General features: G+C 43.5%; 1 protein-coding gene across 1 annotated transcript; it reads left to right on the top strand.

Annotated features, from left to right (window-relative positions):
• The first annotated feature begins 6779 nt into the window (after window positions 1–6779).
• Window positions 6780–33185, top strand: LOC126475467 (uncharacterized). The gene is made up of 2 exons (XM_050103350.1): window positions 6780–6855; window positions 32591–33185. The coding sequence occupies exons 1-2, from the start codon at window positions 6784–6786 to the stop codon at window positions 32957–32959; spliced, it is 441 nt and encodes a 146-aa protein (XP_049959307.1). The 5' UTR covers window positions 6780–6783; the 3' UTR covers window positions 32960–33185.
• The last annotated feature ends 38904 nt before the right edge of the window (window positions 33186–72089 follow it).

Below are 72089 nucleotides of genomic sequence, written 5' to 3' on the forward strand. Positions count from 1 at the left end.
CCACTACCATCATCGTCCTTTGCGGATTCACCGACGTAATTGTTTAGGAAATCTGATTAGAAATTCTTTCCACACCCACATCCAAAGAAACTTCTTCATTTGCATTGCCGTTCCACTCATAAGTATTAGCAAGAAAGAACACCATTTACCAGATCAGAAAAGTTTTTTCCCTTGTGTTTGAAAACGCAGCTCTAGTTTCACAACCGGGAATGTGAATGAAGATGTATCAGCCGTTGTTTATATACGTGTAGATAGCAACCTGCTATGTCCGAGATGCAGTTATAAGCAGATTTTAACAGTTTTCGCGAATAAATAGCCACGACTACGAACGATATCTTTTTCAACGGAGAGATAGGGTGACCATATGTCCCGATTAATTGGGATTGTCCCGTTTTTTGAGGCTCAAAAATTTGTCCCGACTTTTTTTTAAAAATAAGCAATTTGTCCCGATTTTCAAGGATTAGTTTCAGACAATTACAAAGTGGTTAAAATATTTTCTGAGTGTCGATTTTATAAACTATCAATTGAAACTGACATTCCGTATGTTGGTACCCCCTGATAATGTACAGCTTAAGCACTATAATTGTTGCGTACTCTTATTTTCTTTGCTTTTGCTTGTCATTGTTGTCAGCACTCAGTATGAGTTTCGTGAAGTGCTAGCACGTCGTGGCGATGCCGGAACGAAAATCAAAGTTTTCGGAAGAGCTTCAGAGGAAATTTCCTTGCTTCACTGCTATAAACAATGATTGTTCAGCAAAATGTAACGTATGTAACTGTACTGTATCCGTGTCTCATGGTGGTGCTGCAGATCTCAAGCATCATATGGAATCACAGAAACACAGGAAGAATCTTCTATCGGCAGGTTCCTCGCAAAAAATGACGAGATATTTTGTAACTTCAAATACACGGGAACAGAAAAACGTAGCTGCAGCAGAAGGAACCCTGTCATTTCATGTTGTTAAACACCACCAAAGCTATCGTTCTAATGACTGCAGTGTTCAACTAAACAAAAAATTTTTTCCTGATTCTAAGATTGCAGAAAATGTTTCGTGTGGAAGAACAAAGCGTGAAGCAATTGTCAACAATGTTATAGCTCCGCATTCCCAGAAACAGGTAATAGCTGCTGTAAACAGTGCAAAATACTTTTCAATATCTACTGATGCTAGCATCCATGGGCATCAGAAAATTTTTCCCGTGATAGTTCAGTATTTTTCTGTAAGTGAGGGTGGACTGCAGACGAAATTGCTTGAGCTTGATGAATTGCAGAACGTAAAGTCTGAAACAATTTCCAATTATCTTTCTCACGTTATACAGTCATTCAGTATCATCTCAAAGTGTGTTGCATTTGGTGCAGACAATACTAACTGTAATTTCGGGGGGTTAATGAAGAAAGAGGGTAATAATGTTTTCACACATCTGAAAGAAAAATTAAAAAACTCTAACATTGTTGGCATAGGTTGTCCAGCACATGTTGTTCATAACACACTTCAAAGTGCTTGTGATGTTTTACCTGTTGACATTGACTGCATTGTCATGAAGTTGTACAACCATTTTCATATTTTTTCTATTCGTGTTGCAGAACTCACTGAATTCTGTGAATCTGTTGGCGTCACTTACAAAAATTTACTTTCCTTTTCCAAAACCACGTGGCTTTCATTGTTGCCAGACATAGAAAGGAGTTGAAAATGTATGAACCTTTGAAATCTTACTTTTTGTCACAGTCTAACTCAAAGTGCCCTGCAATCTTAAAGAGTTTTTTCAGTGATCCTATAAATGAATGTTATTTACTTTTTGTACATTCACAAATGAGTGTTTTCCAACAATCCATTCTGAGCATTGAGAAGCAAAATAATTCGATATGTGAAGTATTAGCCGTCTTAAATAAAGCTTTTACAAGTCTAAATTCAAGGAAACATGAACATTTTTGTACCACTAAGTGTAAAAAAACTGCTGAATGATTGTGATGACCAGTCTGTTAAGAAATTTGACATAGCAGTATCAAAGTTTTATGATGCTTCAGTAGACTATTTATCCTCATGGTTACAGAGAATAGCTGAGTTTTCAGTATTCTCATGGATGATGCTCACAGAACCACCAGAATGGTCAGTAGTTGAAAATACTTTAATGTGGCTAAATGAAACGGGCATTCTAGTAAATGACAGCCTCTTATTTGATGAAATAGTTCATATACAGTCATCTGTTAAACAACAAGTGGAAACTGACAGTGAACAATGGATTCAGTTGATGGCACATGAAAAATGGTGTAGGTTTTTCAGATCTTGCCAGTGTGATGAACAGTTCAGAGAATCGCTTAATATAGTGCAGTACTTCTTTTCACTCCCTGCCCACAATGCAAATGTTGAAAGAGTTTTCAGCTTACTATCGTCACAGTGGACAGTTGAGAGGAATAGATTTACGGTGAGGAGCGTTAAGTGTATTTTACTGACCTGTTTAAACTTCAGTAAATACAGTTGCACTGACTTCTATTCATACCTATTAGGCAAACCTGAGTTGCTGAATGAAATTTCATCTTCGAAGAAATATGATTGCAGTGTGGAATCCACAAAGCCATAAATTCCTTGTGTTCACTACGAACTTTTTTTGTAGTGATTGTTACTGTGATGTACACTCTGTGTGATGAATGTTACATTTCTTAATAAGTAAATTTCTGAAAACTTGAAATGTACTTCTTTCCAGTCTTTCCATTCTTTGTTTGGTTTTGTACACACACACACACACACACACACACACACACAAATATCAGTGAAGGCTATATTTGCAGAGGAAGAAGAAATGTTAGCATTAAAAGTGATATTTAACGAGAAATGAAAATTGTCCCACTTTTTGGCCACGAAAATGTATGAAAGTTCCACTTTTGTCCGAAGAAAATATGGTCACCCAAGTCCTTGAGCATAAGCGACAGTGCTCAGAGAGTTTAGAATGGGTTACATAACTGCGCGACACATTAAAAGAGAGCCAAATGGCTGGACTGTATGCGTTTCCAAGTACCTGACAAGGATCTCAGAGCAGATGACGAGCTGACACTAAGTGCCTGGCAACATCTTTCTTCGCTACTATAATGAACGGAGAGTTGAATGGGGCACCACATACAAACGGGTCGTTTATCGGAATTGCTAACACAACAATGGTGCTAAGACCGGTATTACACTTTGTCAAAGAAATTTGATGGTGTAATAGGGAACTTTGTCAAATGTTGTCAAATATTGCATCAAATCTTGCTGTAGATTTGATCAAAGAAGTCGCTTGTCTCCTGTTCACTGCAATGTGACATGTTACCATGTGGAGCGCTAGCATCGCTGCAGCGTTCTGTCATCTGTAGTGTTTTTATAAACATTGCAACACTCCCACCCATCACTTAGCTGGTTTTGGCGTGTGTTCACCCCAACTTATTGACTAACAGATCAACAGAGAGTGCAAAACTGCCGCAATATCGGATAATGCAAAAAAGTAATATGGCCCTGTGACTCCTGATAGAACTGTGGTGGCAGTGTTGACATTAATTTATTCAGAATTGATCACTTTTAATTAAAAAGTGGTGCACATTGATGTTATATTCAACGATTGAACACCAGATGCGAAAGTTGAACATAAAATTAATTAAGAAACTGACTTGGGATTTCAACTACTTGATTGAAAACAGATGCAGTCAATTAGCACAAATTTATTTTTAACTCCCGATCTTCAATCATCACATTACAAGACTCCTACCAGGCAGTGGTAATAAATTGCGTTTGCATGGAGTAAAGCGCGATAACTCAAAAGTAATTCCTATCGACTGACCCAGGCGTAATGCGAAGTGTGAGAAGAATTCTACAATACACGGCCCATGAAATCCTCGTGGAAACTTTGCCGACGTGATCCAACAAATTAATCAGTGGCCGGAGTGGGCGCAATATCACCGAATACAGCGTGGCAGAGCGTCGTCGATGTGTGGACGTCAGCCGACGTCATGGTGCTGCAAGGCTGTGCTCGTCTATTCACTCCTAGCTATCTTGCTCAGTACATAGCTGAACCAAAACTTTCTATCTCCAAGCTCAATCGTTCCATTTGCTAAGTCCTAAACTGCAGAGATGCTCACTCTTTCTCAGGCAAGCTGAGTAAAGAACGCCACGTCCGCACTCTAGGCAAGCTGGGAACGGAAGACCTCTACGGAGACTTCTCACAGTCCGCTCTTCGCCTCAGTTTCCCCACCAGCAAAATCACTTACGCCAATTGCAGTGCAAGTCGCGTTAATTATGCATCACTTCCCAGCACCGACCAATGCCTGCTCTGGGAAGTGAACAAATTCCCACAAAATTTCCCTTCCTCTCAACTTCTGCTATTTCGCTCCTCCCAGGTCACCCATCAAGGTTAGGGTCTGCACAAACACCAATTTTTCCGGAATTCTGATTCCCAGGAGAGTACTTCAAATTCCTTGGTCCTACATTCCCATCAGAGGCCGGCGTATTTCATGCTATCGCTCTTCACCTGATTTACTTCAGGCTCTGCGGACCGTGAATTCACCGTGAAGTTGCTATAGTCATGAACACGCATATTTTGACCTCTGTTGACCGCTCCACCCTAGCTTTGCACGGCTTTCTCGCATGTTTCCCTGAAAACGGGACGACAGACATTTGTCAACAGGCATACAAGTTCTCCGTCTGCTTCCCGGTAAACCAGCATGGGGTCGGGGTCAACCACCCATGCTGTCACTCATCTTAAGGAGGCTGGAGGCTATGACGCGTTACCGCTTTCTCAGAGCTTGAGCCGCCCTAAGCTGCCTATTGTCGCTTCCCTTCGCCGTTCCCCAGCCGGCCACGGTCAACTCTAAATATTTCCCTGGGGTAAACTAGCGTCCAGTAAATCGACTCGTTTCCACAAAGTTTTCATGTCGTGTGACTTACTTTAAAACCATCACCCGACATTAATTATTCCAATTCGTCCATACTATACCCTCTACAAGACACATTGTGCCTTGTCAGTCATTTTGTTCAGCCCTACTGTTCGCTCAACGTGAGTTAGGTGATCTTTAATGACTTCATGTAAGGGGCATAGTTCTTGCCATCTTACAATATTGCCGGTAAATACAATTGGTGTGTACCGACAACTACAAAATTAATAGAGATGTATGAAGCTGATGAGGCGCTTTACAACATGAGGCACCCTGAATACAAAGATTAAGAAGATTGGAGACCTGACCTAACCTAACCTAACCTAACCTAACCTAACTCTCTCCTGTAGCAAGTAGTCGGAGTGTTACAGTGAGCCAGTCTTCTGCAGGTATAGTAGTTCTTAAGTGAGTACTGTGCTTTATGATATGAGGATACACTTCACTGAACACATGCAGAAATGTTATGCTCATCCCTTCCTAAGTGACTGATGTACGACTTGACGTCCTCCACTATAAGCTAACGTAACAGTTTTGTTGAATGCTTTTATCGTGTAGTCGTAACAACCACGGCTTCATCCAGGTACGTTTCCTTTTTTTCCCCTGTTTCTCTTCCAAATGTGCACACAGTGCAATTGTGGTACATGCAACTGCTGTGGTTAATAACAAGTTGTTGTTGTCAGCCATCTTGAACTTTGACGAAAAATATGACTGTGCAATACCCCTTTTTAGCGCCACGTCAAAGATCTTTGTCAAATATATTTGATGAGTATTCGATTACATCTTTGATCAAATCTTTGACAAAGAAATCTGATAGTGTAATACCAGCCTTATAGGCTGAAATGCTGAGTTTCCGGCATTCAATAGCTAGTACTCACAGTGCTGTGTCAACAAATGCCATCAGCAACCACGAGGTAATTTGTTCCCTGTAAATGTTACAGTAACCCATTTTTCACTCTGAGAGTGACTTGAAGACGATTACGTATGCAGAACGAGGGTACTCTGATGTGCAAAGTACTTGTAGTTCGATATATATGAATCTGTTGAGAAGATTACAAGGGAAAACCAGAAGGTGCTTATTTTTTATTATTTGTCAATTTATTTGCAGTTTCAGTGCTACAGCTTTTATGGTACCATGTTTGGCAAACGTTAACTAAAAGATACAAGGCGCCGACTGTGGTGTCACCGCCAGACACCACACTTGCTAGGTGGTAGCCTTTAAATCGGCCGCGGTCCATTAGTATACGCCAGACCCGCGTGTCGCCACTGTCAGTGATTGCAGACCGAGCGCCGCCACACGGTAGGTCTAGAGAGACTTCCTAGCACTCGCCCCAGTTGTACAGCCGACTTTGCTAGCGATTATACACTGACAAATACGCTCTCATTTGCCGAGACGATAGTTAGCATAGCCTTCAGCTACGTCATTTGCTACGACCTAGCAAGGCGCCATTACCAGTTTTTATTGAGATTGTTAATAATGTCTAAACAAGAGCGATGTTCTCCAATTGTGGATTAAAGTTAAGTATTCCAAGAACCACGTCCTTTTCTTTATAGGATAATTACTTTACCTTGTTACAGACCTCACGCCAATCTGCGTGAGCTTAAAAGCGTGCATTTCGGCCTCCTCTAGCAACACGGTGTTGGCTCTTCTGCCAACACATCACATGGCGCCGAGGATTTTGTGTTCGTATTGATAGACTGCATTACTTGTGTCATGGCTTCGCCATATGTACTGTCCGAATTTTATCGCTTGCAGAATCAGCAGACGCAGGCCTTTTAGGATGCCATTGGACAGCTCATCCAGGGTCAACGTGCGATGCAAAACGATGCGGCAGCAGCCGCTCCACCGCTTCCGCAGCCACAACACGCAGTTGCACCACCTTTTCGTCCTTTTGATGCGGCACTGGAAAGCTGGACGGAGTGGTCACGCCAATTTGGATTCCATCTCGCCGCCTACAGAATTCAAGGTAACGAGCGGCAGCCTTTTTTGTTGGCATGTGTCGGAGTGTCCACCTACCGTGTGATAGTGAAATTATTTCCCCAACGCGACGTGGCAACGCTGTCCTATGAAGAAATTTTGTCTGCACTAGATGCATATTTCAAAGAATCAGTCAATGTCGTTGCAAAACGGTATACGTTCTTTCGTACAAAACATACGGCCGGTCAAACTAATCGGGAGTGGGTTGCAACTTTGCAAGGCCTTACTAGGGATTGTGCTTTTGAGTGTGAATGTGGCCTCCCTTACTCAGATACTATGGTGTGTGATGCAGTTGCACAGAACGTTTCTGATGTTCGTATACGGGAACAGATTTTGAAACTAGTCAATCCCTCCCTTGAACAAGTGATGGACATATTGGATAGGCAAGACACACTTGACTTTGCTTAGGAATCATTTGAAACTTCGCCAGCCGTGTGTCACATTAACCGGCCCGCCGGGCGCGCTGCACGGAACAGTAAACAGCCGCCCTCGTGCCCGTCCGCGCAGCTGCCGCCAAGATCTCCGCTACGTGTGCCGCGCAAGCACGCAAATGCAGTGCTAAAATCATGTCCGCGGTGTGCAACTAGACATTGGCGTGAGAATTGCCCGTCCCGCCAGGCTATTTGCTTTTTCTGTAATAAAAAAGGACATGTTCAGAGTGTTTGCCAGAAAAAGCTTAGATCGGACACTCACAACCATTCCAGGCCCTTTGCTTCGCGCTGGAAGCGAACCACGAATACTGAGGCTCGTGAACCTTCGCCCATGGATATTCATGTAGTTCAATCCACTCCGCCCAGTGCCACTCTCTCTAACAGTGACTGTGTTCGTCCCACAAATAGTGTGCTTCGACATCGCCGGAAATCGCGTCAAGTCGCAAGTGCTTCTGTACCAGTGTCTGTTCACGTTGCACGAGACAGTCGCTCTTGTCGTCAGCAGGACAATAAACTTTTTGTAGACTTGGACATTCATGGCAACGTGATACCATTCGAGCTCGATACCGGAGCTGCAGTTTCATTTATCAATAAAGACACGTACAAACAACTGGGCACACCTCCATTGCGTGCCGCAAAAGTTAAGTTAAATAGCTATTCCGGTCAGAATATCCCTGTGTTAGGACAGTGCAGCCTTCTTGCAACATACAAGGGACAAGCAAAACTTGTGTCGTTTTACGTACTTCGTTCTTCTTCTGCAGTGAACTTGTTTGGTTTAGATTTATTTCAGTTGCTTAACAGGTCTGTAGTAAATCAGGTCCTATCAGTGAACCAGACTGTGCCTTCCCACAGTGTTTTTCGTCTATGTGCAGAATTTGCAGACTTTTTGCAATGGGCCTTGGTTGCGCTAAGAACTATAAAGCACGTTTGGAACTGAAAGTAAACGCGCAACCGAAATTTTTCAGAGCGCGCAATGTTCCCCACGCATTGCGTGATGAGGTCACAAGAACATTACACGATTTGGAATCACAAGGTCTGATTGAACGTGTGCACGCTTCTCTCTGGGCTTCACCCTTAGTAATATTGCCAAAACCTTCAGGAAAATTGAGACTTTGTGTGGACTTCAAAGCTACAGTGAATCCACAACTAGTGAATGCAACTTTTCCTTTACCCCGCCCAGAAGACCTTTTTGACAAACTGCGCCCGGGTAAATATTTTTCGAAGTTGGACCTAGCAGATGCGTACTTGCAAATATCGGTGGACGAAGAATCCCAGCGCGTTTTGGTGGTTAACACGCATCTTGGTTTGTATCGCTTCAAACGACTGCCATTCAGGTGTGCATCCGCCCCTGCATTGTTTCAGCAGTATCTGCAAACTGTTTGTGCGTCGGTCCCTACTGCAGCAAACCATCTGGACGATATTGTGATTTCCGGAAAGACGGAGCAAGAACATTTAGCCAATCTCAGAACATAATTTCAGGTCTTGCGACAAAATGGTCTTCGCTTGTGGAAGGACAAATGTGTGTTTTTTGCTCGTGACTTACCATATCTGGGCCATGTACTCAATGCCCAAGGCATACACCCCAGTCCAGAGCACCTCCGTGCCATACAAGACTTGCCTTCGCCACAGAATTTGAAGCAGCTACAGAGTGTGCTGGGAAAAATAAATTACTATAACAAATATGTGCGCCACGCCCCTTCCATTTCAGCTCCGCTTCATCGCTTACGCCGTAAAGGTGTTCCGTTCGTCTGGACGACGGAATGCGAACGCGCCTTTCGCCAGTTGAAATCGGCGTTGCTTTCCAATACTTGCCTTACGCCATTCGATCCCCAGAAACCCCTTTTGTTGATGGTAGATGCATCGGATTTCGGGATCGGTGCTGTGCTTGCGCACAAAGATGGATCGCATGATCGCCCTATTGCCTTTGCGTCCAAATTACTCTCGTCTGCGCAAAGAAATTATTCCCAGATAGAGAAAGAAGCTTTGGCTCTCGTATTTGGTGTCGCAAAGTTTCATGATTTCTTGTATGGTCGTCACTTTACCATCATCACAGACCACAAACCTTTGACGTCGCTTTTTCATCTGAACAAGCCTGTACCTCCACGTACAGCGCAGACATTCATTCGCTGGCCAATTTTCCTCTCGCAGTACCGCTATGATATCTTGTATCGGTCCACTGCTCAGCACGGAAACGCCGATGCGTTGTCCCGTTTGCCTGTTGCTGAGGATAGAGCATTCGATTCTTCCGAACTTGCTTGCATGTTCATTGATGCGGAAACCGCTGACGTGGTCGAATCGTTTCCGATTGATTTTCGTCGTGTAGCTACAGCCACAGCTGCTGACCCTATCCTTGCTACCGTTTTGCGTTTTGTTGCCACGCAATGGCCCTTGTCAAAGTCACGGATCGAGGATCCGTTGGTTCGCCTATTTTTTGCTCACAAGGAGAGACTTTTTGTTCGACGTGGTGTTTTGCTGTTGCGTTCTGATAATGATCAGTCCATGGTCCTCTGTCTTACGGCTTCTCCACCAAGGACATTGGGGTATAGTGAGAACGAAACAACTTGCTCGTCAGCACTGTACTTGGTTTGGGATCGATGCTGCGATTACGAATATGTGCTCTTCTTGCATGGCGTGTGCTGAACAACAATCCGCACCACCGCGGAAATTCTTTGCATGGCCAAAAGCCACTTCCCCTCGGCAACCCTTACACATAGATTTTGCTGGTCCATTCTGGATGGTTGGTTGTGTTAGATTCATTCAGTAATTTTCCTTTTGTTGTCCGGATGTCTTCCACGACGTCATCTGCCACCATCCAAGCGTTATCTGCTATCTTTTGTATTGAAGGTTTTCCACAGACTATTGTTTCCGACAATGGCCCACAATTCATGTCCGCAGAATTTCAGTCATTCTGCAAGGCCAATGGTATTCAACATCTGACGTCCGCGCCGTTTTCGCCTCAGTCAAACGGTGCCGCTGAACGATTGGTTCGGACTTTCAAGTCACAGATGTTGAAGTTGAAAGAGTCGCATTCTCGGGAGGACGCGTTATTGCTCTTCTTGTCCTCGTATCGCTCTCAGCCCCGAGATGGTCGCTCGCCGGCTGAGTTGCTCCACGGTCGTCCTCATCGAACCTTGATGTCTTTGCTACATCCGCTGCATCAAGTTCCTGTGCTGCGGCAGACACCTGCTTTTGCCCCAGGCGACGTTGTATACTATCGCAACTATCGAGGTTCACGGCGTTGGCTCGCAAGGCGCATTCTTCGCTGCCTCGGCCGCGCTATGGTTTTGGGGGCCTCTGGTGAGGTGTGTCGGCATCTCCATCAGCTGCGCCTCTGTCGTCGCCTGGGTTCTGCCGCTCCCCGTCTGCTTTCAGCGACGGTGCCGTCCGGTCAGCGCCCTGGGGACCCATCTACTGGCTCGCCTCATCCCCAGGTGTTCCCGACGCTGCCTTCCATTTTGCCCCATGGCGACGCGCCGCCGCCGCCGCCGCCTGTTCTCCCGCCGGCGACGCCCGCAGTGGACGCTTCGCGGCAGCCGCCATGCGCCTCCCTGGGTCACGCGCCGCCGATCGCTTCCCGTGACAAGCTGTCCTCCGACAAGGAACTCTTGCCCGCTCCGGACCAGATGTCGTCTTCGCCCGTCGGGTGCCCCGTTCTGATGGAGGTCGACCTACGGCCCCTCCTGTCTCTTTACGGGCGCATACACCGCATGTTGGCGTGCACCCTGGACTAGGTTTTCAGGCGTTTCCTAGCTCCCCTCGGACCGAATGGCCGGATGCGGGTGGCACAGCCTCGCCTGTTGTTAGGCTCCCCACCTCGTCGCATACGTCAACATGGGGTCCTCCCCACGGCGGGCGGAAGCCTTATAACACAACCGTACGCCGATTTGCGGGGGAGGAATGTGGTGTCACCGCCAGACACACTTGCTAGGTGGTAGCCTTTAAATCGGCTGCGGTCCATTAGTATACACCGGACCCGCGTGTCGCCACTGTCAGTGATTGCAGACCGAGCGCCGCCACACGGTAGGTCTAGAGAGACTTCCTAGCACTCGCCCCAGTTGTACAGCCGACTTTGCTAGCGATGCTACATTGACAAATACGCTCTCATTTGCCGAGACAATAGTTAGCATAGCCTTCAGCTACGTCATTTGCTACGACCTAGCACGGCGCCATTACCAGTTTTTATTGAGATTGTTAATAATGTGTAAACAAGAGCGATGTTCTCCAATTGTGGATTAAAGTTAAGTATTCCAAGAACTACGTTCTTTTCTTTATAGGATAATTACTTTACCTTGTTCCAGACCTCACACCAATCTGCGTGAGCTTAAAAGCGTGCATTTCGGCCTCCTCTAGCAACACGGTGTTGGCTCTTCTGCCAACACTTCATCGACTTTACAAATTCCACGACCATAACACCACAGTTGACATGGACTTGGCAACGCAAAAACTTTTTGGAACTTCAGCTGCAACGAAAACATAAAATATAAAGCTACCTTCAACCGAAATGTGTGGTGAACGCCACAGCGCTTTACTAGGCATAGTCCTAATGGAGTTGGTACTCCATTGCCTTAAAAAAAAAGGTTCAAATGGCTCTGAGCACTATGGGACTCAACTGCTGTGGTTATCAGTCCCCTAGAACTTAGAACTACTTAAACCTAACTAACCTAAGGACATCACACACATCCATGCCCGAGGCAGGATTCGAACCTGCGACCGTAGCAGTTGCACGGTTCCGGACTGCGCGCCTAGAACCGCGAGACCACCGCGGCCGGCCCATTGTCTTCCTTTGACCTTTGAACTGACTTACGTAACGAACATTGTCAGTAAGAAGTGATAAGTGACAGATAAAATACTAGAACTGACTGGGGATTGAACTGTTGGATTTATAGTTTGTCACTTTAGCACTTAACCAGCCACATCCACATGCATACGCATTATTTAGTTTATTCATTAGCGCGGGGAGGTATGTGTTTGAGGCAGGGTTGAACAACTCAGTAAGTATGGTAAAAAAAGGCAAACGCAATAGTACATCGCCAATTGATATCGAGCAGTATAGCTAAAGTTTAGAATGAGACATGTTCAAATGGCTCTGAGCACTATGGGACTAAACTTCTGAGGTCATCAGCCCCCTAGAACTTAGAACTACTTAAACCTAACCAACCTAAGGACATCCCACACATCCATGCCCAAGGCAGGATTCGAAACTGCGACCGTAGCAGTCGCGCGGCTCCGACTGAGCGCCTAGAACCGCTAGACCACCGCGGCCGGCTGAGACATGTTGAAGTGTAGCTTCAGTTCTGTACTTTATCGTTGTCGTTGTCATGGTCTTCAGTCCTAAAACTGCAACTTTCCATGCGAGTCCATCCTGCGAAAGCCTCCCCATCTCTGGATAACAGCTGCCAGCTATTTCTATTTCAAGCTGTTTATTGTAGTCAAGTCTTGGTCTCACTTTACAATTTTTACCTCCATTCCCACGTCTCCCTCTATCACCACACTGACGATTCCTTGACGCTTTAGGATGTGTCTTATCTACCAGATTATACGTTTATTGCTACCATTGATACCGAGTCTTTCCCAAACAATTTCGCATGCAGCTTCAATTTCTATCTCGGTTGATTTGAGTTTGCTGTCTGTAGCGTTGAATACACCACATGGATTTCCCATTAGCCTATCCCAGCCAGCTTTCTGTAGTTTATATGCACTCCCCTGCATTTTAGGACTGCTCAAACCCTGGGACGTTATGGCGTATGATTCGGTAGTTTATCGCTAGGAGTTATATCGTCTCATCTTTGGGGGGAGGGGTATATCTTTGTTCCTTACACTAATACTTCTCAGTCTCCTACAGCTATCATTATCTTGACTGGATGGAGAGTTGTCTAATCTAAAAAGACCTTGTGAACTACACACACTATCGACTACTTGGGTACCAGCCCCCCCATAAGTAATGCACACATCATCCATTTAGGGGGATCCTACAGTTTTCAAACTTGTGTCGTAAGTCTAGTAAGTCACAGTCTAGCTTGTCACACAACCTATTAATTTTCTGGTCCAAGTCTTCTCGTACGCTCAGAACCAGATGTCCATGGGAAGCTCTTTGGGTCATTACTGCAGACTGTGAAATTCGTTGAAATTCCGTGAGCAAAACTCATGTTTCTCACCTTCTCCGCTACTCTCTCGAATGGACCAATTATGACCTCAGAGACCAAGTGACAGGCATCGTTCGTTCCAATGTGTAGCATAACCTCCAACTGGTCCCCTCTATGCTTTGAATGAAGCCCCATAGACATGCGTACTTAGTGCACACGGTGATGCTGCCCATCTACTGCTGTCACTTCTCTAAGGAGTACCACTATTCACCGTAGGTTCTAACTGCCTACCGTTAGTAGACCCCTACCCTTTTGCGCGTGCCTCCCCCTGCCACTGGTCACAGCAGTCTTCCCTACAAGTGAAGTGCATCACACTGTCTCAGTTCCAGTTTTAGTGGATGACAGCACTGGTGGCGAAAGGGAAGATTGTAGCACCTGAGTTCTCTGTGCCCCCCTCCCCCCTACACCTATCACTGACTAATGGTAAAATAATGATAGCATAAGTCACCAGGGTCATCTACTCTGGAAGTATGCTAATTGGCCATGTGATCTGACGTGGCTTAATTAGACAGCCTCTAAAATAAAGAATTGGAAATTCAATGACTACTAGATGAAACAAGAATCATAATCAATTCATTTATAACGATAAAGTGACTCATAAATCATCTGACAAGCAATAATAATACAGAAGTACAATCTTGGCACATCTGCAAGGGCTATGGTAAGACGGTAGTATCACGTATAAACTGAAACAACTGCAGTCGCAAATTTGTACCGTGATTGTTGTGATGTTAGTATATGAGTAAAAGACAGATGGTACTAGATAAGGGAATGCGTAGCATCTGTGGCAGGATTAGAAAACACACTGATAATTTGAATCTGAAAACAAGGCTTCAGAGTGAAGCTCGAAGTTATTAAAATTCTATAAAAAGGTTTTACTGTTCCTATATATCATCTTGTGGTCGTGCCACGATTTCACTATGTCAATCTACAGGTGGAGGCTAAGAATCAGTCATTGGTGGCACACCAACGTCCATCGCTAGCGGCTAAGTTCAAGCCAGCCCGAAATCTTTCCAAGACCCTCAGCTTATCTGCTTGGATATAAGCGCTGGTTGTGATGACTAGGTGACGTCTGGTGGAGAAGACTCCCAGAGACCAAGAAGTGAAGTATTTTTGTACCAAATGATTACTGAAAGCAAAACCCGTATCTCTAAGTTTTGCGCTCTTCACTCCGTTCAGATTGGTTGGGTATGGACACTCCAGGCACCAACTGTTAAAAATATTCCTTAGACGATACTGGTCCCCTTCTCTGAGTTTTTCTTCAGGTGGTTAACCAGTAACGTGTGTTCTATCATTCAGTGTTGAAAAAAGGTCTCACACTCTTTTTCTATCTCTCTCTGTGGCCAACGGAGTTGCCCCTCAGCAGCACAATAGAGTTCCTCTAACTTTCAGTTTATGTAGTTTAGCCAACCCTGGCAGTTCCTATACTGTGTTTTTGTGAAGTCAACGTTCGGCGGCATCCCACAGTTTCAGAGGCACCCAAAACTGTGGGCCCTTATTATACACTCCTGGAAATTGAAATAAGAACACCGTGAATTCATTGTCCCAGGAAGGGGAAACTTTATTGACACATTCCTGGGGTCAGATACATCACATGATCACACTGACAGAACCACAGGCACATAGACACAGGCAACAGAGCATGCACAATGTCGGCACTAGTACAGTGTATATCCACCTTTCGCAGCAATGCAGGCTGCTATTCCCCCATGGAGACGATCGTAGAGATGCTGGATGTAGTCCTGTGGAACGACTTGCCATGCCATTTCCACCTGGCGCCTCAGTTGGACCAGCGTTCGTGCTGGACATGCAGACCGCGTGAGACGACGCTTCATCCAGTCCCAAACATGCTCAATGGGGGATAGATTCGGAGATCTTGCTGGCCAGGGTAGTTGACTTACACCTTCTAGAGCGCGTTGGGTGGCACGGGATACATGCGGACGTGCATTGTCCTGTTGGAACAGCAAGTTCCCTTGCCGGTCTAGGAATGGTAGAACGATGGGTTCGGTGACGGTTTGGATGTACCGTGCACTATTCAGTGTCCCCTCGACGATCACCAGTGGTGTACGGCCAGTGTAGGAGATCGCTCCCCACACCATGATGCCGGGTGTTGGCCCTGTGTGCCTCGGTCGTATGCAGTCCTGATTGGGCGCTCACCTGCACGGCGCCAAACACGCATACGACCATCATTGGCACCAAGGCAGAAGCGACTCTCATCGCTGAAGACGACACGTCTCCATTCGTCCCTCCATTCACGCCTGTCGCGACACCACTGGAGGCGGGCTGCACGATGTTGGGGCGTGAGCGGAAGACGGCCTAACGGTGTGCGGGACCGTAGCCCAGCTTCATGGAGACGGTTGCGAATGGTCCTCGCCGATACCCCAGGAGCAACAGTGTCCCTAATTTGCTGGGAAGTGGCGGTACGGTCCCCTACGGCACTGCGTAGGATCCTACGGTCTTGGCGTGCATCCGTGCGTCGCTGCGGTCCGGTCCCAGGTCGACGGGCACATGCACCTTCCGCCGACCACTGGCGACAACATCGATGTACTGTGGAGACCTCACGCCCCACGTGTTGAGCAATTCGGCGGTATGTCCACCCGGCCTCCCGCATGCCCACTATACGCCCTCGCTCAAAGTCCGTCAACTGCACATACGGTTCACGTCCACGCTGTCGCGGCATGCTACCAGTGTTAAAGACTGCGATGGAGCTCCGTATGCCACGGCAAACTGGCTGACACTGACGGCGGCGGTGCACAAATGCTGCGCAGCTAGCGCCATTCGACGGCCAACACCGCGGTTTCTGGTGTGTCCGCTGTGCCGTGCGTGTGATCATTGCTTGTACAGACCTCTCGCAGTGTCCGGAGCAAGTATGGTGGGTCTGACACACCGGTGTCAATGTGTTCTTTTTTCCATTTCCAGGAGTGTATGTTATAGATGTTATGTATAGCGTCCGGTGTGTTAGAAAGAAACCCAGCTTTCTACGTTTTGCGCACAATAGTGCTTTCCTGAACCTTGCTAAAAACAGCATTCCTTCTCTTTCCACTTCTGAGACGTTAAATGGTCGCTGCTGGAGGCGTAATGCCTCAGGAAATCGTATTTGTGTTGCCTGTGGTGCTTCCGGTGCTCAGTGAAGACACTGCAAAAGAAAGTCCAGTGGACCGCATGGCATTGACTGCACCCCTTTCGGTAGGTCCTTCTGAGAACTTCCTCGAGGGTGGCCGCTCTGGCCATATGTGACTCTGCTACACTGCCACTCGCCTAAGCACCGTCATCTCATCTCAGTGTGCTTCCAAAGTCCTCTTACTCATATAAAGATCACTGGTATTGATATGCATTCCATTTCTCAGTGTTGATTAAATATTCTGATTTAACAGCTCTTTGTATTCTGATTTTACAGGGTGTTTCAAAAATGTATATTTGAAACGGCAATAAAAACTAAACGAGCAGCGATAGAAATACACCGTTTGTTGCAATATGCTTGGGACAACAGTACATTTTCAGGCGGACAAATGTTCGAAATTACAGTAGTTACAATTTTCAACAACAGATGGCGCTGCAAGTGATGTGAAAGATATAGAAGACAACGCAGTCTGTGGGTGCGCCATTCTGTACGTCGTCTTTCTGCTGTAAGCGTGTGCTGTTCACAACGTGCAAGTGTGCTGTAGACAACATGGTTTATTCCTTAGAACACAGCCTAGAACACAGTGTTGTTGCAACAAGACGAAGTTTTCAATGGAGGTTTAATGTAACCAAAGGACCGAAAAGCGATACAATAAAGGATCTGTTTGAAAAATTTCAACGGACTGGGAACGTGACGGATGAACGTGCTGGAAAGGTAGGGCGACCGCGTACGGCAACCACAGAGGGCAACGCGCAGCTAGTGCAGCAGGTGATCCAACAGCGGCCTCGGGTTTCCGTTCGCCGTGTTGCAGCTGCGGTCCAAATGACGCCAACGTCCACGTATCGTCTCATGCGCCAGAGTTTACACCTCTATCCATACAAAATCCAAATGCGGCAACCCCTCAGCGCCGCTACCATTGCTACACGAGAGACATTCGCTAACGATATAGTGCACAGGATTGGTGACGGCGATATGCATGTGGGCAGCATTTGGTTTACTGACGAAGCTTATTTTTACCTGGACGGCTTCGTCAATAAACAGAACTGGCGCATATGGGGAACCGAAAAGCCCCATGTTGCAGTCCCATCGTCCCTGCATCCTCAAACAGTACTGGTCTGGGCCGCCATTTCTTCCAAAGGAATCATTGGCCCATTTTTCAGATCCGAAACGATTACTGCATCACGCTATCTGGACATACTTCGTGAATTTGTGGCGGTACAAACTGCCTTAGACGACACTGCGAACACATCGTGGTTTATGCAAGATGGTGCCCCGCCACATCGCACGGCCGACGTCTTTAATTTCCTGAATGAATATTTCGATGATCGTGTGATTGCTTTGGGCTATCCGAAACATACAGGAGGCGGCGTGGATTGGCCTCCCTATTCGCCAGACATGAACCCCTGTGACTTCTTTCTGTAGGGACACTTGAAAGACCAGGTGTACCGCCAGAATCCAGAAACAATTGAACAGCTGAAGCAGTACATCTCATCTGCATGTGAAGCCATTCCGCCAGACACGTTGTCAAAGGTTTCGGGTAATTTCATTCAGAGACTACGCCATATTATTGCTACGCATGGTGGATATGTGGAAAATATCGTACTATAGAGTTTCCCAGACCGCAGCGCCATCTGTTGTTGAAAATTGTAACTACTGTAATTTCGAAAGTTTGTCTGCCTGAAAATGTACTGTTGTCCCAAGAATATTGCAACAAACGGTGTATTTCTATCGCTGCTCGTTTAGTTTTTATTGCCGTTTCAAATATACCGGTCATTTTTGAAACACCTTGTATATCCGTCACAGGACAGTTTTGGAGAAAAACTGCCATCTAATAATAGATCCTGTGTTTCCTGGAGAGGAGACAGAATCCGTGGCAGAGGTTATTACGTAATGTACTTTCGGTATCTTTGTTATATGATTCTTGGTAGTTCGCCCAACACAAATATTCTCAGAAACTTCCAATGGCTTAACAGCTATCAGGGCGATATCGAACAGCTTGCAAACTAATTCCTCCCATGCCTGACAAAAGCATTCACAGTGGGGCTCAATTGCGGCTGGAGTAACTTTATCGGAACAATAAATAAATATCTCTAAATTAATCTCGCTGATTATCTTTCGATTTAAGGATCCGTTACGCTATAAAGATTTCAAATTTTGTTTAAGAACTAAAGATACAGGAGTTAAAAAGTGGTTGGTGTTATAAAGAGAGGAAAAGTTGGGATACAACATGCAGATTCATTAATTTTGCATCGCGAACTTTCGTTGGTTATGCTCACTAAAAACGCTCGTAATAATGCAGGAAATAGCAGAAATGTTTGTCAAATTTGGACAAAATACAACTCTGCGAAAGGGGGAAACCAAGCGAGACACAATATAGCAGTTATAATATCCTCAAAAGACAATATTATACAAGTTACATATACAAGTAATATTGTGCTGTAACAGTCGACTTTGTAACAACAAAGTTTATGAAGAAATTGTAAAACTTCAAACACTGATTTCCAATGAACAGATTAACGAATGGAAAAGTTGAAAAATGGATCTAATTACATAATTACCTACAATACAATAAGGAGAAACGATTTTTCGGAAAGCTGTTGCTGCAAAAGTTTTCAGAATACACAACTGAAGCCCAAAACCATTGATTTACAGCAAAATATGAAGATATCCTGAATACTAAAATAGTATTAGTATCCAAAATTAACAGTTAATTACGAGGATTATGGGAAGTTGGAGCGGAAATTTGGAACGTCGTTTACAGATGATTCATTACGTGATCTGGTCGTAGTAAATATTTTCCTAAACAGTCACCGTGTGCAAAGGGTTATCCTTAAGGCTGCATAGAGCTTTCTCGCACGCCTCCCACTGTGCTCGTAATACTTTTGTTTCCTGTAACTGAAATGTGAGACAATATTAAAGCTAGTTTCTAGAGAATCAGTCTGTCGACTGATAAATCGCAACAGATGAGATCAGTGTCGAAGCTGACAGATTACTTGCAATATTTAGGATATCAGCTGTTATGTAAAATGAGATAACACATTGTATAAGTATTTTAGGATGGTGAATACTAGCGCTGTTGTGAGAATCAAACGAAATACAGTAACAAGAAAAAGTCAACAGATAATTAAATAGGTTGTGGAAACAGGATTGTAAAGGACAAGAGTTACCAGAATACATCTGAAACTGGATCCAACACCCATCCCAATACTATCTGTACATTACTAGCAGTAAAACTCGCAGCCATGACCAGGTAAATTTCGTCTTCTGTTGATGTGTAGATGTAAAATCAGATATCTGTCTGAAAGTTAGTATGATCGCCACAGAGGCTTACTGAGTGATAGGTAGAATGCTCTTGATACTGGTGACCAGCGAACAAGAGCACACATTCAGAAGTATGTAATGACTGAACATAACGGATTCAGAAAGCATCCCTCGTGGGAAATTCAGCTCGTCCTTTGTCCTTTTCTCCCACTATATCCAGCGAACCATGAGCGAAGGGCAACAGGCCGATTCTATATTCCTGTGTTTCCGGAAAGCGTTTGTCATGGTGGCTCACTGCAAAAAATGTTAACAATTGTTCATACCGGGTGATCAAAAAGTCAGTATAAATTTGAAAACTGAATAAATCACGGAATAATGTAGATAGAGAGGTAAAAATTGACACACATACTTGGAATGATATGAGGTTTTATTAGAAAAAAAAGTCCACAAAATGTCCGACAGATGGCGCTGGACAGCAAAACTGCTACCCTGACGGGTGAGAGGTATGCCGATATGTTACAGAATCGTATCATCCCCAGCCTGGCTGATAAACACCTGCTGGAACGTACGATGTTTATGCAGGATGGCGCTCCACCCCATATTGCTAGACGCGTGAAAGATCTCTTGCGCGCGTCGTTTGGTGATGATCGTGTGCTCAGTCGCCACTTTCGTCATGCTTGGCCTCCCAGGTCCCCAGACCTCAGACCGTACGATTATTGGCTTTGGGGTTAGCTGAAGTCGCTAGTGTATCGTGATCGACCGACATCTCTAGGGATGCTGAAAGACAACATCCGACGCCAATGCCTCACCATAACTCCAGACATGCTTTACAGTGCTGTTCACAACCTCATTCCTCGACTACAGCTATTGTTGAGGAATGATGGTGGACATATTGTGCATTTCCTGTAATGAACATCATCTTTGCTTTGTCTTACTTTGTTATGCTAATTATGCTATTCTGATCAGATGAAGCGCCATCTGTCGGACAATTTTTTGAACTTTAGTATTTTTTTGGGTTCTCATAAAACCCCATGTAATTCCAAGCATGTGTGTCAATTTGTACCTCTCTATCTACATTATTCCGTGATTTATTCAGTTTTCAAATTTATACTGACTTTTTGATCACCCGGTATATGTGAGTGAGTCCCGGACTATTTTTAAATAAACGAGCACGGTACGTTGTACGGGATGGCGAGTGTTCATCAGAGACGAGGATATAGTCAGAAGTATGTCAGTAAACTATGGTTGGACCGCTCTTGTTCTCTGTAGACATATCTGACGGATAGGATGAGCAGCAATCTGCGACTGTGCTAATGATGCAGCAGTGTGCGGGAAGGTGTCTTCGTCGAATGAGTGTAGGATCTTTCAGGATGACAGAGATTATGTTTGGTGAGCGAATGGCGGCTTGCTCTAAACGCAGGGAAACACGTGTAAACGCAATGATTAGGACAAAACAGCCTGCATTGTTGGAGTACGGTGTTACTGGTGTGTTGTTTGACACGGTCACCTCCATTACATACTCGTATTTGTCACACTGCAGAGCGATATGAAATGGAACGAGCATGTAAGGTCGATTGTTGGGAAGGCGAATGGTCGACTTCGGTCTATTGGGATATTTATAGGAAAGTGAAGCTCCTCTATAAACGATACTTTACTGGCAAAGCATTTCGTGTACACAATGCTAATCTATATCTATACACGTACTCCGCAAACCATCATAAGGTGCGTGGCAGAGGGTATCTTGCACCACTTCTAGTCGTTACCTTGCCTGTTCCACTTGAAAAAGGAGCGAAGGAAAATTGATTGTAAATGAACCTCCGTGCGAGCCCTAATTTCCTTTATCTTGTTTTCGCAGTCCTCATGCGAGATGTATGTTGGTGGCAGTGGAATCGTCCTGCTGTCAGCTTCAAATTCCAGCTCTCTAAACTTCCTCAATAGCGTTCCTCGAAAAGAACATCATCATCCCTATAAGGATTTCCGTTTGAATTACAGCAAGGGAGTATTTTCGTAATACTCTCGCGTTGATCGAACCTACCGGGAAGTAGGTCTTCAGTGCAAGATAATACGATAATCGGTCTTCAGGTCAGCGGAGTTAACGCTGCTGAAACGCCGCTCTGATTTATCTGTATCAAAATTGAAGTAGGGACAGCATTGGGAATACTAAGGTTTGAACGCCGCAAAGACTTGCACGTAAGAGATATCGATATTCCAAACCTCAGTGTTATTAACACTGCTAAAAGTCAACAAGGCATCAGTTCCTGACGAAATTCCATTTAGATTTTACACCGCACATGCTGTAGGATGAGAACTGTCCCTTGTGACTGGAACAAAGGTATAAGATTGTATGCACAGAATTACAAACCATTATTACTCACATGCGTCTATTGCACGATTATAAGCCCAAACATTATGACGCTCGTGGAGAAGACAAGCTTCTCTCAAGGAATCGTCACAGATTCAGGAAACACAACTCGTTTGAAACTGAAGTTTCTTTCTTCACAAATAACATCTCGCAAACAAAAGGCGTATTTGAGCTGGTAGATTCCGTTTTTCCAGATTTCCGAAGGTGTCCGACACTCTATTACTTCGTCTTCTGCTAACCACGATACGATCACATGCAGTTCAAAATGGTTCTAACGGATCTGAGCACTATGGGACTTAACATCTGCCGGCCGGGGTGCCCGAGCGGTTCTAGGCGCTACAGTTTGGAACCGCGCGACCGCTACGGTCGCAGGTTTGAATCCTGCCTCAGGCATGGATGTGTATGATGTCCTTAGGTTTGTTAGGTTTAAGTAGTTCTAAGTTCTAGGTGACTGATGACCTCAGAATTTAAGTCCCATAGTGCTCAGAGCCATTTGAACTTACCATCTGAGGTCATCAGTCCCCTAGACTTAAATCTAACTAACCTAAGGACATCATATACATCCATGCCCGAGGCAGGATTCGAACATGCGACCGTAGCAGCAGCGCGGTTCCGGACTGAAGCCCCTAGAAGCGCTCGGTCACATCGGCCGGCGTCACATGCAGTATCTTTGCAGATATGTGATTGGTTCTTGGATTACACTGAGGTGACGGAACTATGGGATACCTCCTAATATTGTGTTGGACCTCCTTCTGCCCAGCCAACTCGACATGGCATGGACTCAGCTAGTCGTTGATAGTCCTCTGCAGAAACATTGAGCCATGCTGCCTCTATAGCCATCCATAATTCCAAACGTGTTACCGGTGCAGAATTTTGTGCACGAACTGACCTCTCCATTACGTCCCATAAATATTCGATGGGATTCATGTTAGGCTATCCGGCTGGCCAATTCCTTGGCTCGAATTGTCCAAAATGTTCTTCAAACCAATCGCGAACAACTGTGGCACGATGACATGGCGCAATGTCATTCATAAAAATTCCGTCATTGTTTGGGAACATGAAATCCATGAATGGCTACAAATGGTCTGCACGTAGCCGAACATAACCATTTCCAGTCAATAATCGGTTCACTTGGACCAGAGGACCCAGTCCATTCTATGTAAACACAGCCCACACCATTATGGAGCCACCACCAACTTGCACAGTGCCTTATTGACAACTTGGGTCCACGTCTTCGTAGGGTCTGCGCCACACTCGAAATCTGCCATCAGCTCTTAACAACTGAAATCGGGACTCCTCTGACCAGAACACGATTTTCCAGTCGTCTAGGGTCCAGTCGACATGTTCACAAGCTCAGGAGAGGCGCTGTAAGCGATATTTTGCTGTTAGCAATGGCAGTCGCATCGATCGTCTGTTCTAACGGATACGTTCGTCGTACGTCCCACATCGATTGTGGATATTTCACCCACTGTTGTTTGTTTGTTAGCACTGACAAGTCTAAGCAAACGCCACTACTCTCGGTCGTTAAATGAAGACTATTGGTCACTGCGTTGACCGTAATGAAAGGTAAAGCCCGCAATGTAGTATTCTTGGCACACTCTTGACATTGTGGGTCTAGAAATATTGAGTTTCCTACCAATTTCTGAAATGGAATGTCCAGTGCTTCTAGGTCCAACTACCATTCCGCATCCAGAGTGTGTAACTCCCGTCGTGCGGCCCTAATCACGTCGGAAACCTTTTAATATGAATCACCTGAATACAAAGGATATCTCCGCCAAAGCACTGCCCTTTTATACCTTGTATACGCGATACGTGGTACTACCGCCATTTGTTTATGTGCATATCACTATCACATGACTTTTGCCACCTTAGTGTATTTGGGTAATAGGATCCAGTACGTTTCACGGGACGGTGAATGATTCACAGAGAGGAAAGTAATATTGGGTATCGCCCAAGGTAGAGTAACAGGACCACTCATGTTTTCATAAATAATCAATTTATCGGAGTGGATTAGCAGCATTTTAAGGTTGTTCTCTGACACTGCTGTGTGTATATCATCGTTGGACGACCATAAGTAATTGTAGAAAGGTGTTGAAAAATTTCCACTTTGAGTAACGAGTGGCAAGCTCTCTTTAAATGCGGAATAATTAAGAAAATGCCTTTAATAAAGAAAAGCACCCGATATATCATAATAAAAGATTAGTTGTAGACCTATGGCGTATGTCACATTGTATAAGTACACTACTGGCCATTAAAACTGCTACACCAAGAAGGAATGCAGATGATAAACGGGTATTCATTGGACAAATATATTATACTAGAACTGACATGTGATTACATTTTCACGCAATTTGGGTGCATAGATCCTGAGAAATCAGTACCCAGAACAACCACCTCTGGCCGTAATAACAGGTTTGATACGCCTGGGCCTTGAGTCAAACAGAGCTTGGATGGCGTGTACAGGTACAGCTGCCCATGCAGCTTCAACACGATACCACAGTTCATCAAGAGTAGTGACTGGTGTAGTGTGAGGAGCCAGTTGCTCGGTCACCTTTGACCAGACGTTATCAATTGGTGAGACATCTGGAGAATGTGCTGGCCAGGGCAGCAGTTGAACATATTCTGTATCCAGAAACGCCCGTTCAGGACCTGCAACATGCGGTCTTACATTATCCTGATGAAATGTAGGGTTTCGCAGGGATCGAATGAAGGGTAGAGCCACGGGTCGCAACACATCTGAAAAGTAACGTCCAATGTCCAAAGTGCCGTCAATGCGAACAAGAGGTGACCGAGACGTGTAACCAATGGCACCCCATACCATCACACCGGGTGATACGCCAGTATGGCGATGACGAATACACGCTTCCAATGTGCGTTCACCGCGATGTTTCCAAGCACGGATGCGACCATCATGATGCTATAAACAGAACCTGTCTTCATCCGAAAAAATTACGCTTTGCCATTCGTGCACCCAGGTTCGTCGTTGAGTACACCATCGCAGGCGCTTCTGTCTGTGATGCAGCGTCAAGGCTAACCACAGACATGGTCTCCGAGCTGATAGTCCATGCTGCTGCAAACATCTTCGATCTGTTCGTGCAGATGGTTGTTGTCTTGCACACTTCTCCATCTGTTCACTCAGGGATCGAGACGTGGCTGCACGATATGCTACAGCCATGCGGATAAGATGCCTGTCATCACTGCTAGTGATACGAGGCCGTTGGGATCCAGCACGGCGTTCCGTATTACCCTCCTGAACCCACCGATTCCATATTCTGCTAACAGTCATTGGATCTCGACCACCGCGAGCAGCAATGTCGCGATACGATAAACGGCAATCGCGATAGGCTACGATCCGACCTTTATCAAAATCTGAAACGTGATGGTACGCATTTGTTCTCCTTACACGAGGCATCACAACAACGTTTCACCAGGCAACGCCGGCCAACTGCTGTTTATGTATGAGAAATCGGTTGGAAACTTTCCTCATGTCAGCACGTTGTAGGTGTCGCCACCTGCGCCAACCTTGTGTGAATGCTCTGAAAAGCTAATTATTTGCATATCACAGCATCTTCTTCCTGTCGTTAAAATTTCGCGTCTGTAGCACGTCTTCTTCGTGGTGTAGCAATTTTAATGGGCAGTAGTGTATTAGCTTTGTGCATAAGTTCGAATCGTTTTTCCGTAAGTACAATAAACACAGCAGATACACATAACAGAGACTTTAATTGTCAATAATACATTCTCCTTCACTTTTTACAGCAGTCTGCTAATGCTCGGGTAACTTATAGATTCAGTGGCTGCAGAATTCACGTGGTTCTGAGCCGAAGAACCATGTTCGGAGCCATGTTCGGAGCGCATTTTCAACCGGAAAAGAAGTTTCTTGAAGGTTAGTCGATAGAGAGAGGAAAAGGTGAAAACCTGAGAGCGCAGGTTCAGGCGAATAAGATGAGTGAGGAATGACATTCCATCCCAAGTCCTGGATAGTGTTTTTTGTTAGTCCAGCAGAATGGGGAGGGCGTTATTGTGTAGTAGCAGCATTGTACACAGTCTTCCTGATTGCTCTTGAAGTTTGTTTGCATGACGTCTCAATTGTTGACAATAAATGTCAGCAGTGATGGTTAGACCCTGGGGAAGCTATTCGTAGTACATCAAACCGCCGCTGTTCCCCCAGATGCATAACATTACCTTTCGTGGATGCGCTCAAGTCTTTGTGCAGCAAGTTGGTGCTTTGTTTGGGCTCAATCATCCCTTTCTTTTTGTAATGTGAGCTTAAATACACTATTTCTCTTCGTCAAACAATACTGGATAGGAATTGTCCATGCTGTTCACGAGCCAATTGATGGCGAGCAAGCAGAGGTGCACATATGGTCACCTGCTGATTTTTGTGATTTTGGCTTAAAGCATGCGGTACCCATACATACCATCTTTGAACCTTCCCCACTACATGCAAATGTCGCACGATGGTGAATGATCACAGTTCGTCACAATGGGCAGTTCTCGAGTACACTGACGTGGACCATGGTGAATTAACGCATTTAAGTGATCTTCACCTAACTCCAAAGGTCTCGTTGATCGTGGAGAGCCACTAATGTCAAAATGATCCTCCTTGAAACGAGAAAACCATTTTCTTCCCGTGTTGTGTCCAATGGCGTTATCCCCGTACACGGTGCAAATGTTTCTGGCTGCTTCCGCTGCTGTCACCCCTCTACTGAACTCTAACAGAAGAATAGGTCGCAGATGTTCCGATTTCTCCACAGCTCCACTCACTATCTCCAAATGACAAAATGGCAATATGTAAACTTGAATAGCAACAGTGAACTACAAATTAAAACTGACAATCGATAAATAAACCCATAGGTAGGGTAATGTTACTAAACGAAATGAAATGGGATGATGAATAAAATCAGTACTGGAGAAGGCTAATGGAACACTTAGATTTCTTGGAAGGGTTCTGCGAAAATGCAATGCATCTGTAAAGGAAACCTCGTACAAGACTCTAGTGAGACCAGTTATAGAGGATTATATCAGCGATAAGGAGTCCTTATCAAGAAATCTTGACAAAAGACATGGAACGACTTTGGAGACAATGGTGCTAGGATTGTAAGATGGGAAAGTTTAACAAAAATGCTCTGGGAACTTAAACTGAAATCCTTGAAAGAAAGACGACGTAGTTCTCGCGAAGGACTGTTGTGTAACGTATTGCCTGTTGACTTTCGTCTCGGGATCTTTAATGATGTTTTCTGACGTCACCAGCAGTGAGTAGGGCATGGTGGTACGATATTTCCTCAGCCATTCACTTTACAGTGACGTATAGGTTATTTCTATAGATGCAGAACCGTAATAGAAACCACGGAAATCCCTTGCCACTAACGTCCAAAATCACCTCTACAATGACAGTGTGTGCAAGTAGAACTACATACTTCCGTGGAACGTCGCATTGTTCAAATAAATCAGTGGCTGCCAGCCTCCCGTGTACACAAACGTTCATCGAACACTGCTGCGTATGGGGTCCTGAAGCAGACGGAAGGTACCTGTACCTTGCCTGCAATTGGTATGTCGAAAATACCCAACGAAGCGTGGGTCAATTTCAAGTTAATGCGTTCCGTTTCTAAATTAGCGCTAGTGATTTGACCTGCCAGTTGGGGGACGAAGTCATGCCGTTTCCAATAATCACGTCGTCCAATAATTGTGCCGTTGTAGACGTGCGTACCAAATAACACACCAACATTCTGGTCGAGGACTGTTGTGCTTGTGAGAGGAGTGATGTCATCTCGTCCGTCATGTCACGGCACCAGTAACTCGCCCATTGGCACTGTTCCGTCCCCAACTACTCTCGATCGCACACAGTGTGGTCAGTGTACGCTGGGGACACGGGCAGCTGGGTGATGGGCCGGACAGGGGAGGAGAAAGGATCTGGCACTCTGACAGGCTGGTTTTCCTCCTTTTGCTGCGGGGGCCCGCAGGCAGGCTGGCCATTTATAGAGCTGGCGAGGCCGCGTACGCAATGCGAGGGAGAGCGGACGGCCGCCGACAGTGAAAGTTCGCCCGGCTCTCTGCTTAATTGGGCAAACTGTGCCAGCATCACACAGCCGTGTGTCCCGCTAAGGAACCCAGCAGCCAACAGTAGTCTGCTAGCGCCAATATGACTTGTTGTTCGTGACTTCCTGGAGACTGAAAGACAGCAGTCATCTGCCCTACACGCAATAAAGATGAAAAATGGTCTGCAACAACGTCTGCTATAAGATCTTGTGTAACTGTATATCGGAGAGCATCCAACCATTTGTGGAACAACTGATTGGCCAATAACAGAGAATTTAAAAAAAGGGCCTTATGACTGTCGGCAACAACTGCAGCTCACTGAGAAGATGTGAGAATGTGATGAAGATGTGCATGTGTTCTTCATAGTGTTTAAGAAAACATGAACACGTGAGGCAATACTGACCCTACGACTTATCTTAGAAGCTAGATTAAGGAAAGCCAAACCTACCTTTCTAGCATTTGTAGACTTAGAGAAAGCGTTTGACAATGTTGACTGGAATACTCTCTTTCAAATTCTGAAGGTGGCAGGGGTAAAATACAGGGAGCGAAAGACTATTTACAATTTGTACAGAAACCAGATGGCAGTTATAAGAGTCGAGGGACATGAAAGGGAAGCAGTGGTTGGGAAGGGAGTGAGACAGGGTTGTAGCCTCTCCCCGATATTATTCAGTCTGTATATTGAGCAAGCAGTGAAGGAAACAAAAGAAAAATTCGGAGTAGGTATTAAAATCCATGGAGAAGAAATATAAACCTTTGAGGTTCGCCGATGACATTGTAATTCTGTGAGAGACAGCAAAGGACCTGTAAGAGCAGTTAAACAGAATGGACAGTGTCTTGAAAGGAGGATACAAGATGAACATAAACAAAAGCAAAACGAGGATGATGGAATGTAGTCGAATTAAATCGGGTGATGCTGAGGGAATTAGATTAGGAAATGGGACACTTAAAGTAGTAAAGAAGTATTGCTATTTGGGGAGCAAAATAACTGATGATGGTCGAAGTAGAGAGGATATAAAATGTAGACTGGCAATGGCAAGGAAAGCGTTTCTGAAGAAGAAAAATCTGTTAACATCGAGTATAGATGTAAGTGTCAGGAAGTCGTTTCTCAAAGTATTTGTATGGAGCGTAGTCATGTATGGAAGTGAAACATGGACGATAAATAGTTTGGACAAGAAGAGAATAGAAGCTTTCGAAATGTCGTGCTACAGAAGAATGCTGAAGATTAGATGGGTAGATCATGTAACTAATGAGGAAATATTGAATAGGATTGGGGAGAAGAGAAGTTTGTGGCATAACTTGACTAGAACAAGGGATCGGTTGGTAGCACATGTTCTGAGGCATCAAGGGATCACCAATTTAGTATTGGAAGGAAGCGTAGAGGGTAAAAATCGTAGAGGGAGACCAAGAGATGAATACACTAAACAGATTCAGAAGGATGTAGGCTGCAGTACGTATTGGGAGATAAAGAAGCTTGCACAGGATAGAGTAGCATAGAGAGCTGCATCAAACCAGTCTCAGGACTGAAGACCACAGCAGCAGCATCGCTGTATCCACCGGGAGAGCCTAATAAATTGCCTAGCTGAGTTTTCAATACCCAAGAAACTCGTGGGCCTCGTTCCAGTTTGTCTCACTGATTCAAAAGACAAAGTGAAGCTCGGAAACAAAGCGACGGAGAACTTTTACATAAGCACAGGCTGGGACAGGGAGATGGTGTGTCAACCATATTGTCCAACCTGACACTCGAAAAGATAATGAGGGAACATTTTCATGAGAACTTCGAGAGGATCGAGGTAGAGGGCGAGAAAATCACACATCTCACATTTGCCGACGATGTGGCGTTGTTGTCTAGGTCTAATGAAGAACTGATGCGGCTGAACGACACCGTGGAGGTGGCAGCGAGTAAAATCGCCCTCCTTGTGAAAGAATCGAAAACTGCGTATCTGGTGATGAGCTGGACCCACTCCAGACTCCGCCAGTCGGGACCCGTTCATAGAAAAGGGTACATAATTTAAAATATCTGGAGGCAATCTTTATAGAGGACAAATAGTGTGAGGCAGAAATTAAAGCGAGGATTCAGGCCGAAAGTCTCGTAGATCATAATTCCGTCTGAGTCAGCCATTTAAATCGTGCAGTCTCTCAAGGAATTTCGAACTATAGCTGTACAAAACGCTGATCGAAACTTGGAGTATCCGGAAAAAAGATTTAAATGCTCCTCTCGTTTTCGAGCGGAAAGTCTTAATATGTGTGGTCCGGCACAAGATGAGATCACTGGAGAATGGAGGATCCGGTATAATTGGAACCTGGTTAAAATCTACAATAGATCAAACATTGTAGGCCTGATGAGAAGCGAGCGGCTTGTATGGGTCGGACTTGTCGCTCGGATGGATGGACACAGGTGGCCTTTGAAATCAAATGTGAAATCTTATGGGACTTAACTGCTAAGGTCATCAGTCCCTAAGCTTACACACTACTTAAATTATCCTAAGGACAAACAGACACATCCATGCCCGAGGGAGGACTCGAACCTCCGCCGCGACCAGCCGCACAGTCCTTGACTTTAGCGCCTATGACCGCTCGGCTACCTTTGAAACCTATGGAGTTTACTCCCTGAGGAAGAAGACCACTAAGAAGATCAAAACAGAGAAGAGGAAAGATAGAACCGATGACTTTATGCAGGTCGTCGAAGAGGGTGATTAGCGACAGAAGACACAAAACACAATCCATTGGAAGTTGAGCCTTGTTGCTACACGCGGTCCTCTGTGTCTGATCACTTAAAGAAAAGAAAAGTAAGTTCGTGCCTTTATGGACACCTAGCTATGCGACTTGATTCCATTCTGTCTCACTATCATACCGCTATTTCCCGTATGTCTCAGTCAGTTTGAGTCCTGTTGTGGTCATCACTCCGAAAACTGGTTTGTTGCAGCTCCCTGCGCTAATCAGTACTGTGGAAGCCTCTTCATCTTTGCAAAAGTACTACAACGTATGTCCACTTGAATTCGCTTGTTGTAGTCGAGTTTTGGTCTCCTTCTACAATTTTTACCCAGATTTTCCTCCATTACGAAACCAATTACGCCTTCATGCTTCATGATGTGTCCTGTTTCGTCCTGCCTTCCAAGAAGACCTCAATCAAGTCTCAAATTTTGTTTTACACCCCGTATAATGATACTTTAGGCAACAGACGCAGGTTTAGCACCGGATCAAATGCTGTTCAGAAGTAAATGAATACAGCGTCTACCTAATTTCCCTGATACGTGGCTTTCAGGCGTCGTATGAGAAATGTGAAAATTGGGCTTCGTGTGACTGATGAGATATTTCACTATGTTTGAGCACAAAATAAAATATGTTCTAAGACATCAGTGAGATTGGACAGGAAATTTGTGGCTCACTTCTGTTACCCTTCTTGTAGGCAGGTGTGACCTATGCTTTTTCCTAATCACTAGGCATAATTTTTTGTACAATATATCTACAGTAATTATGGTTAAAACGATAGATAGTACAATTGCAGATTCTGTATGGAGTCTGACATGGATACTGTTGGGTCCTGAAACCGTTTTTAACTATTCCAGCTGTTTCTCGATTCCGCTAACAGTAATATCTGCACCACTCATCTTAGCAATGCTATGCAAAGTAAACTGAGCCAGTACCTTCCGTGTCTCCTTGAGTAAAACAACATCTGGAAAGTAAGTTCAGTATTTCTGCTTTTGCTTTGCTACGCACTATTTCAGTTCCTGTGCTATACAGGAGTGCTCCCCCTCGTGTCTGCCACATCAAATAGCTGACTATTCAAACCTTATCTAGCATTTTTTTCACTGAATTACTTTCTGACACCAGTTTCACACACAGTGGTCCCCAATTTGCATCTGCGGAAGTCTCCACAAAAATGGCGTCTCCCTAGTTCACATAGCACCGTTCCACGATGCTTCAAATTGACCAGTGGAACGTTTCGTCCACACATCTAAACGGGGATATCTAAACTTGACTGTCATCATCCGCTGGATGAAGTTGCCACCCTTTATTTGGCATCCTATAGGTCAGTCTTAGAGGACGGCTCATCTCATACCAAGAAACTTCACAGCCGATCTCACAGGTCCCAGCTTTCTATCTTCGACCCCACAGTTCACCAGCATTTGCCGGCCGGAGTGGGCGTGCGGTTCTAGGCGCTACAGTCTGGAGCCGAGCGACCGCTACGGTCGCAGGTTCGAATCCTTCCTCGGGCATGGATGTGTGTGATATCCTTAGGTTAGTTAGGTTTAAGTAGTTCTAAGTTCTAGGGGACTGATGACCTCAGAAGTTAAGTCCCATAGTGCTCAGAGTCATTTGAACCATTTGGAGCCTCCTGATGAAGAAAAAGCCATTTTCTTTTGTTCCAGAAATGGAGCCAACCACAGTATACAACTCGGACACTACCAGACCACCCCAGCCACTGCCGGCCGCCAACTCACTGGAGGGGCCTTCACCAACTCCACACGCCACACCAGGGTCGACATCAATGGATGTGGGTATCATTCTCCCAGCTGCCCCAGCTGCCAGCGCACAACTTACCTACTACAGGGACACAGACGAGCTTCATCATCTCCTCGCTTCTGCAATGGGGTGCTGTACCGAAGCTTAACGCCTGTAGTGTCAGCAACCAACATCACACCAGTGCTTTGAAGATGTTTAATACACAGGACACAGTTTTCCTGAAGACCGGCAGCCCTGCTCGTCCGTCCACTAGGAGGCGACCCGAGCGCCACTAGAGCCTGCAAGCCGCACAGACCTATTCTCTTCCACAGAAGACACGTGATCGAAACGAGGCCCAGCGGTATCCTAGCTCTGAGTGGTATTTAGGGCAGCACTTAGGTCAGAGGAGACCAGCTCGCTACATGTCAGCTTTCCTGGGCCAGACGCCGATTCTGCAAACGATTCCATCAATCAGGATTCTCACTCGTGAGCTGCCTCCACGGTGTCGCCGCCATTCCTGTCTGACTTCGTGATCCCAGGAGCTTTCAGCTGTGGACTTAGGCCATCTTCTCGAAGAAGATGGGACTGTCATTGTGCTGACTTGTAGACTTGTAAATTTATTCGTGTTTAACTTTGAAACAGGTATAAGCTGGGATAGTAAATTATGCTCCCTATAGTACTTCGACTTTTATATATGTGTATGTGATGAACCTAGAGTCAGTGAGCTTCAAAACGGCCTTCAGCGATGGGAAGTATTATTGTTTTGTTTCAAGAAGTGCTTATTTTATGTTTTGCTTCAATCGACGTCGGAGCAGACATGCTATTAATCTTTGATAAATAAACTTGTTCCCTCATTGCCACCCGGATATTTTTAGTACCGCCTTTGGCAGGCGTATGAGACATGTCTTAACTTTAATCATTAGGTAGAAGCAGGTTTCTATTAGGTCTGTGACTGGTACAATCAGTTACACAAAATAACCACAGTTTTCTGTTCGTCACTATTAACTAACTTGATTTGCTCAATGTGTTTCGGCATAACATGCTCCATCAGGTGTCTTACACTTGCCTTACAGTAATTCCTCACATATTCCTCCATTACATGCGTCATTTTGCGTAAGTTGAGGATGTTCGGCACACTTTGGATGTCTCTGAGCCACACACACACACACACACACACACACACACACACACACACACACACACACACACACACAGACAAAACACTAAGACAACAGCATTATTCGAATGTGTATACGCAATGCATATGCGACTGGTGTGATTTTGTACGGAATGTTTTCTGTTATTGCGAAACATGTATCAGTATAACGAAAACAATATTTCATTGGCCTCAAAGCCATCTCTATATCAGAATGAGTAATTTTATATTTGCTCTAATACTGTCACAGATTTTTCACAAATTTGTGGGGAGAAAACTAATATATATATAGAATGCTCATACTTCTGCGTATAACATCCCTCGTCTGTTATCAACCATAACATGAACATCTAGTCTGCCGTCTAACGATGAAATAATAACAGATCGGTGAAATAAAATGTTAATGTACAATTAGTTAACTGCAGGAACGTCAATGAACCCCAGAACTAATCTTGATTAAAACCTATAATAGGGCACACACAGTACTTTGATCAAAATGTTGGCTCAACTAGTAACGAATAGCAACGAAATTTTTAATTCCAAGTGGGTTGCATATCGCAAAGACAGCCTAAACATTGCTGGTGAAGGCATGTATGTAGCCGTAAATAACAGATAAAGGCTAGTGAGATTAGTAAAGATTTCATGTATGAAAAAATTGAGTGAAAATAAACGTTAAAGATGGATCAAATATGATAATCGGATGCTTTTTAAGATTCCCTGCCTCGGGAGTCAAAGTGGAAGGTTATTTCTGGGAAAACGTGGTGATAGTCGTGGGTTGTTTTCCTGATCATGTAATAGTATTAAGGGGAAATTTCAGCTTACGAGCTAGAGAATGGGGAACTCCAGTGATTAGGCTGGGTAGTAGGGAGAGGCAGTTGTGTGATATTGTTCTAAATGCCTTACCCGAAAATTATGTGAGCGGTTAGAGAACTTACTCATTAGGGTGAAAGTTTCTATTTCCTCATTACATACAGGCCCGAACGTTTCGATACAGTTTACGTAGATTTTGGAATCATTGCTATGAGGCCGTTATAGCACAACAGACAGGTTATAAAGGGAAATGTTAAGAAAGGAAGCTAGCTATTTCTTGTTACTAAGCACGACAAGAAATAATTGAGCTTACCTCACCATCCAACATCAAACATTAACACCTGAGGCTGAAAATGTTCAGTATAAAGGCACAAAATTCAAGAGAACTGTACAATAGTCAGGCAGCTATGTGCCGAGAAAAGTTGTGAGGAATGGGAAAGGCCTGCCGTGGATCGATAGCCATGTTAGAAAGTGGCTCAGGAAGCAGACTGATTTAAACTGAGCCGAATCCTCGTTGGAAAAACAAAAACTGAACGAAGAAAAATTTGCGTGAGGGCCACGCGTGGGACGTTCAACGGATTCGGAAAAGTCTTCAATTGTTGAAATAGCTTCCACTAAGGAAATGTTACAGGACCGTTACTGCCCACACCATATACGAACGAACTAACTGATAACGTGAGAGCTCCGTGTGGCTGTTGTGGATTTTACATAACGTATAGGGACGTCGCAACGTTAGAAGGTTGTAGAGAAACGCAGAAGACCCGCAGGGAATCGACCCTTAGCATCAATTATTCAAAATGACAGTCACAATCGCATCATTTATTTTGCCGCCAACCGGTTTCAATCCGCGATGGGGTCATCTTCAGGGCAATTTACACCATTTGGTCGCTCGCTGGAGTCGTCACCCTGCCTGTGCACGGTTGGTAACTACCATCGCGGGTAGAAACCGGTTGGCCGCAAAATAAATAATACGATTGTGACTGTCATTTTGAATAATTGATTATAAGTAAACCAATCGCTGTTATCTCCACACAACTATGTTGTATAAAAAAAAATTCGACCCTTAGCAGCCGACTCTAAAAAAAAAAAAAAAAAAGCGAATGTACCGTACCGTGCATAAACAGGCGGCGAGATTCGTTAGTATACAACAACTCGATAGCCGAACAATCACTGGAAACAGTCACATATTTGGAAGAGCGATTTAAAGGGGAAGGACCACATAAAAATAATCGTAGTAAAAGCAGATACGGGACAAATCCATTGCAAGAGCACTCACTAAGAAGGTAGCTTACAGGGAAGATCCAAAAGAGAGCAGCTCAATTCGTCACTGTTTCGTTTAGTAATAGAGAAAACATCACAGAGATGCTCATACAACTCCAGTGCCAGACGTTAAAAAAGAGTCGTTATGCACCACTGAGTGTTTTTTTTTTTTTTTTTTTTTGTTATATTCCGAGTGCATAGTTCCTAGATGCGTCCGACAACATATTGCTGCCTGCTACGTATATCTCAAAAAATGAGCTTGAAAATAAAATTAGAGGAATCCGAGACCAGGTAAGGGGGAGGGGGTGCGGGGAGTATCCCCCATCACACACCGCAAGGTGGCTAGTGGATTATAGATTTGGATTATCTTGCGACAGTTTTCCGGGCGCACATTTCAATAGGACGTGCCAGCAATGTTACGTGACACAGAAGACATTTTACGAAGATAGAAGCGCAAGAACGCTAGGTAAAAGTGGCAAAGCTGGAAAAAGAAAAAAGGCTAGAGAGGCTACAAGATGGTGAAAGAGTATTCCTAAAAGGAACAGGTAAACATGCAAAACTTCATTTTTCTTTTATGTAATCTATCAACGGGCTCATTCATTCTTCGTAAAAGCTGTATCAATGGATTAGAATAATGGGAATTAAATTAGAAATTTGAATACAAGTGTCAAAATTTTATTGTAATGAGAAATGTGAGAAGATTTACGATATTTTTTGTTTTGTGCTTTGGAGAACTAATTAACTGCTGCATCAAAGTCAATAATCTGAAATAAAAGTAATCTAAAAAATGGTAATCTGGGCTTGCGTCCCCTCCCCTCCTTTCTCTCCCCAAAAGATAGGCCCCAGGGTCGTACCCGTCGCGCCCGCCTTTAAATTTGCTACTGCCCGTTCCCATTCACTGGTAGACGACCTTACCGACTGCTTGGTGCTACCGCATCCGCCGTCCAGGGGTCGCCTATTCAACCTGCAGTCCCCCGAACTACTCGCAACAGCTCACACGACCTCCACAACCTGTTCAGGACAGGAACTCCCCAACTTGCCCAAAACTGTCCTTACCGCCAGTACCCGAACAAGTCCCAGCCCTCTGGCCAATACCTGCAACACACTGATAAACCATTGCGTGTATTATGTATTAAACTGAGGACTTAGAAACGACTGAGGGGCTTCGTCCCACCGTAGCCCTAAGTGGTTCACAACCACACAACAGGCCACAGCAGTCCACTCACCCCACCGCCACCCCACACCGAACCCAGGATTATTGTGCGGTGCGGTTCGTCTCCTAGTGGAACTCCCCCCGCCCCCCCGCCTCACAGGAACGTCTCATACCAGACGTGTGTAACCCCCAATGTTTGAGTTATAGATTAATTATGGTATACGCTTACGTGGAGACAGTGCGCAGCAATCGCCGACATAGTTGAACTGAGGCGGCATAACGGGAACCAGCCCGCATTCGCCGAGGCAGGTGGAAAAGAGGCAGGTGGAAAACCGCGCTTTAGACTGCGCGGCTAGCCGGACGGGCTCTGATAAACCTTACTGCAGGAGTGGAGTAAAGTTAAGCTCAAGAGTAACATTACTACAAAACTTACGAAAATTTATCGTCTCATTTATCATCTCATATACACCAACATTTACGAAAATGTAACTTATCATCTCATATGCATTAACTGATAGAAGGAAAGCGACAAAGTGTTTAAAGGAAAAAAAATATTTAATAATGGGCTTTAACTGAAAATACTCTGAAGTGACGAAAGTCAAGGGATATCTCCTAATACCGTGGCGGACCTCCTTTTGCCCGGCGTAGTGCAGTAGCTTGACGTGGCATGAACTCACCAGGTCGTTGGAAGTCCTCTACGAAAATATTGGGCCATGATGCCTCTATAGCCGTCTGTAATTGCGAAAGGATTGCTACTGCAGGATTTTGTGTACAAACTGACCTACCAATTATGTCCCATAAATGTTTGATGACATTCATGTCGGGCAGTCTGTGTGGCCAAATTATTCGCTCGAATTGTCCATAATGTTACACAAATCGATCACGAACAACTGTGGCCCAGTGACAGGTCGCATTATCAATCATAAAAATTCCATTGTTGTTTGGGAACTGAAGTTCATAAATGACTACATATGGTCTCAAGTAGCCGAACATGACTGTTTCCAGTCAATGATCGGTTCAGTTGGACCAGTGGACCCAATTTATTCTACGTATACACAGCCCACACTATTATGGAGCCATTACCAGATTGCACAGTGCCTTGTTCACAACTTAGGTCCATGTCTTAGCGGGGTCTGAGCCACACTCGAACGCTACCACCAGCTCTTACCAACTGAAATTAGGTTTCATCTGACCAGGCCATGGTTTTATAGTCATCTAAAGTCCAACCTATATGGTCGCGAGCCGAGGAAAGGCACTGCAAGCGATGTCGAGCTGTTAACAAAGGCACTCGCGTCGTCTGTTGCCATTGCCCATTAACGCCCAATTTAGACGCACTGTCCTAACGGATACGTTTGTCGAACATCCCGCATTGATTTCTGTAGTTCTCTTACGCAGTGTTGCTTGTCCGTTAGCACTGACAATTCAATGCAAAAGCCGTTGTTCTCGGTCGTTAAGTGAAAGTCGTTACGATGTCTGTGGTGAGAGGTAAAGTCTGAAATGTGGTATTCTCGGCTCATTCTTGACACTGTGGACCTCGGCATATTGAATTCCTTAACGATTTCCGAAATGGGATGTCCCATACGTCTAGCTCCAACTACCACTCCGCGTTCAAAATCTGTTTATTCCCGCCGTGCGGCCATAATCACGTCGGAAACCTTTTCATATGAATCACCTGATTACAAATGACAGCTCCACCAATGTACTGTCATTTTATACCTTGTGTTCGCAATACTACCGTCATCTGTACATGTGCATATCGCTATTCCATGATTTTTGGCACTTCAGCGTACATTTATTCAGAAGATATTTTTCAGCTATCGATAACATCTAAATTATGTTTGAACGTAAACACACTTAAAACTTGCAATCTGTCAATTTCACCATTTTCTTATTATGTAATTTTTTTAGATGATTACTTATCTTTCTTTTCTTCCTTTCTTTTTACCAATCCAGAGCTGACATTATTTAGCCACTTCTAAGAGCCCGTTTGCGCTCTTCTCAAGTTATGCAAAAAAAAAGTAAAATTTGTTATGAGCCGATGCACACAAGGAATTACAAAGAGAAAGCAAACTCTCGCATATATTTGTCGTTCACAAAAGTGCTGAAGACTCGTCTATACAAATACATACATTTTCCTCGTCAATATAATTTTCTATGGAGTAGGCTTGGAACTGTGCAGGTAGTGGATCTTGTGGCATAATGCTCATTAGATTACAAAATGCTTCTCCTTCTTCTTCATGTATTAACTAAGTTCAAAAATGGTTCGAATGGCTCTGAGCACTAAGGGACTTAACATCTGAGGTCATCAGTTCCCTAGAACTTAGAACTACTTAAACCTAACTAATCTAAGGACATCACACACATTCATGCCCGAGGCAGGATTCGAACCCGCGACTGTAGCGCCAGACTGAAACGCCTAGAAACGCTCGGCCACTGCGGCCGGCATTAACTAAGTCAGAGAGAAGCAGTAATGAATTCCGTTCACCTTCTCACACTCAGTTTCTTTTCTCTTTTACTGTTGTACAGAAGATGGATAATGAGTATGATTTTTCTCGCACCTAGACAAAACATGGTCACTTCCTATCATACGGCTCTAGGCGCTTCAGTACGGAACCGAGCGACTGCTATGGTCGCAGGTTCGAATCCTGCCTCGGACATGGATGTGTGTGATGTCCTTAGGTTAGTTAGACTTAAGTCGTTCTAAGTTCTAGGGGACTGATGACCTCAGATGTTAAATCCCTTAGCGCTCAGAGCCATTTGAACTTCCTATCATAAAATTTTGGCATTCCAGTTCTTCTTGTATGAGCGGATCCAACCCTGTTAACCAGCAAATTTCTCTTTTCTACAGTGTTTGATGGTAAATTTTGTGGCATGACAGCTATATATCGCTGACAGATATTTTATTATCTTTCAGCTTATTTCTTGGCTATTTTTGGGGTAAATACATGCTAACTCAACAAGAAGGATTCACATTTTGTTAGAAATAGGTGAACCCAAGTGCTCCTACCGTAATCTGGCTTGACCACAGGAGGTCAATCCTAGAGGCTCTAGACAAGGGACGAGGGTCCTCAGAGCACTGCAGTCTGCGGGAGCCGGTTGCAGCAAGCCACTGCTCGGGCACTTTGTCGGCAAATGCGTTTTTTTTGTTTTTTTTTTTCATTTGAAGGTAGTTTGCCGCTAAACCATTTCTCGACGTTATTGTATGACTGAGCGTGACGAATTCACCTCACTGTACGCACATCTAAGAATGGATCGCTGTGGCTCTGCTCAGCCACCGTGAAAAATTTCTTAGCTTACACTCTCGATTTTTTTTATCCAATCAAATGCGTCTTAGCCGCCACCGTGCCTCACTAGAAAGGGATCGACATGGCTAGCAGCCGATACTAATCTCTTGCCCATTAAAATCCGTATTGTAGGCTTCCCGTGTGCTCACGTAAACAAAACTAACATTTCAGCGGTCACATTGTGTTATTCCTTCCACATGGAGTTTTCAAGAAGCTGGGAGTTAGGTTTAGGGGAGGATAATTTCAGACATTTGCGGTCGTGCTGTGGAGGAAGAGAGAATTCCGATCCTAGAGGTGTGGGGGGGCACACGTTTGCTGTCGCCCATAAGGTTGATCTCTATTGATAGCGATCAGTACAATCTGGCACAGGTTTGCCGAATTTCGATTAAGTATCACATTTCGCATCAGTACTATACAATTTATGAACAACTCACAATTAGTGAGATTTGCTACAAAACTTGGTTGACAGATTAATTGTATTGTTTTTTGAGTCTTGGATTCGTTTCATTTATTTTTGCAAGTTGCACATATTAGGAAAAGCTGTAGCTTTTCCAAAGCAGTCTTCCACATAAATAAGGTACTTTTCACAGGGTCAGTGGGACATTCTAGATTAATTTGACCTTCTAGAGGGCTTTGCGTTTAATTTAGGTGACATTGTACTCGTTGTGTTGGAGCAATTTTTCAACCAGTTTTCATTTTGTTGAAAATTTCTTCTTTGTCGTTTTAACGTGGTATGTGTCGAGATCTTAGAGTGAATAAATGATTTAGTAAATTCAGACTTAATCTGAATCTCAGAACCAAACTGTTGCCCTGCAACTGGTCCAATTCGGCGACTGTCTAAAAAAATAAGCAAAGCCAGCTCTGTTGCTTTCTAATTTGTTAGTCTCACTGTAATGGTGTTCCGTTGAAATATGTTGGTCAGATCTTACGATCATTCATTTTATAAGCATATATTGGGATCAGTTATTTAACTGACGCATAAAGAGCGTTGTGCTCGCTCCTCTGACGGCTGGTGGGCCCGAGCGGTTCCAGGCGCTTCAGTCTGGAACCGCGTGACCGCTACGGTTGCAGGTTCGAATCCTGCCTCGGGCATGGATGTGTGTGACGTCCTTAGGTTGGTTAAGTTTAAGTAGTTCTAAGTTCTAGGGGACTGATGACCACAGCAGTTAAGTCCATAGTGCTCAGAGCCATTTTTTTCTGTAATGCAAAACCTTAAGAGAGATCAGGGCTACTTGTTGCCAAGGTCATCAGAATTTTCGATGGGGAGCCCTCGCATATATTCTACACCAGGGGTGGCCAAGCCGCGACCAGGGGGGGGGGGGGAGGTACTAATTTTTGGCTCGCGGACATGTTTTATTTCAAGTAAAAATTTAACTTTTATGTCACGTAAAACCTCCAAGAGAGCATCCATCAGGCGTCTTTCATATCATATCCTATTACAATAGGAAAATCTCAGAGCATTGATTCAACTATCGTTAGATTTTCGTCTATATTCCCGTCTGAAAGAAATCACTGTGCTGGATCTATTTTGAAATGCCCGCGCGCCATCTCGAAGAAAATATAGTTCGCCTGGACGATATGCAGCCAGCAACCAGCATTAGTATGGACTGCGCAACCGGATACGTCTGTTGCGCTGCGCGAGTGAGATAAGTGGCAGACATTGCCAGTACATCCCATATTTAATTTTACTACAAGCTCACATCACTATCGACCGTAAAGTTACGCCCCTTCACGTGTATAAGTGGCGCACATTCTATAGCGACAGACCTGTCTTCACTTCAGGAAGTAAAGGCAGCTTTTTTATTTTTACAATTAATCTGTGGTGCTTTTGTTTAATTTTAGTAGGCTTGCATTTATTTTATGTATTTAGCTATGGTAAAGAAGAGTAGCAATCGACATTAGCAATGGTTCCTGTTTCAGTACCTTCTTTTAATTTTAGTAGTAGAAAATAAATAAATTCTTAATTGTAATAATGTGTTTTTACTCATGACGTTTAAGGATTCCGGAATTACAAAGGTAGAAAAGGAACCCTCCTAGTGCAACTTCATCCACCAGTCTTTCTCTCTTATTTACAGCAACTAATAATGTTATCGACTTGAAATGTAGAATAGTATTAAGAAACAGTCATAACAAAAGAAGTCGAAATGGGGTCGAAATTTTAAAGCAAGGCTGCTAGGTTAAGTAAAGCATATGTAATTAAATTCATGATACACTACTGGCCATTAAAATTGCTACACCAAGAAGAAATGCAGATCATAAACGGGTATTCATTGGACAAATATATTATACTAGAACTGACATGTGATTACATTTTCACGCAATTTGGGTGCATAGATCCTGAGAAATCAGTACCCAGAATAACCACCCCTGGCCATAATAACGGCCTTGATACACCTGAGCATTGAGTCAAACAGAACTTGGATGGCGTGTACAGGTATAGCTACTCATGCACCTTCAACAGGATTTTCTGTATCCAAAAAGGCTCGTACAGGACCTGCAACATTCGGTCGTGTATTATCATGCTGAAATGTAGGGTTTCGCAGGGATCGAATGAAGGGCAGTGCCACGGGTCGTAACACATCTGTAATGTAACGTCCACTGTTCAAAGTGCCGTCAGTGCGAACAAGAGGTGACCGAAACGTGTAGCCAATGGCACCCCATACCATCACGCAGGGTGATACGCCAGTATGGCGATGACGAATACACGCTTCCAATGTGCGTTCACCGCGATGTCGCCAAACACGGATGCGACCATCATGATGCTGTAAACAGAACCTGGATTCATCCGAAAAAATGACGCTTTGCTATTCGTGCACCCAGGTTCGTCGTTGAGTACACCATCGCAGACGCTCCTGTCTGTGATGCAGCGTCAAGAGTAACCGCAGCCATGGTCTCCGAGCTGATAGTCCATGCTACTGCAAACGTCGTCGAGCTGTTCGTGCAGATGGTTGTTGTCTTGCAACGTCCCCATCTGTCGACTCAGGGATCGAGACGTGGCTGCACGACCCGTTACAGCTATGCGGATAAGATGCATGTCATCTCGACTGCTACTGATTGAGGCCGTTGGGATCCAGCACGGCGTTCCGTATTACCTTGCTGAACCCACCGATTCCATATTCTGTTAACAGTCATTGGATCTCGACCAACGCGAGCAGCAATGTCGCGAAACAATAAACCGCAATCTCGATAGGCTGCAATTCGACCTTTATCAAAGTCGGAAACGTGATGGTACGCATTTCTCCTCCTTACACGAGGCATCAAAACAACGTTTCACCAGGCAACGCCTGTCAACTGCTGTTTGTGTATGAGAAATCGGTTGGAAACTTTCCTCATGTCAGCACGTTGTAGGTGTCGCCATCGGCGCCAACCTTGCGTGGATGCTGTGAAAAGCTAATCCTTTGCATATCACAGCATCTTCTTCCTGTCGGTTAAATTTCGCGTCTGTAGCACGTCATCTTCGTGGTGTAGCAATTTTAATGGCCAGTAGTGTAGATGACGTTCAAAACTAAAATATCAATTTCCTAAAACATTTGAAAAGCAGATGTATATTACTCTCAAAAATACTCGAGAGAACAGATTATGGAATTCTCAAGTAAAAATAACAGTCAAATGAAAACTCGATAATTCGATGAGCAGTGTAGCCCTGTGATGTACCAGGGTTCGATTCCCAGGTGGATTGTATTTTTAAAGATAGCTGAATAATTGATATATATTTTTAAACATAGTCGCGTGCTCTATAAGTATTTCCGTGAAGAGTGAAATACATAAAGATTGGGGAAAAAAAATCAGCGCTCGAGACTGGTAAATGCTGGAGTGCAGCTTCGGTCATTACGTTTTTAGTTCAGCTCGAATACCTAAATCATGCTAATTAGGACATGTTTAATTGTCATTTTACAGAAAAACATACAATTCTTATTTCTAATTACACATCACACACAAAAAAACCGTTTCCGTTGCAGCTATAAATACGTAATCACCAGTCAGTTATGTACAATGTTGTTTAAAAAAACATTTGAAATTAAATTTTTTTTCCACCTACATGTACGTTACGCTTCACGGAAACGCCCGTGCAACTTGAAACTTTGTTTAAAAATTTACCACAACTGGGAATCGAAGGTCACCCATGTGGCAGTTTGGCATCCTCCCACAGAGACACACAGCCCATCAAAGCAGTCATCTTGCTTTACGTTGTTAAACATCTTCGCGGGACTTTCGAGTAGATTTTGTACGGAACTTTTGAGAGTTGCACCGAACTACTTTAGGTAACATATTTGATTCTGAACTTCACGTACCATACGCGTATCTATAAAAAATTAAAAAACTCCAATTGCCGTGTATGCTCCCTTTGTCAGTTTCCGACTTATTGTAAAAAAAATCTGTTTTAGTTCAAGACGTAGACTTCGTATGACGTTAGCTAGTAAACAAATAGGACCTAAGAAGAGGAAAGTTACAGAGAAGTTGAGAAATTATCAAGACAAGTGGACTGTAAACCATTTCTTTTTTTTTTTTTTGTGGAATATAGAACAAAACCCAATTGTCTCATATGCAATGAATCTGTCTCGGTTCCAAAAGAATATAATATCAAACGGCATTACGAGACTAAACATGCAGTTACGTTTGATAAGTACAAATGACAAAATCGATGAGACCAGGTAAACGACTTAAAAAGGAAACTTTCTGCTCAACAGAAGATATTTACAAGGGAGAATCCAGAGCCAATATGCTATGTGAAAACGATTTATGCAGTAGCTCTGATACTGGCAAAAAAAATCAACGCCATATTCAGATGGCGAAATGGTTGTGGAATGCTTACAGACCGTCGTTGAAATTGTGTGTCCAGAAAAGAGAAAGAATTTCTCAAAAAAAAAAAAAAAAGCCTGTTTCGTCAGTTACTAGACGTCTGAATGACAATAGAAGACAAACTGAAGATTATTCAAAAAGTTGTGCATCTGAGTTTATATTTTGTTCTCCAGGTTTGGATGAATACACAGTTAATGACGGACACCGTCCAAGTGGCGATTTATGTCAGAGATGTTGATGTCCATTTTAATAAAACAGTTACGAGATTTGTTGGAAGCAGTTGTATCGACATTAAGTCACTTTTCGTTGAAATTTAACAATCCATCGGGGCTAACAACGGATGGTGCTCCAGCAATGGTTGGGAAACACGAAGTTTTAGTTCAGTTGATTGAAAACGAGGCCACCAAAGTTGGAAGTACGTCGAAGTTAAACTTTCATTGCGTTATCCATCAAGAGAATTTATTTGCTAAGTAGCTCTCATGAAGGTAGTTGCCAAACAGTGAACTTTATTAAGTCGAGTGCACCGAATCACCGTCAGCTCCAAGAATCTCTGAAGTCCTTGGGTTCAGTGCACAATTATATATTTTCGTATTATACAGAAGTAGATGGCTAACCCGTGCAAAAATATTGAAAAGTGTGTTTGATTTGAAACAAGACATACAATTATTCTTTGAAAGCAACTCAAAGGGATTTTAGGATTCGAAGATAAAGAATGGCTTTCCGAATTGTTCTAGGTCGATGTAACTAGCCATCTAAATGATATGAATACTAGACTCAAAGAAAAAGATCAGCTGATTAATGTATTGCATGGTCTTATTTCCACATTCTAAATGAAACTTGGTCTTTGAGGGCAACAGTTACAAACAAAAAACTTCACCCACTTTCCTACATTGTCAAAGCAATCGGACATCACACAGGCGGCAGGGATTAAATACGTTTACTTCCTATCTGATATCTGACTTACTTGAAATGCGGATTCGAAAACCGATTTCAAAACTTTAAGAAACGTAGTCTACTTTTTTTCTGTATTTGCTACTCCATTCCCCGTAGACATGAGTTCACTATAGGAACATTTACAAATGACTGCTGTGAAATGCAGTGTGATGTACAGTTAAAAGAGAAATGTAATCATGTTAGTTAGGAAGAGCTCTATAAAACATATTTGGACAAGAAGAAATATCCACAGTTTTACAAACATGCTTTTAAAATTATTTCATTTATTGACTCTTACATGCGTGAACAGATTTTTAGTCGCCTGAATTACATCATTACACAAATGAGAACACGAATTACTGGTGTTCATCTGGAAAAGTCTTTGCGTGTAGCAACAACTACAGTTGACATCAACGTTGACTCACTTAGTTCAGTCAAACAAAGCCAGACATATCACTTACATTATATTTCATTAAACTGTATAATAAATGTTTTTTCCTCAGATTTGTTTTATTTTCTTTAAAAAATAAATTAATATTTCTTGCTTCTTTTGGTTCACAAAACAAAAATTAGTAATGCGGCCCGAGGGGAATTTCCTCTCAAAAATTTGGCCCGCCTGCCGAAAAGGCTGGCCACCCCTGTTTTCCATATTTTATGAGTCCTGAAGAAAGAAACTCGTTGCCGCCGATTTGCTTCGGACAAAGAGGTGCGCGTGTGAGTACAATCAGGGTTCCGTAGGCAAATGCAAACATTTTCCTCGAACACACTGGCCGTGTTCTCTCACTGTGGGGTAAATGTGTTAAGAGTTCTGGCGATTACTTTTGAAATAATAAAAACTTTACTTTTTTCATCTTTCTCGTTTGCATTTGACTGCACTTTACAAATGAGAACTGCCAGTTTTTCTTCAATATTACTCTCCAGCCAAGAAAACTAGTGCCTAAGCCTTTACATATAATTAGTCCCCGGGACTAAACATTCCAACTGCACCAAAATTTGAAACACTTAATAAAATCCGAACTTTAAGCATTTCAATATAGACAAGAAAATGTTGTTATCGACTGGCGCAAATAGATCGTTTGATTCCGGCTGCCAGGAATGCTGTAAAGTGATAGTCGCCTTAAGATTCTGTTCTCAGCCCACTTACTTTGCTGATAGATATGAAGAACTTCTTAGTATGTGTAAAAAACAATTAAAAGTCTCTTAATTTTGTTAAATAATTCGAATTGTTTTGGGGTTTTAACTAAAATGTGAATAATTATACCAGGTGAAGGTAACAGAATAAATTGCAGAACTACAGAGAAATTACGATATGCAGCACATAGAAGTAGACAGACATGATACGATGAAAAGAAAAAAAATATTGGAAACAAATGTACTCCATTTCTGACTTCAATTTCAGTTAAGAAAGACTTTTTTGCTCTTGTAACCATTAGTAAGCTTCGAAATTCAACATTTTAAACTTGGAGGGAAATGATGGACTTGAAACTTCCTTTCCAGATTCTTGCTCAGAAATCTATTAGTTTCATTTATCACCGAAGAATTCACTTGTAAGGAAATTCATAGACATAATGTTGTTTACATATTCCCATTTATTCTACTGTAATCCATTCTTATATACAATGTATGAGTCGTGTAGGATAAAAAGAGAATAAGAGCAGAAGTCCACTTGGAAGAAAAAATGGTTCAAATGGCTCTGAGCACTATGGGACTTAACATCTGAGGTCATCAGTCCCCTAGAACTTAGAACTACTTAAACCTAACTAGCCTAAGGACATCACACACATCCATGCCCGAGGCAGGATTCGAACCTGCGACCGTAGCGGTCGCGCGGTTCCAGACTGAAGCGCCTAGAACCGCTCGGCCACTTCGGCCGGCGACTTGGAAGAATAACAGCTTCAACGATGCTAATGTTCCAGGTTGCATACGAGTATTGACCAGTAATAGGAGCCCGTTCAGAACAATATTCATTCGCCAAATTCCAGATAAAGATATCAGTTCTCATTCACTAAATATCAGGTCAAAAATCAGTAGTCGTTACCAAACACGAGATAGAAAATCTGTCTCCATTAAAGGAAAGCGTTGTGCAAGAGGCAGTACATTATGAGCAACTTCTGTTCTCGCTACACGTAAGAGGAGAAATTAATAACTTAAGAAACAAGTTTCTCATTCTGAAACATAGACATTCTAGTAACATCAGTACTGTGTTACTTTCAAGCAGTTAACTAATTATTGTTGCACGTATATACAATTCACCCTACGATTTATACAAGCAACAAATTCAAGACCCGCTACAAATATATGTTTGCCGAATATTTTCTGTGTGCTGCCAATACAAGAATATGCTGTCGTATTGGGCCATGTCATGATGACTGATCTCTAATTGAATGCGTGTTAGAGACCTAGAAACTGCCACCGCCCTTTTCGTTTGCGTTCCTCACGGAAAGTTGAAACAGCAGCATACATAATTTAGCAGTTGAGTAGTATTTCCGTGGTTAATTCCAGAGTTGGGGCTTTGAGATCTTGCCACAATTCACCGAGGAGACAGTTCATATGCAAGAACAATAACGCTATTTTCGCTGTGCAGTTTTGTATAGATGTAATGGAAAGCCTGTAGCTTTTCGTTTTTCTTTAAGGCCCCTGTCTGTACTGCGATTATGCACTCAAATGTCCGCTCTGCTGAACAGAATTCAATGTACCATCGAACTGCAGCCACCCGTCCATTTATCTCGTCACAGCTGCCGCCCGTTGCCCTGGGAGATACGCGTTATCCCACTCGTATCTTGTAGGCATTCCACCAACTGTCAACTGTGCGTGCGACCTACATGCAGAGGCGATCTCTGAAACTGAGTCAGCTCATCGGGAAATGGGATCTCTGCCACGAAGTTTGGAGTGAAATCGAAATAGGACTGTTCTCAGCAGGTCTACAAAATTCTCAAAACCGACAACTTAATTAGCATCATTTACAACCAGCAATTTCGTCAAAGTGCCTTCTTCTACATCTACATCTACATCTACATCCATACTCCGCAAGCCACCTGACGGTGTGTGGCGGAGGGTACCTTGAGTACCTCTATCGGTTCTCCCTTCTATTCCAGTCTCGTATTGTTCGTGGAAAGAAGGATTGTCGGTATGCCTCTGTGTGGGCTCTAATCTCTCTGATTTTATCCTCATGGTCTCTTCGCGAGATATACGTAGGAGGGAGCAATATACTGCTTGACTCTTCGGTGAAGGTATGTTCTCGAAACTTTGACAAAAGCCCGTACCGAGCTACTGAGCGTCTCTCCTGCAAATTCTTCCACTGGAGTTTATCTATCATCTCCGTAACGCTTTCGCGATTACTAAATGATCCTGTAACGAAGCGCACTGCTCCCCGTTGGATCTTGTCTATATCTTCTATCAACCCTATCTGGTACAGATCCCACACTGCTGAGCAGTATTCAAGCAGTGGGCGAACAAGCGTACTGTAACCTACTTCCTTTGTTTTCGGATTGCATTTCCTTAGGATTCTTCCAATGAATCTCAGTCTGGCATCTGCTTTACCGACGATCAACATTATATGATCATTCCATTTTCAATCACTCCTAATGCGTACTCCCAGATAATTTATGGTATTAACTGCTTCCAGTTGCTGACCTGCTATTTTGTAGCTAAATGATAAAGGATCTATCTTTCTGTGTATTCGCAGCACATTACACTTGTCTACATTGAGATTTAATTGCCATTCCCTGCACCATGCGTCAATTCGCTGCAGATCCTCCTGCATTTCAGTACAATTTTCCATTGTTACAACCTCTCGATACACCACAGCATCATCCGCAAAAAGCCTCAGTGAACTTCCGATATGATCCACAAGGTCATTTATGTATATTGTGAATAGCAACGGTCATATGACACTTCCCTGCGGCACACCTGAAATCGCTCTTAGTTCGGAAGACTTCTCTCCACTGAGAATGACATGCTGCGTTCTGTTATCTAGGAACTCTTCAATCCAATCACACAATTGGTCTGATAGTCCATATGCTCTTACTTTGTTCATTAAACGACTGTGAGGAACTGTGTCGAACGCCTTGCGGAAGTCAAGAAATATGGCATCTACCTGTGAACCCGTATCTATTGCCCTCTGTGTCTCGTGGACGAATAGCGCGAGCTGGGTTTCACATGACCGTCTTTTTCGAAACCCATGCTGATTCCTACAGAGTAGATTTCTAGTCTCCAGAAAAGTCATTATACTCGAACTCAATACGTGTTCCAAAATTCTACAACTGATCGACGTTAGAGATATAGGTCTATAGTTCTGCACATCTGCTCGACGTCCCTTCTTGAAAACGGGGATGACCTGTGCCCTTTTCCAATCCTTTGGAACGCTACGCTCTTCTAGAGACCTACGGTACACCGCTGCAAGAAGGGGGGGCAAGTTCCTTCGCGTACTCTGTGTAAAATTGAACTGGTATCCCATCAGGTCCAGAGGCCTTTACTCTTTTGAGCGATTTTAATTGTTTCTCTATCCCTCTGTCGTCTATTTCGATATCTACCATTTTGTCATCTGTGCGACAATCTAGAGAAGGAACTACAGTGCAATCTTCCTCTGTGAAACAACTTTGGAAAAAGACATTTAGTATTTCGGCCTTTAGTCTGTCATCCTCTGTTTCAGTACCATTTTGGTCACAGAGTGTCTGGACATTTTGTTTTGATCCACCTACCGCTTTGACATAAGACCAAAATTTCTTAGGATTTTCTGCGAAGTCAGTACATAGAACTTTACTTTCGAATTCATTGAACGCCTCTCGCATAGCCCTCCTCACACTGCATTTCGCTTCGCGTAATTTTTGTTTGTCTGCAAGGCTTTGGCTATGTTTATGTTTGCTGTGAAGTTCCCTTTGCTTCCGCAGCAGTTTCCTAACTCCGTTGTTGTACCACGGTGGCTCTTTTCCATCTCTTACGATCTTGCTTGGCACATACTCATCTAACGCATTATGTACGACGGTTTTGAACTTTGTCCACTGATCCTCAACACTATCTGTACTTGAGACAAAACTTTTGTGTTGAGCCAACAGGTACTCTGAAATCTGCTTTTTGTCACTTTTTCTAAACAGAAAAATCTTCCTACCCTTTTTAATATTCCTATTTACGGCTGAAATCATCGATGCCGTAACCGCTTTATGATCGCTGATTCCCTGTTCTGCGTTAACTTTTTCAAATAGTTCGGGTCTGTTTGTCACCAGAAGGTCTAATATGTTATCGCCACGAGTCGGTTCTCTGTTTAACTGCTCAAGGTAGTTTTCAGATAAAAATTTCACTGGATTCTTTGTCCCTGCCACCCGTTATGAACGTCTGAGTCTCCCAGTCTATATCCGGCAAATTAAAATCTCCACCCAGAACTATAACATGGTGCGGAAATCTACTCGAAATATTTTCCAAATTATCCTTCAGGTGCTCAGTCACAACAGCTGCTGAGCCAGGGGGCCTATAGAGACATCCAATTACCATGTCTGAGCCTGCTTTAACCGTGACCTTCACCCAAATCATTTCACATTTCGGATCTCCGTCAATTTCCTTCTTAGTATCATCTATTCAGGTGACGATCACTAAATTTACAAAAATAGAAACTGTGGACTTTGAGACGTTAGTTCACTGCTGAACTGACATTTCTGACAACTAAAGTCACCTACTTCATGTAAGATTATTAATCTAAAAGCCCGGAAATAAAATAAGAAGATGGGTAGTAATTCAAGTTGGGAGGGTACACTTTTTTCGATTTTACGGTGCCCAATGAATCTCCCAGTGTTATGGGACAGTAGAATACAAGAAATATTTAGAAAATCATTTGGCCCACACCTATTATAACATTTATGAAATCGCAGTGAAACTCAATGTTGTCTTACGCAAAGTGAAGATTAGCTTCGCAACGTTGTCAAATTCATAGCTTGAATAACAGTAACATTCGGCACAGTTTTATTTCTTAATTTCGTTGTTACCTACCCTCTTTCATTTCTACTTAACCCTTAACTCGCGAGGTAACTTTTCTGTAACGTATACCACGAGGTGGGGTCTCTGGGACCCCTATGTTTAAACAGGGATTTAAGGCAAAAATCCTTTGAAATTTTTAATTTATGCTGTATATAATTTATTTTTACAATTGTTTAAGTGTTGTTTAAATGCTTCTAATTTTATTGCACTAAACAAACCCTGCAGCATTTTACTATTTATCACACAGAAACAAATAATTTTGTGTGGTTATTTTAAATAGTACACATAGACTATTAGAGTAATGAATCTTACATTCTGAAAAATTATACAATCTCTGTATCAAATAAATTTCCAAATAAAACTAAATTCTAGGGTTTAAATTTGCGCATAAAAATTACACCCGATAGGTACAAAATGAAAGTCTGTCAAATTGACATTCATTGTTTTTTATCACCACTCAGAACACATTCGATTTTAACAGAGACTTTAAGTATTTCATTGAAGAAACAGACAGATCCCCATCATAACTTTCTTGAAGTTCTTCCTCTGAATGATACTCTTGTTCGACAGCAGAACTGTGATCACTGGCTAATGTAAAATCGTCGTTTTTTTGTCTTGATCTATATCACTGACACCTTCCTCCATAGACCGACTAACAATTTCATCAAACTCGGGAAAGTTAAAAATGACACACTAGTGCCAACACATTTTGAGCTATACTGTACCGCACTGAAGAAAACAGATACGTACTTCACGAGGTTCGGTCTAGGAGACTCCAACACCTATCAATAACACGTGTCAACAATAAACATAGAAAGCGATAACACAAGCGACAACAAAACATCGTAGGCTTGGCAATATAAGGAGGCTAGGGGGAGTATAGAAGCATTCCATGACAACTGGCCTTGGAGAGCGAGTTCGAAAATTATCGCCCTGTCTGAGAGACCACGCCTCGTGAGTTAAGGGTTAATTTTCAAGACTTCGGCTTTTGCTGCAATATCTCCGTGGGGCCGTTCTTGGCGAGTGCCTTGTCTTCGTGCCGCAGTGAATCTGACGCGATCTCGTGCTAGATCCTTCGATTAATAATATACGAAAGTGAGAAATCTAATATTCTCCTTTTCTTGACTCACTTCATAGACTTTAAGTAATGGCGGTGTAACTTTAAACCTGGGTCGCAGAACTTTTGTTTCGAAGTATTGCACTTACTCTTCGTTGTAATATACCGCCATATAGACAACAATGCGGAATTCCACAACAACCCTGCAACGTGAAAGCTGTATTAGATTTGCTGCTTAATAAATAGTATCGACATTTCAATACTGTAGATGTGCTTTATCAGTTTATTCAGGTAAGGAGACAGAATTGATGGCGCCGTAGGTAAGACACTACACTCGTCTTCCAGAGCGCTGATGCTCAAAGCGCCGCCTTGCCAAATATTCTGCGATTTCCTTACATCAATTCACATGAAGCCACCGGTAATTCTTTCTCTAGAAACTGTTAGAACTGTCCGATCTAACCACAGCGTTGTATCTGATTGTCTCAATTTTATAATTAGGTCACAGAACCGCGTATAGTCTGAAGTCTTTCACACGCCTAACAGGGTGGAAACTGACCTTTTGTACGGTAATGGATTTTGTAGCATATGGTACACATTCATCATTTAGTTCCAGATGGTCAGGGGCGACTAGAGCATTCGCGCTATTTTTCTCTCCCAGTTTATGTAAGCTCCAACCATATCATTCGCACTGTTTGTTCCACACGTTATACGTGGCGTAGTATACTTTCCTTCCTTTTATTCATTACTTCCACTGATCAGCTAGAGCATTATGACCACCTAACTAATAGCCGGTACGTCCACCTTTGGCACGGATAACAGCGGCGACGAGTCGTGGCTTAGAAACAGTGAGGCCTTGCTAGCACCATATCTGCACACAAAAGTCACCTAATTCCTGTAAATTCGGGGAAGGAAGGCGACGACTTCTGAGGCCACGTTCAATCACATCCCAGACCTGCTCAATCGGGTTCAGATCTGGCGAACTGGGGGGCCAGCACATCAACTGGAACTAGCCACTGTGTTCTACGAACCACTCCACCACATTCCTGGCTTATGTCATGGCGTATTGTCTTGTAGAAAAATGCCACAGCCGCCGGGAAACGTGGTAGTCATGAAGGGATGTGCGTGGTCTCCTCCTTTGCCGTTATTGTGCCTTGGGACAAGCTGTACTGCACCTATGGATGCCCACTTGAATGTCTGCCAGAACATAATGGAGCCACCGCCAACTCCGCAGTACAGGTGTCAAGGAGCACTTCTCCTGGAAGACGACGGATTCGCGCACTCTCATCGGCGTTATGAAGAAAATATCGGGATTGATCAGACCAAGCAACGCTCTGCCACTGCGCTGCCCATTTCAGTTGTAATGCCGATGTCGTGGTATTAACATTGACACATGCATAGGTCGTCGGCTGCGAAGGCCCATCGTTAGGAGTGTTCGGTGCACTGTGAGTTCAGACACACTTGAACTCTGCCCAGCATTCAGATATGATGTTAGTTCCACTACAGTTCCCCGCCTGTCCTGTTTTGCCACTCTGCCGAGCCTACGACGTCCGGCATCTGTAACGAGGGGTGACCGTCCAACTCCACGACGCCTGGACATGGTTTCACCTTGGTTTCGCCATGTGTTGAGGATACTTACCACAGCACTCTCGAACACCCGACGTCGTGCAGTTTCCGAAATGCTCGTGCCGAGCCTCTGGGCCATCACAATTTGCTCTCGGTCAAACTCAGAAGATCGCGCGCCTTTCTCATTCTACACTCGGACAGTACGCTCACGCCAAGCGATTCTAGGCGCAACAGTCTGGAACCGCGCGACCGCCACGGTCGCAGGTTCGAATCCTGCCTCGGGCATGGATGTGTGTGATGTCCTTAGGTTAGTTAGGTTTAAGTAGTTCTAAGTTTTAGGGGACTGATGACCTCAAATGTAAGTCCCAAAGTGCTCAGAGCCATTTGAACCATTTGAAGTACGCTCACTCATTCTACATGCACCGTCCGTGTGTCTAACTAGCAGTCATTCCTCGCCAGGTGACGCTGCTATCGCCTTGATGGGTTTATATCGATAGTAGGTTGGTAGTCACAATGTTCTTGCTGATCAGTGTAAGTGTTGCTTCGCATATCACTTATTTCCTCCGTAATGCAGTAGTAACAAAATACTTCGCGTGTCATTTCGCCATTTTAAAATCAGGCGATATGCGGCAGTTATTGTCGCTGGTTTTGGCAGTGTATAGCTTTTGTTTTTACCATTTAATTCACTTCATTTCAGTTAAGGACTTTTCGCTATAATGCCTGGAGTTACGGGACGATCCTTCCGGCTAGGCTGCCTCGTACCAGCGTCTGCAACTGTTCCCCACGCTACGTGACACGTGGTGGGTAAGGTGAAGCGGAGGTCAAGCAGAATCTGCCTATACTACACGGGGAACGAGTGACGGGTGCTCACTGTGGCTACAAGAAACACGACATAAACGGAGAAAAAACTGCCTTTGATCACAAAATGTTTTTCGTAATTTTGTAATCGGTTTCGATCCAAGCGATAATCATCAGATGTGTGTGTGTTCCTAAACTGATGAACGACACATAATAAAACTTGTTGCCAAGATGTAAAACATTATAAAACTATGAACCACTCGAATGACTCGTAAAGTAGGGTCTTTTGATCTTGAGTTGAGTCCTCATAACCTAAACTAAGGAAACCAATGATTCAAGTTCCAAATTGTATCAAAAAAAGCCTTATTCGAGACCAGTGACGTCTGAAACAGATTATGTTCTACGAAAAGAGCTGTGATGTCACTGGAAGTATAATCATTGATCGGGACTGTGGGGGAACATGGAGTAGATACAATATATGAATGAGATCTTATATTGTGGAAATAAATAAGAAATTAATAATGATAATACACATTACTGAGTGTTCAATTAATTTATCTCACGTTGTCGTATTTTATACTGTTCTTACACTTGCTTTCTCGGTATTTTCCTTGAACTATTTTACGCAATTACGGCTCTTGGTCTTGTGTCGTTGACCTTTCAATTAGCATACAAGGGGTGATGTCATGTCACTTGACGAGAATTCCCCTCAAGTTACGCCGTGAGAGCCATCATTTTCGGCTGGAGCCACTTAGTTGTCAAACCTAACATCATCTCATTGTTGCAGATTCAGAATTTTTCGGCGTGACTGTAGTTGGTCTCTTTAACATTGTCAATCTTCGTGGCGCAGCTTTATCACATTGACATATATCGCATGTACATCTTCCGTTGTCGTAAGGCCTTTGCTGTCCACAAGCGCTTGTAATTGATATGCAGAAAGAACCACTGTAAATTGTAGTAAAAATTGTTTTTTTTTCGTTTATTGTGTTTTAAGATCGAAATTATATACTTCATAATTAAAATTTTGCTTCAGTTGTCAGTCTGACCAGCGAATTTTATCCTGATCTGGATGAGCGACCTAAAACGTAACGCCATATAAAGTATACGGGTACGCAAAACTTAAAGACGAACGTAACCTCCGCGTGATGTGTCATTGCCAAGTAACATGGCTTGATGGAACTTGGACCTAGACAGAAAGAACTGCTACGGTATAGGTAACTGAAAAAATAGGCAGTGATTCAATTATTCAGCGACAATAATTACATTGAAGTCATTGCGATTTATGATGATTTCCCTGGTCATTACAAAAAACGGGACATGGTTATTAACAGGGTGCGTGATCGTCTTGGGTGGCATGCGTGCTCTTCAATGTCCTCCCTGCTGGCCGGAAAGTTGGTAAGGGGTTCTTGTGGTAGGGTTTCCCATTACCAAACCTTTCTGACAACAGCTGGATGGACGTTGGTACATGTGGAAGGCCTACCACACGTGGCCCTAACGCATCCACACGTGTTCGATCGTAGCCTATTATCGATGGGATTGAAGTCGAGGGAGACCAGACAAGTCCATTCGCCGCATATCCTCTCGCTCCGAGAGCTCCTCCATCTGCGCATTTCGATGCTGTCGAGAATTACCATCCATGAAAATGAAGTCAGCGCCGAATACACTTATGAAAAGACGCACATGGGGAAAGAGACAGCGTCACAGTAACGTTGACCACTACGCGTGCCGTGTTTAAAGATCTGGAGGTCACTATGCGCATGCAGCATTATGTCTCCCCAGACGATAACATTTGGACCACCAAAAGTCCAAGTTCCAGCTGCATTTCCTTTTTCTTCTTCATGGTCCAAGTTTCACTCGCATTCCCATTTTCTTCTTCATTATTAGTCCTGCTCCAGTATTACTCCAGTTTAGTTTTTGTGTTTACAACCGCGTACTCGCCTGACCGTAAATCCTGTTTTTCCTGCCACTGCACTTCAATAACTGCCACTATTTTTAATTGCACATTATCCAGTTTAGCCAAAATTACATTCGCTAACTAGTGGAGTCGATGCTTATGTCTTTCTAGTATTATATTCATCAGAGTCACAATAAATCTCGAACTAATTTAATTCATGAGAAAATTTTTCATAGGAAGTAAATAAATCGTGTGGATATGCTTGATATTCCTAGTTGCTTAATAGATGCTTACAATGTAAATAACTATAAAAATCACTGTCAGGCATGGCGCTAATAACGTTCTATCCGACTTTGCCTTAGTGAAAACTTCCCAAAATACTATTTCACGGAGCATCAGGAAATGAAAATACACTATCTGATCAAAAGTATGCGGACACCTATTAGTGGACATTAACATGGCATGCGTCCACCATTCAACTTTATGAAAGCTTGAAATCTGCTGGAGACACTTTCAGTGAGGCGTCTGAATATCTGTGGAGGAATGGCAGCCCATTCTTCCTCAAGAGCCTGAACCAGACAATGTTGTGATGTTGGACACTGTGGCCTGGAGCGGAGTCAACCTCCTAATTCATCCCGAAAGTGTTCAGGTCGGAACTCCGAGCATGTCAGTCCATTTCAGGAGCGTTAGTGTCCAAACACCACTGTCTCACTGCCTGTGATAGGGTGCATTGTCATGCTGGTGCAAACAATCACTGTCGCCGAACTGTTCCTCTACTGTAGACAGTACATACTACTGTAAAATTTTCTCCGCAGCTTTCTCAAGAACAATAAGAGGACTGTGCCCTATCCACAAAAAACACCCCTGCTGTCCTCCGACTTCACTGTTTGCATTCCACATGATGGCAGGAAACATTCCATTGGCATTCGCCAAATTCAAACCCAAATCCTTCCACCGGTTTGGCACAAGGTATAGCTTGATTCATCACTACAAATCACGCGTTTATACGAAACATCCTGGCAGATTAAAACTGTGTACCGGACCGAGAGTCGAACTCGGGACCTTTGCCTTTCGCGGGCAAGTGTTCTACCATCTGAGCTACCCAAGCACGACTTACGCACCGTCACACAGCTTTACTTCTGCCAGTACCTCGTCTCCTACCTTCCAAACTTTACAAAAGCTCTCCTGCAAGGTTCGCAGGATATCTCAGATGGTAGAGCACTTGCCCGCGAAAGGCAAAGGTCCCGAGTTCGAGTCTCGGTCCGGCACACAGTTTTAATCTGCCAGGAAGTTTCACATCAGCGCACACTCCGCTGCAGAGTGAAAATCTCATTCTGCACGCGTTTATAGTCACACACCATCCAGTGGCGTCGCTCTCAGCTCCACCTCAAGCGCCACTTAGCGCTGATTACAGATACGTGTGGCTTATGACTCCCTAGCCAGAACCATTATGCTGGCTGGACTGCTGCTGCAACTTTGGAACCCTCGAGTGAATTATTCTCAAGACGTGGTGCCCCAAAGCTCTTATATATTTGAAAAATATCATATTACCCCCTTGAGCTGCTGGTAAAACATTTTATTTATACTACCAGCTTTAGCTGTTTGACCATCGTCATATTCATGAAGGTATTCACAGCATCATGTTAGGCGATTTATAAAATCGTTATCGCCAAAGAAATCAGGTGTTGACAGGTGTGAAAATCACCGAATTATCAGTTTAATAAGTCACAGCTGCAAAATACTAACGCGAATTCTTTACAGACGAATGGAAAAACTGGTAGAAGCCGACCTCGGGGAAGATCAATTTGGGTTCCGTAGAAATGTTGGAACACGTGAGGCAATACTGACCATACGACTTATCTTAGAAGAAAGATTAAGGAAAGGAAAACATACGTTTGCAGCATCTGTAGACTTAGAGAGAGCTTTTGACAATGTTGACTGGAATACTCTCTTTCAAATTCTGAAGGTGGCAGGGGTAAAATACAGGGAGCGAAAGGCTATTTACAATTGTACAGAAACCAGATGGCAGTTATAAGAGTCGAGGGACATTAAAGGGAAACAGTGGTGGGGTAGGGAGTGAGACAGGGTTGTAGTCACTCCCCGATGTTATCCGAACTGTATATTGAGCAACCAGTAAAGGAAACAAAAGAAAAATTCAGAGTTGGTATTAAAATCCATGGAGAAGAAATAAAAACTTTGAGGTTCGCCGATGACATTGTAATTCGGTCAGAGACAGCAAACGACTTGGAAGAGCAGTTGAACGGAATGGACAGTGTCTTGAAAGGAGGGTATAAGACGAACATCAACAAAAGCAAAACGAGGGTGATCGAATGTAGTCGAATTAAATCGGGTGATGCTGAGGGAATTAGATTAGGAAATGGGACACTTAAAGTAGTAAAAGAGTTTTGCTATTTGGGGAGCAAAATAACTGATGATGGTCGAAGTAGAGAGGATATCAAATGTAGACTGGCAATGGCAAGGAAAAAGTTTCTGAAAAGGAGAAATTTGTTAACATTGAGTATAGATTTAAGTGTCAGGAAGTTGTTTCTGAAAGTATTTGTATGGAGTGTGGAGTATGGAAGTGAAACATGGACGATAAATAGTTTGGACAAGAAGAGAATAGAAGCTTTCGAAATGTGTTGCTACAGAAGAATGCTGAAGATTAGATGGGTAGATCACATAACTAATGAGGAGATACTGAATAGAATTGGGGAGAAGAGGAGTTCGTGGCACAACTTGACTAGAAGAAGGGATCGGTTGGTAGGACAAGTTCTAAGTCATCAAGGGATCATCAATTTAGTATTGGAGGGCAGTGTGGAGGGAGACCAAGAGATGAATACACTAAGCGGATTCAGATGGATATAGGTTGCAGTAGGTACTGGGAGATGAAGAAGCTTGCACAGGATAGAGTAGAATGGAGAGCTGCATCAAACCAAACTCAGGATGAAGATCACAACAACAACATCGTCTGGTATCGTATCATAACATAAATTACGAAGTCAATCTATAAAAACTGTGCTAGGGAGTGTACTCAACATGTTAAAACTGTAATCGTAATTAATGCTGTAATTGCTTACACTGATTTCATACGTTTTTTTACAATCACTCTCCTTAATGATGACGGTTCCTGTCCATCAGTACATGAGGGATGCCTGGTCGCGATCTAGTTATGGCTGTTTCTTCACAGTTCCACTTCACAATGACATCACCAACAGTTGATTTGATCAACTTCACAAGAGTTGACATTTCCTTGAAAGGTTAGTTTAGTTTAGGTTAGGTTAGGTAAGGTTGATTTGTTCCTCAGGTAGCATCCAACTTTTAGTCAAATGGTTCAAATGCCTCTAAGCACTATGGGACTTAAAATCTGAGGCCATTAGTCCGCTAGACTTAGAACTACTTACATCTAATCAACCTAAGAACATCACACACATCCATGCCAGAGGCAGGATTCGAACCTGAGGCCGTAGTAGCAGCGCGGTTCCGGACTGAAGCGCCTAGAACCGCTCGGCCACAGCGGCCGGCAACTTTTAGTCCACGATCGTAGTCACTCTCCTAACCGCCCTCTTCTGCTGTTATTGCTTCTCTGCCGATCTTCGAGGCATCCCGTGGTCATTTCTGCATTATACAAGGGTGTTCGGATACTTTTGATCAGATTGTGCACACACACACACACACACACACACACACACACACACACACACGTTGACAATTTGCTGAACCTAATCTTCATATGGCTCTTCTGGTTTAAGTTTTTATCTGTATGTACCTCCTAAAATCGGAGCTTCGTACTATACATTCCACTTTTTATTTACTGTTATGTTTTTATAGTAAACTGTGATGAATTTTGAGTTTTAAAAGGTTCATGTTATTTACCCCCTTTAGCTTTTTTGTGTGTTTGCACTATATGTAAGAATTACTAACGTTATCTTCCGTTCCAAATAAAACAAGACGTGGTTCACAGCTAGTAGGACGAACAGATCATTCATTGTCATACTTTGTGAGATGCCCTTTTTGAGTGTAGTTGATTTTATGCTCCCCTGTGAATTATTTGTACTACTGACCGTACAGGTCTGCACCCCCTTCCCTTAATAAGTCTGATTTTTCAATGCGATAAATCTTGACTCCTCAATGATAGGAACAGGATGTTTCAATAAAAATGGGTTCGGCTTTCACAAGACACTGAGTAGCTGACGCGTGGTCCAGTAGATTGGGCTGGCGCATGGCGTGGCTTGGGATTTAAAAGCAGATTCACTGCGATTTGTGGATGTGTCTTGTGCAGAAGCTGCCACGTCGCCTGTCTATGTGTGTTTGGGCGTTCATAACATTCTAGTGCGCGTATTCTGTCGGCTAACGGCCTGTTAGTACAGCTTAAAACTGCCGGCCAGTCACGGACTCCAGGGACGGAAGTGGTGCGACCGCAGCTTTATCTGCAATGTAACGGCGCGGCGTCAGTTTCCTGGCCATTCAGCACGCGGCGTAACGTAACGCTATTCTCTCATGCATGAAACGCTCACAGTTATTTTCGCGACAGAATTTCTGTTAACAGTACGGTAGGAAAATACTCCGTGGTCACAAAATTCCTGCGCCGTGCTCCACTTTGTCGTTTCTCGGAAACGAATGTGTTACTTTCAATGAGCTGTACTGTGTACCAGACCACATATGAGCTAGTAGCAGGACCTTCTGCGCATCAGAACATAACATTTGCATTTTTCGATTACTTATTTGCTTATTTGTTATCAATATTCCACGTGGACGCTTTATCCACAAAGAATACATGACACAGGCTGTCCCAGGAGGAACACTCAGTATTTGGGAGTATGACAGGAACGATCATTTGAAGCAAAAGACTTCATATTCCGAATGGTTTCCGAGACAGAATACATTTAATGTACATCGATATTTATTTTCTGAATTATTCAATACATTGTCAGGGTTAGACTTTGTAACACAACCACGTCAGGCCGGCCGCGGTGGTCTAGCGGTTCTAGGCGCGAAGTCCGGAACCGCGCGACTGCTACGGTCGCAGGTTCGAATCCTGCCTCGGGCATGGATGTGTGTGCTGTCCTTAGGTTAGTTAGGTTTAAGTAGTTCTAAGTTCTAGGGGACTGATGACCACAGGTGTTAAGTCCCATAGTGCTCAGAGCCATTTGAACAACCACCTCAAAGCATTACCGTACACTTCACATCGCAGCTGTTGTACAGTTCACAATATATGTTCGAATATCACACTGGTCAGCTTCAATGGATTTGTGTACTCTTGGGAAAAGTTCCTATTGATGATCTAAATGAGAATTTCGACACATCTACATCTCTGTTAGCCAACGCACAAGAACGCAAACCACCGATTCTCTTGAAGTTTCTGTGGACAGTACAAAGGAATTTTTTTTTTTTGCAGTCGGTAAATCATAGCACAGTCAGGAACTCAACTGCGCGAATTCGTTCGGCAGCTGCAGGACACGAAAATATTACAATACAAATGATCAGGTTCCTCGTCGATCCCTTACTGTCCATAGTAACGCATGTTTTTAACCATTCTCTGATCTCCAGCATCTTCCCAATAGGCTGGAAAAAGGGGTCTCTCAAAACATCTACCCAAAAAAGGAAACTGCCAAAAAAAGTCAAAACTTTTCTTTACGTGGTGTACAATGGTTCCACTCATAACGTACATCCCGCCAAAAGTGATTAATGATCGGAACAAAGAGGTCTCAATGGAAGAATGAAGTGTAAGGGATCCTTCAAAAACCAGTATTTAGCTCATTGCCTTACACGTTGTAGTTCGTCCGCTTCCTTAGCTGAGTCGTAACATGCTTGCCTCCCGTGCAGCGGGCCCGGGTTCGATTCCCGGCCGCATTTGAGATTTTCTTCTCATTACCGGCATGCAAGTCACCCAATGTGGCGTCGACTGACATGAGATTTGCACTCGGCGGCCGAACTTCCGCGGATAGCGCCTCCCGGCCAACAATGCCATACGATTATTTCATTTCATTGTATGTTGATGTGTCGACTGTTATCTCCTACAGCAAATATCGTTTATACGCCGACAACCTTCAGTTATACCTAAGCGCAAGCCCGACAAATCTGCGCAAGCCATCCAGAACGTAAATGCTGATTTGCTTGCTTCATCAGAGTGGGCGCAGAATATAGGTTTGAAACTTAACCAATGCTCTCTGTACCACTACACAAGTCACGTTCTCTATATTATTTTCTGCATCAGGAACCCGACTTTGCAACAATCTTCTTTAAAATATTAGAGAAATTGATATCCTTTCAAACTTTAAAAGACAGCTAATGGCCCATCGTCTGTCACAAAAGCTATCTCTCTTGCAGTTCAGTAATAACTAATTAATTTAGTTCTTAATTCTTCCATTATTTTATCATTGTTGCTAGTGTTACTATTATTACTATTATTGCCAATTATTATTTTTGTTAATAATGCAAATTATTCAAAATGGTTCAAATGGCTCTGAGCACTATGGGACTTAACATCTGAGGTCATCAGTCCCCTAGAACTTAGAACTACTTAAACCTAACTAACCTAAAGACATTACACACATCCATGCCCGAGGCAGGATTCGAACCTGCGACCGTAGCGGTCTCGCGGTTCCAGACTGAAGCGCCTAGAACCGCTCGGCCACTGCGGCCGGCAATGCAAATTATTATTATTATTATTATTGCGACTACTATGTAATATTTTTTGTATGTGTTGTTCCTGGTTAGATGAAGGACGGGCATTAAGGCTTAATCTGATAAAGCTAAATAAGCAATAAATAAATAAATAAAATGTTGTGTTGCATGTCTGAGTGCCTTTGCACGTTCCCTAATGAGAGCAGCAGCGTCCATGATCCGACCAAACAGTTTATTTTCCTCTGTACATTTCAGACTTCATTCGACCCCACAAACAAAAATCTAATGGCTTAAGTTCTGACGATCTTAGTGGAAAGTTAACTGTACTATCACGACCAATCTATCGGTTGGGTCAAGTACTCAACTAACCCATAACAAATGTACATTAAAAGAGTTCTATGTTGGAAACCAATAGGAATAGGGCATACGTCCATATGAAATCTTTTTGCCTCAAATGAGCGTTCCTGTCATATGCCTGAATATTGACCATTCCTTCTGAGTCACCCTGAATATGGCGCGCGATGTCACAAGCAGAAGAGGTTGAGGAGGCACACAAACGTGAAGGAAATTAATGCGAGATGGTTCACAAGATTGCGATGGAGGTGGACGCGACAGAAAATGTGCCATGGCTCTTCCTGTGAAACGTACCCACATTCGTCTTGAGTGAATTACGAAAAAGCGCGGAGCACATAAATAGCAAGAAAATCGCACAGCTTTCAGGCAACCATATTTTTATAAGTATTTAATTAAGGCTAAATCATAACTAAACAAATTTTAATGTCCGCCTAGACTGCATACAAACCCACCAGACAAATTATTAGTCACCCTCTTACAGGAGCCCACAGATCGTTCTGAAGAGATGCAAAAGGTTTCCACGCTATCATCAGGTTATCATGCGATCCTCTAGCGCCGACATAGATCATGCCAATTAAGCGGGGTGTATGAGCTAGTCGGTTGTATGCAATCAGCGCAGTAAGATGGATCGCGTGACAGAATACCAGATAGGAGCTGTCGTGGTTGGACATTCCCGTGAGCAGACTGTGAACGAAGTTGCCCAATTTGTTGGTGAATCAACGCAGATTGTGCTGCATGTCTTCAAGGTGTGGTACCACTTGCAGCCACGTAACACAGGCTAACAACAGTGGCCGTAGAGGTATCATTACCTACAGGGATCGTAGACGAGTGTCACGACTTGTCAACGGCAACTGGTTTTAAACCATACAGGAATTGCTGCCGTCAGTGAATGGAGATAAATCCTAAACATTTTCCGAGCGAACATTGTGTAGGGAACTGCATAAAATGGACATTTAAGCCGTTCTCTCACGGGACGTGAAAACGCACATGGATGAGGAGCTGGTGACGTCACAGCGTTGAATTCCACGTTTCACTACACTTTGAAGCATCAAATAAAGAATCTGGCATGTTAGCTAATTAATTTATTTGCTGTAATTCTTGTTGCAGAGGCCAACGACTGGAATGTTTTCCTAGTGGCCAGGAATCGTAACATAACCGTCCGTCTACGTCAGAAAGTAAACACAAGCTACACGCTAGAAGTTTGTGGTATTATAAAACTTTCCGTAAAATATATATACCTACCTCTGGGTTTATGGAATGGCTCACGTTTGTATATTGTCAGTAAATATCTTTTTAAATGATGGTGAGCAGCTTCGAAAAAAAAATCCTCTTCCGTTCTTATGACATTACGAAATGAATCTCGATTTTCAACTTTACATGATGAAGTACGTTATTTCAAAGTGCTAGTAGTCACAGCAAGATCGAGAATATGGATATTAAACACTCGCGAACTAACATGAGACACTATACCTTATTTATACTAAATTTAAAACCGAAAATGGGATGAAAATTAAGTGATCTAGCGAATAACTTCTATTAGTATGTGTCTCAGATCGTTGTACAACATATGCAGTGTTCCTCTACCAGAAATTCGCTGTTCAAGTGCGATCGACAAGTCCAGAATCTTCTTCGTGATTTTCTCCGATCTTCTTCTATAATCACTAAGACAATTAACGCAGCTATTTTACGCGCATCGGTTTTCGTAAAGAAACTGTGTCCTTTGCGAACAAAGAAAAGCCGACAACTGCCGCTGGAGAGCGCTGAGAGCGCAAATCACAGCTCGTCTCGTGCGCCGACAGCGCAGTCTCTCGAGCGGTCGGATGTCATCCTCGTCCACGTCAACGTTAGCTGCCTCGTCCCGTGTGAGGACGGCCTAGAGTCGGATACCCTACAAACGAACGTTTCTCACCGCACCAAATAAAACTGCGCATCTTCAGTAGGCTGTACAACATAGAAACTAGACACTAGCTAACTGAAGACGTGGAGTATTGCGATTCTGCAGCTTTTCAAATGATGTCCATGAACCATGGACCTTGCCGTTGGTGGGGAGGCTTGCGTGCCTCAGCGATACAGATGGCCGTACCGTAGGTGCAACCACAACGGAGGGGTATCTGTTGAGAGGCCAGACAAACGTGTGGTTCTTGAAGAGGGGCAGCAGCCTTTTCAGTAGTTGCAGGGGCAACAGTCTGGATGATTGACTGATCTGGCCTTGTAACATTAACCAAAACGGCCTTGCTGTGCTGGTACTGCGAACGGCTGAAAGCAAGGGGAAACTAGAGCCGTAATTTTTCCCAAGAACATGCAGCTTTACTGTACTGTTAAATGATGATGGCGTCCTCTTGGGTGAAATATTCCAGAGGTAAAATAGCCCCCATTCGGATCTACGGGCGGGGACTACTCAGGACGACGTCGTTATCAGGAGAAAGAAAACTGGTGTTCTACGGATCGGAGCGTGGAATGTCAGATCCCTTAATAGGGCAGGTAGATTAAAAAATTTAAAAAGGGAAATGGATAGGTTAAAGTTAGATATAGTGGGAATTAGTGAAGTTCGGTGGCAGGAGGAACAAGACTTTTGGTCAGGTGATTACAGGGTTATAAATACAAAATCAAATAGGGGTAATGCAGGAGTAGGTTTAATAATGAATAAAAAATAGGAGTGCGGGTTAGCTACTACAAACAGCATAGTGAACGCATTATTGTGGCCAAGATAGACACAAAGCCCATGCCTACTACAGTAGTACAAGTTTATATGCCAACTAGCTCTGCAGATGATGGAGAAATTGATGAAATGTATGACGAGATAAAAGAAATTATTCAGGTAGTGAAGGGAGACGAAAATTGAAGTCATGGGTGACTGGAATTCGTCAGTAGGAAAATGGAGAGAAGGAAACATAGTAGGTGAATATGGATTGGGGGGAAGAAATGAAAGTGGAAGCCGCCTTGTAGAATTTTGCACAGAGCATAACTTAATCATAGCTAACACTTGGTTCAAGAATCATAAAAGAAGGTTGTGTACCTGGAAGAATCCTGGAGATACTAAAAGGTATCAGATAGATTATATAATGGAAAGACAGAGATTTAGGAACCAGGTTTTAAATTGTAAGACATTTCCAGGGGCAGATGTGGATTCTGACCACAATCTATTGGGTATGAGTTGCAGATTGAAACTGAAGAAACTGCAAAAAGGTGGGAATTTAAGGAGATGGGACCTGGATAAACTGAAAGAACGAGAAATTGTAGAGAGTTTCAGGGAGAGCATAAGGGAACAATTGACAGGAATGGGGGAAAGAAATACAGTAGAAGAAGAATGGGTAGCTCTGAGGGATGAAGTAGTGAAGGCAGCAGACGATCAAGTAGGTAAAAAGACGAGGGCTAATAGAAATCCTTGGGCAACAGAAGAAATATTGAATTTAATTGATGAAAGAAGAAAATATAAAAATGCAGTAAATGAAGCAGGCAAAAAGGAATACAAACGTCTCAAAAATGAGATCGACAGGAAGTGCAAAATGGCTAAGCAGGGATGGCTAGAGGACAAATGTAAGGATGTAGAGGCTTGTCTCACTAGGGGTAAGATAGATACTGCCTACAGGAAAATTAAAGAGACCTTTGGAGAGAAGAGAACCACTTGTATGAATATCAAGAGCTCAGATGGCAACCCAGTTCTAAGCAAAGAAGGGAAGGCAGAAAGGTGGAAGGAGTATATAGAGGGTCTATACGAGGGCGATGTACTTGAGAACAATATTATGGAAATGGAAGAGGATGTAGATGAAGATGAAATGGGAGATAAGATACTGCGTGAAGAGTTTGACAGAGCACTGAAAGACCTGAGTCGAAACAAGGCCCCGGGAGTAGACAACATTCCATTAGAACTACTGATGGCCTTGGGAGAGCCAGTCATGACAAAACTCTACCATCTGGTGAGCAAGATGTATGAGACAGGCGAAATACCCTCAGACTTCAAGAAGAATATAATAATTCCAATCCCAAAGAAAGCAGGTGTTGACAGATGTGAAAATTACTGAACTATCAGTTTAATAAGTCACAGCTGCAAAATACTAACGCGAATTCTTTACAGACGAATGGAAAACTGGTAGAAGCTGGCCTCGGGGAAGATCAAATTGGATTCCGTAGAAATGTTGGAACACGTGAGGCAATACTGACCTTACGACTTATCTTAGAAGCTAGATTAAGGAAAGGCAAACCTACGTTTCTAGCATTTGTAGACTTAGAGAAGGCTTTTGACAATGTTGACTGGAATACTCTCTTTCAAATGCTGAAGGTGGCAGGGGTAAAATACAAGTAGTGAAAGGCTATTTACAATTTGTACAAAAACCAGATGGCAATTATGAGAGTCGAGGGACATGAAAGGGAAGCAGTGGTTGGGAAGGGAGTGAGACAGGGTTGTAGCCTCTCTCCGATGTTATTCAATCTGTATATTGAGCAAGCAGTGAAGGAAACAAAAGAGAAGTTCGGAGTAGGTATTAAAATCCATGGAGAAGAAATAAAAACTTTGAGGTTCGCCGATGACATTGTAATTCTGTCAGAGACAGCAAAGGACTTGGAAGAGCAGTTGAACGGAATGGACAGTGTCTTGAAAGGAGGATATAAGATGAACATAAACAAAAGCAAAACGAGGATAATGGTATGTAGTCAAATTAATTCGGGTGATGCTGAGGGAATTAGATTATGAAATGAGACACTTAAAGTAGTAAAGGAGTTTTGCTATTTGGGGAGTAAAATAACTGATGATGGTCGAAGTAGAGAGGATATAAAATGTAGACTGGCAATGGCAAGGAAATCGTTTCTGAAGAAGAGAAATTTGTTAACATCGAGTATAGATTTAAGTGTCAGGAAATCGTTTCTGAAAGTATTTGTATGGAGTGTAGCCATGTATGGAAGTGAAACATGGACGATAACTAGTTTGAACAAGAAGAGAATAGAAGCTTTCGAAATGTGGTGCTACAGAAGAATGCTGAAGATAAGGTGGGTAGATCGCATAACTAATGAGGAGGTATTGAATAGGATTGGGGAGAAGAGAAGTTTATGTCATAACTTGACTAGAAGATGGGATCGGTTGGTAGGACATGTTTTGAGGCATCAAGGGATCACCAATTTTGTATTGGAGGGCAGCGTGGAGGGTAAAAATCGTAGAGGGAGGCCAAGAGATGAATACATTAAGCAGATTCAGAAGGATGTAGGTTGCAGTAGGTACTGGGAGATGAAGCAGCTTGCACAGGATAGAGTAGCATGGAGAGCTGTCTCAAACCAGTCTCAGGACTGAAGACCACAACAACAAAAGGTGTGACGCACCGACATCTCAGTGTGGTATTTCGCCTGTACTACGTGAAGGGTGCAGTCCAGTCGGAGGTGGTTCTGTGATGTTTTGATGGTTTTTGCCGTTCAGTGACTTGGAGCGACTCATTCGGGTGACTGTGAACATGAACCAGGATGTATACGGCAACATTCTCGGTCAGCAAGATTTACCCTTCCTTCTATATTTTCGTGGTGAGCGTACTGGGAATACTGCCATCGTCGAAGGTGACAACAACTTTGATCACAGGGCTGCACGTATATTTTCCTCCTTTCAGAAACACTCATCCTCCCTATCGCATCCGACTTCCTCCTGTAGAGGCTGTCGCAAGAGGAATTGTATTATTCAGGAATGACACGAATGGTTATCAGAAACGAAAAAGTCCAGTAAACATCGGCTCTAAAATCAGTTGTAGAATTTTGGGACACGTATTATGTTCGAGTATAATGACTTTTCTGGAGACTAGAAATCTACTCTGTAGGAATCAGCATGGGTTTCGAAAAAGACGGTCGTGTGAAACCCAGCTCGCACTATTCGTCCACGAGACTCAAAGGGTCATAGACACGGGTTCACAGGTACATGCCATGTTTCTTGACTTCCGCAAGGCGTTCGATACAGTTCCCCACAGTCGTTTAATGAACAAAGTAAGAGCATATGGACTATCAGACCAATTGTGTGATTGGATTGAAGAGTTCCTAGATAACAGAACGCAGCATGTCATTCTCAGTGGAGAGAAGTCTTCCGAACTAAGAGTGATTTCAGGTGTGCCGCAGGGGAGTGTCATAGGACCGTTGCTATTCACAATATACATAAATGACCTTGTGGATGACATCGGAAGTTCACTGAGGCTTTTTGCAGATGATGCTGTGGTGTATCGAGAGGTTGTAACAATGGAAAATTGTACTGAAATGCAGGAGAATCTGCAGCGAATTGATGCATGGTGCAGGGAATGGCAATTGAATCTCAATGTAGACAAGTGTAATGTGCTGCGAATACATAGAAAGATAGATCCCCTATCATTTAGCTACAAAATAGCAGGTCAGCAACTGGAAGCAGTTAATTCCATAAATTATCTGGGAGTACGCATTAGGAGTGATTTAAAATGGAAGTTGATCGTTGGTAAAGCAGATGCCAGACTGAGATCCATTGGAAGAATCCTAAGGAAATGCAATCCGAAAACAAAGGAAGTAGGTTACAGTACGCTTGTTCGCCCACTGCTTGAATACTGCTCAGCAGTGTGGGATCCGTATCAGATAGGATTGATAGAAGAGACAGAGAAGATCCAACGGAGAGCAGCGCGCTTCGTTACAGGATCATTTAGTAATCGCGAAAGCGTTACGGAGATGATTGATAAACTCCAGTGGAAGACTGCAGGAGAGACGCTCAGTAGCTCGGTACGGGCTTTTGGTGAAGTTTCGAGAACATACCTTCACCGAGGAGTCAAGCAGTATATTGCTCCCTCCTACGTACATCTCGCGAAGAGATCATGAGGATAAAATCAGAGAGATTAGAGCTCACACAGAGGCATACCGACAATCCTTCTTTCGACGAACGATAAGAGACTGGAATAGAAGGGAGAACCGATAGAGGTACTCAAGGTACCCTCCGCCACACACCGTCAGGTGGCTTGCGGACTATGGATGTAGATGTAGATGTAGATGTACCTCAGGAGCTATAAGCGCTTCTCCATCTTAGACACTGTGAAACATATCTCTTCTACTGTGTTGTGGCTGTGCCTTTTTGTAATGTTTTGTGGTTCCTGGATCGATGAAGACAGAGTGGTATGAAGTTTGATCGGTTCTTCGTGGTGTACAACTGCCCGGACCAGCAATATCTCCAGATCTCTCGGTAATTGAACACGTATGGGACCTGATGAAGGAGGAACTTACTCATTGTCCAGGGTCTGCAACAACCACTGAGGAATTGCAACTAAAGACGCAAGATGCTTAGGGCAGTCCATTGCAGGATGACATGCGAAATCTTTACGATCGGTTGCATGCGAGAATACACGCCGCGGTCTATTGATACAACTATTTGGCCACCCTTTACTCTGACATGTGTATTTCGCTTGGCCTGAACTTCCTTCAATAACCGTGAGCTACCTGTCACCTCACCTGTCAATAAAATTACCTTGTCCTTTAGGGTGTTGGATCTTTTTTTAATGGTGGTGTGCATATGCAGGGTGGTCCATTGATATTGACCGGGCCAAATATCTCACGAAATAAATATCAAACGAAAAAACTACAAAGAACGAAACTCGTCTAGGTTGAAGGGGGAAACCAGATGGCGCTATGGTTGGCCCGCTAGATGGCGCTGCCCTAGGTCAAACGGATATCAACTGCGTTTTTTTTTTTAATAGGAACCCCCATTTTTTATTACGTATTCGTGTAGCACGTAAAGAAATATGAATGTTTTAGTTGAACCACTTTTTTCGCTTTGTGATAGATGGTGCTATAATAGTC

The sequence above is a fragment of the Schistocerca serialis genome, chromosome 4, assembly GCF_023864345.2.
Source record: "Schistocerca serialis cubense isolate TAMUIC-IGC-003099 chromosome 4, iqSchSeri2.2, whole genome shotgun sequence".
NCBI classification, from domain to species: domain Eukaryota; kingdom Metazoa; phylum Arthropoda; class Insecta; order Orthoptera; family Acrididae; genus Schistocerca; species Schistocerca serialis.

Bases quoted from the DNA above. Each gene is read 5' to 3' on its own strand.
- LOC126475467 (XM_050103350.1), top strand. From the start codon at position 6,784: ATGCGGCACTGGAAAGCTGGACGGAGTGGTCACGCCAATTTGGATTCC. The intron at 6,856-32,590 runs GTAACGAGCGGC...CTTTTGTTCCAG, and splicing joins CGCCGCCTACAGAATTCAAG to AAATGGAGCCAACCACAGTA.